Here is a 72,089-nt window from a genome sequence, read left to right as displayed (position 1 = left end):
TTTACATAAAACTGATTCAAATGTGGATGGGTCATGTCGCACATGCGCCAGGAAGGAAGGAAAATGATTACTGATAAAATGGTACTTGCTAGGGAGAGGAAGGCAGGCTCTCAAGAAGGGACATAAGTGGTTTGAAAGCTCACGGTGAAGCCAGGCCAGCAACATTAATGGAGACTGCTCGAGATTCATCGTATAGTCAGAGAGAGGGCATGAAAGGATCGGGAATGGCGAGGATATGACAGCTGCCGCAAATATCCAACGTAAAGTCCGGCTTCATTACAGCCACTCCCTGTGACCGGAAATACTGCAGGAGGGATTGGAAGGGCTGGCTAACGTCAGGATGGAAGAAGAGTCACGTGTCTGGGAAAGCTGAAGCCTACAAGGTTCTCCATGACCTTTCCCAAGGGTCGTGGAAGCAGTTAAGTAACTGCTCAAGAGAGACTCTGACCAGCAAGGCACAGAGAGGTCTCTGAGACTGTGGAACTCCTGTGCAAGAAAGCCATGCGGAGAGTTCCAGAGATGCAGCCTGGTGATAATGATGCGGCTGCTTTGAAGCCATCCTTGTTCCTGCAAATGATGCTTCACTCCTGTTAGGAATCCCAATAAAAACTCAGTGGTTCAACAAGTTAGACTCCAGTGCCGTCGTTACTTCAGTCTGCCCTGCATTCACTCTCGGAGGTGAGTAGATGCATGCTCCATGCTTCTCTAGGAAATATTTGTCAGAAATTAATAATTGCTTTTCATTGATTGTGCCAGTTTAAAACATAATGTGTGTGTTTTTTGATGGTTCTTGTTTTCTCGCTTATATTAATGCTTGATGTGTTTCTCTTTCAAGGTGTTAAATGTGCAGAGCTTGGTAGGACACTCCCATACACCTGGCACTCGGCAGGTAGAGGCAGGTAGATCTACTACAACCTGTTTAATTTCACTCTCTCGTACACTCGCCCCACCTGAACACCCTTCATCAATCTGTATTTTTCTTTCTAATTTTTTCTCATTCCTCATAATCTCCTCTTTTCCTCAGCCCATCCACAAACTCAGAGCAGCTGAAACAGGAATCCTTGTTTGAATCTTGGGACAAGCTAAACCTATAAATCTTTAGGAAGTTTGGTCTGCTTGTCCAGAAAGGAATGAGTGAAAACATGTAGCCTAAAAGCGGTGTGCAGGATCAGAAGACAGGATGTACAAACGGTTCGCTGCAGAACCTTTTCTTCATCTCTTTTCTTCCAAAACACCCACTCCCTTTCCTCTTTTGCTTCTACTCCACCATCTTTCCTCCTCAGCTTTCCTTGCCAGCTTCTTCCTTCTGTTATCCTTCTCTCTTTGGATTTTTTTCATTTCTCTCTTTCCCTTCTCCTCCCTCCCTGCTTAGTGCATAGCATAGCGCGGCTGAGTCACTGTGGAGTAGAAGAGAACATTTGTGCTCAGTCCAGCAGGTAACCGCTAGAGACAGAAGAGCCCTCCAGTCTAAACCTTCCAGAAGCAAAGATGGAACAAGCCAGCCTCGCCACAAAAACATCCGGCAATGTAAGTCAGGTTTGCTCTTGGAACATAGTCTCCTGAGTGGTCATCATTATATTTGTGTGTGTGTGTGTGTGTGTGTGTCTGTTACTATTTAAGGCTCTGTTGAGAACATGTTTTACACAAATGAAGAACTATAATTTGCAAGTCAGTTTTAGAATATTACTATCAAAATTACAATAAAATAAGAACTGTTATTAATTAAAGAAAAAATGTAGAAACTTGCCCAAAAGGGGAGATACTATGATCACCGAGGTGTTTTTCCTGGCATGAGGCTCCTCCACTACACTCCACATCTGCTGACCCTTATCGTTTTCCTAAATTCAAAAAACTACATAATTTGTAGTAGTTGGGGGCTGTGTTCCCACTTCTCCCTTATTTTTGTGTTGAAAACTAGAGAAACAAACAACTTAGTCAATCCTGAGAAGTTAAAACATGAAATATAATGCTTAAATTTGTATCTTTAAAATATCGACTATAAAGGAAGATCAATACAGCAAACTGAACTGTGTGGAGATTTACAGGCTAAACTGAATACATGCTAAAGGGTGGGGGAGGTAAGTTGTAAAGGCAAATTAAATGATCTAGGTCATATTTCACTAGGACAGACTTTGGTTAGAAAAATAAAATGGATAATGACTCTTGTTTTACTTCCAAGGTAATGCTCATGTTCTCTAACTACATTCTTTGCATGACAGATTATAATCTTCTCTAAGTAAGTAATTAATATTAGAAACTGTAATGCAGACATTTAATTCAGAGAACAGAATTGGATTTCATGAACCAACATTAATACCCTGTGACATTTTAAATACAGAGAAATCAACTAAGAATTCCAATCAGCTCTCTGGAGCTAAAAGAATGTGTAATATCCCTGTAGCCACATTTAAATATACAATACACATATGTGTATAGATGTGAACTCATCTCCCATTATAACATTTTATTTCAATTGTTATCTAAATCAGACAGACATAAAATATAGATGTGATTGTCTCCAATGAGTAAGTAGATTATTTCACCTCAAACAGACACAAGCAGGATGGTTGGTTGGACAGTGGATGCGAACTGAACACCACGTCTCACTTGTTTGTAGCTCATTAGCAGTCAACTAGCTTTTGACTTCATTTCTGTATGCATATAGGTCATCAGATGCCGGGCAGCTGTTGCCTGGACCACTAATGCCCCGCTGTCCATTGAGGAGGTTGAAGTTGATCCACCAAAGGCTGGTGAGGTTCGAGTTAAGGTAAATAAGATGGTCTGTTGAGTAGGTGTGGGTTGTGTATATGTGTATTTGCAATGATTTTATAATTTAGGAAATAAACAGTAGTCTATACTAAAGTGAAGACTTCCTATGATTCCTAACAGATTGACATTAGCATATAGTAATAGTCAAGTGGCTTGCTGCATTCTGCTAAAAAGGTCACAAACTTAAGATATATAAATACCAAGTGGTCAGTAATCTTTTAAAAAAAATACTATTGCTTTTTAGACTTAAAAGTAAAACTGGAGAGTTGGTTCTGTGGTTACAGTACTTGATATACAAGTGGGAGGCATTCGTTTGTAGTCAGAAGTTGGTGACAGGAGAATCCCCAGAACTATCTGGCCATCCAGGGGAGCGCTTCTGTTTCAGTGGGAGACCTTGTCTCATAAAAACAGAGAGAAACAAATGAGGAAATAGAATTCTGCTTCTGGCTTCTGCATATGTGCACACATACAAGCACATGCACACATTCGCTCACTATAAACACACATACACACAGGAAACGGTCTCCTCTCTCTCTCTCTCTCTCTCTCTCTCTCACACACACACACACACACACACACACACACACACACACACACACGGATAACCTCGTGTATATATACACACACAGGAAAGCTCATGCATACCTGTACACACATACACATAAATTAAGGTCTGTGCAAGTCAATACAATTATTGGTTCTGAAACCTCCTTCTCCCACAGTTACTGAGCTATGCTAATATATAGCCATTTTGGTAGCTATAGAGCTAGGCTGATATATAGCCATTTGATAGCTATAGGTGTCCTCCAAAACTTGTGCTGAAGTGTAGTTGCCAATACAATGGTCCTACAACAATTTCTCTGAAAAGTGAGGGTGTAGATCCCAGGGCCATTGCCCTCCCGAATGGATTAAAGCTGTGAGTGTAGGAAGAGATTACTTATAGGCCCCTAATAAAAGTGGGGCTGGAGAGATGGCTCAGTGGTTAAGAGCACTGACTGCTCTTCCGAAGGTCCTGAGTTCAATTCCCGGCAACCACATGGTGGCTCACAACCATCCATAACAAGATCTGACTCCCTCTTCTGGAGTGTCTGAAGACAGCTACAGTGTACTTACATATAATAAATAAATAAATCTTTAAAAAAAAAAAAAAGCATGACTCTGCACCCACCCAACTCTGTATCACACACATTCACCTGCAGTTGACCCTGTTGTCACAGCAGGAAGGCCCTTGTTGCATGAGGGACATCATGTTCTCAGATTCACCGGATCCCAGTTGTGAGCCCAAGAAGCTGATAGTGTGAGACTGACACCATCTGTGGTGCTCCAGGACATCACTAGAAAATAGCCTTCCCCAGTGTGAGTAACTAAGGAGCCTGGACTCTCTCTCCCACACTGGGACTCTCCAGGTATGACAGATAGACGATACCAGGAATGAATCAGCCACTTTCCTCTCCCATTCTCATTAGTTGGAAAACGTTTGCAGTAGTTGGTGTCAGGTGAGGACTGAGTCTGCTCCAGCAGCCATCACAGAATACTATCATCCATGTGCTTGAAACGAGCTTTGTTTTCACACGGTTCCAGAGTCTGGAAGTCTCCCAGATGAGGGTACCAGCATGACTGAGTTCTGGTGAAAGCTCTCATCTTGGCTTAGATGTTCATCTTCTTGCTGTGAGTGCGTGTGTGTGTGTGGTGTGGTGTGTTTGTGTGTGTGAGGTGTGTTTGTGTGTGTGTGGTGTGTTTGTGTGTGTGTGAGAGAGAGAGAGAGAGAGAGAGAGAGAGGGAGAGAGAGAGAGAGAGAGATCTGGGTCTCTCTCTCTTCATAAAGATAGCAACCTCACCATGAAGCTCTGAATTCGGGACTTCATCTGAGGTTGGCTACCTCCAAGGCTTCCACCTCCAAATGCTATTATATTAGGGGTTGATTGGAGTCACCATATGTAAAAGGTACACAGTCCAGTTTATAGAAAGAGCCCATGTTCGCATTCCACTGCCCATAGGATAGAGACGTCACTTTAGGGGGATATGTGCCATTACCACAACTCTACTATACTACATAGATGCTCTAGCCAGGGGAAGAGGGAAGTAGGGGGCTGAGCATTCCACAGCTCTGCTAGTGGGGCTAGCTTTATTTGGGAAAGAGTGTGGCAGAACTCATATCTTGAGAAGTAATGAAAAAAAAAGAACTACTTGGGTCTGAGTTCTGTTCCTATAATACAGCTGTGTATTTGAAGGTTGTTTAACTGACAGATTCAATCTCAAAGGTGTGTTGCTCATTTGTAACTGGCTTCCAATAAGTAACTAATTACTTAGTTAGTTACTAATTACTTAGTTAACTAATTAGTTACTACTAATTAGTTCTTGGTAACTAATCCAGTCTTGCCAGACCTAATTTTTCCCATGAGATTTGATCCAGTCTCCTTTTAAAAGATATATTTCATTTTTAAAGTGTGTGTGTGTGTGTGTGTGTGTGTGTGTGTGCACAAATGTGTATGTGTGTCTGTCTGTCCATGTCTGTGTCTGTATACACTCATGTGCCCCTAGAAGGCACAAATGATATCTGATACACTGAAGCTAGAAGTATAGACAGTTGTGAGCTCCCTAAATTGGGTGCTAAGAAGCAAATGCAGGTCCTCTGCAGGAGCAGAAAGCATTTTTGTTTGTTTGTTTGTTTGTTTGTTTGTTTGTTTGTTTAAGACAGGGTTTCTCTGTGTAGCCCTCACTGTCCTGGAACTCACTCTGTTAGACCAGGCTGGCCTCAAACTCAGAAATCTGCCTGCCTCTGCCTCCCAAGTGCTGGGATTAAAGGCGTGCACCACCACTGCCCGGCCAGAAAGCATTCTTAACTGATGAACCATCTTAACAACCCTCTCCATCTAGCTAACCTCTTGAGGAAGACATTGAGCCAATCATGAGGGTATTGCACTAGACTCCATCCATCAAAAGCATTGCCAGCTGTCAATACTCGTTACGTTGGGGACCAAGAGCCGAGAACGTGGACCTCTTGAGGGGCAAACCACAACAAATCCACATCAGAGATCTTGGTGATAAGCAATCAAGAGAGATCTGGAAACTCCATGAGCAACGCAGGAGCAAGCTCAACACAGAGAACCAAGCAGAGAAGCAATAGTCTGTGCTAAGATCTCTTGAATTCCAGGAAATCTAACTCTGTGAACCATTCGAGGCTGATTTCCCCTGAAGACCAGCCAGAGTAGACATTTGAGAGCAGCAAACAAATAAACAAAAGTATCCAGAGAGATGGGAGTGTAGGTCAGCTACTTGGACCAAAGGCCTGAATAACCAGACCAAGGAAACAGATAAATATCTCCCATCCCCCAAAGAGCCCAGAGGAAGAAAGGAAATAAACACCAATGTGAGCAATTAGACTGCCAAAAGAGAATAGTAATCTTACAAAGAATTTGGAAAGCTCCAAGGATCAATTGCTGCTAGCCAGAAAAACAAAAAACAAAAAAAACTTGGTACTGTCAACATGTTCCAAGTGAAATATACAATCTGAAACTGATGGGACTTGCCTCCAAACCATCCAGCTGTGGAATCTCTCTACCCTGGAGGGAAACTAACTGACCTTTGGAAATTGGAACAGCTAGAGAAAAGAAACAATGGCATGAAGAAAAGGCAAGAAAGTTGTTTGCTGTAGAAGGGCCTTTGAAGACTCCTTCAAAGGCCTTTCCATTTCCCTCCCACATGTTACTTTGTGTGAAACAGCAGGCAGGATGAGGCGCTTGTACGAACCCTTTGGATTGAGCCTGTTTGCTTGCTATGGGAGGCAGGGAAAGCATTGCAATTTCACCCAGGTGTCCCTCAATTATGTGAGGTCACTGTCAAAACAGACTCTAAAGTTCCCAGTTGTCTGCTTTACCACAGCCCATAGAATGTTTAACTTTGCAGCAAAGCACCAGACAGAATTCAGTGATCTTGTCATTAATATGGCAGTCTGGAAAAACCTTGAAGACAAGCGGAAGTAATCACTATATTCTTTGGGCACAATAAAATCACGAATGTGAAACTATGTAGCCCAGCATTAGAGAGTGTACTCTGCCTCTAGACTTGAAGATGTACCATATTTTTCTCTGAAAGACTCTATAATTTTATAACCAGGTATTTTTAATACATGCACACAGTATATTTTGGTCATATTCACTCCAGTCTTACCTTAACTCCTGATGGCGTCACCGCCCACCTCCCCATCCTCTCCCTGCATCATGCCCGTTTCTTTCTTAACACCCCACAGGGTCAGGTTTATGCTGCTCCAATATGCATGGTGTGGAGCCATCCCCTGGGGCACAGTTGACCTACCAAGGATCATACCCCTAAAGGAAACTGTCTCAATGGCTCCTCAACTAGGCATGAAGGCTTGTGAACCCTGCTTCCTGGGATGTTAAATGGCTTGACTTTGTGCATGCAGCCACAGCTGCTGTGAGTACAGTGGCGGTGATGTCCAGGGGACACTGTTTCTCCCTGGTCTTCCTCAGTCTCTGGGTTCTCACAATCTTTCCAACCCCCCTTCCAAAATATTGCCCAGCCCTGGGGAGCTGGGTGATATTGATGTCTCATGTATGGAAGGATGTGTGACACACACTATCTGCACCTTAACCAATTGTGGGTTTCTTCATTAACTGTCATCCACAGCAGAAAGAGGTATGAGTTGCAGTAATCTACGAGTCAATATATATGTCTTTTGAGGACAGTTTGGTATAATGTCTAGTTAGCAATAAAACAGTAGTAACAGGTTTACCTCTGGAGCCTATGCGCTCCCAGTCATGGGTTTTGGGCCAGAGTAATGGTACCAGCACATTTTCCCTCCTGTGGAGTGGGCCTTAAACGCAATCAGAAAGGGGTTGATCACCCCCATAGCACGTCACTACGACACCCATGGACACATCCCACCAGCCTGGTCATTGCTGCAGCTTGCAGAGTTCAGAGGTAAAACTGTTGGTGACTTTTTTCTCCCAGTTCCACACATAGAGCCCTCCAGTGCTACCAAAGTAAGCCAACAGGGAGAAAGCATCCCAGTCAGAACCAGCTTAATTTCCCATGTCTCTGGTGTTTTCAGGACTAGGAATCTGACCAGCAAGTTCCTGCTGAACAGCAGGAGCCATCTCAACAGCTTACAGTGCTTGAGGGGTCCCTAAGATACCCATGACCAACAAGTCAAGGGGGGCATCCCAGACCTGGCACTGGACATTTTAATTGGCAACCTATGGCTTCTGGGAGGACACACACACACTTACACTTTTAGAAAGCTTATAAAATAGTATGTTTCCATATGGCTTTTTACATGGCTTTTTTAGAATAACTTTAGAGTTAATTATCCTTGTCCCACCCACTACTCCACCCTACAATCTCTACTCCCTCTACACTTAAACACCCCTCTCATTATTCCCCTTTCACTTCTGCCTGTGATCTCCAGTTAAAGCATTTCTTCCCTCTTCCCCTAGTGGCTTCTTTTCATTTTCCTGATGTGTTAGTTAGGATTTCTATTGCTGTGATAAAACACCAGAATCAAAAGCAATTTGGGAAGGAATGGCTTTATGTCATCATCCCACTCTCAGATGACACTGCATCACTGAGTGAAGTCAGGGCAGGAATTAAAGGCAGGAGCTGAAGCAGAGGCCACAGAGGAAAGCCACTTAGTCACTTGCCCCGCCCACTAATGGCTTGCTCATCCTGCTTTCATATACAACTCAGGACCAGCCCAGGATTGCACTGCCCACAGTATACAGGACCCTCCCACCTCAGTTACCAAGACAACACACCCACAGACTTTAATACAAGCCCATCTGTTGAAAAACATCTTTTTAATTAAGATGTTCACTTCCCTGTTATATCTAGGTTACATACAGTTGATAAAAACCGACCCATACACCCGACTCTACAACTTTCCATGTTAAACATGCAAAACTAAAAATTTGATGCCAAGATCCACATATTAGTGAGAACACAATGAGTTTGTTTTTCTGACACCAGACATTTTATATCCAATTATTTTTTTTCATGTTTCAGATTATAGCCTCTGGGATCTGTGGCACTGATAATCATACCATAGAAGGGAAAATGAAAACGCCATTTCCTGTCATCCTGGGCCATGAGGGAGCTGGAGTTGTGGAGAGTATTGGACCAGGTGTAACCACTGTAAAGCCAGGTAGGTAAGGAGGCATGATACTGATGCTATCTAGGGGTGCAGGAATGGGTTCAGCTTCTCTGACAATTAAAACATTAACAGGCAGGGGAACAGTGCTCCCAGAAATCTCAGGGAGTCCCAGGAGAGCCGTCATGTGATAACTGAGAAGTCAGGGTCCCTCTGGATATGTTTACTTTTATTAACAGAAAGAATTCAAGAGCAATCACAAGCAAGCTTGGGGACAAAGATTGGACTCAAATGGAAGTGTGAAGACAGTTTATTGGAGCCTAAAAGGGAAACCGCAGGTCAGGCAAGCTGGGAGGGAGAGGAGGAGTGGAGAAGAGAAGGAACAAAAGTCAGGTTGCTTGTGCTGAGACCGTCTGGAGGTCAGCCTCCTGGTCACAAGTCAAGGAGGAACGCTTTAGGAATAAAGAGCAGGGAACCCTAACACATTAATGTATCGAGTGCAAGAGCATGTACATGCTCTAGGTGGCCAGCATCTGAGAGAAAAAGAATAAATAGTCAGGTCTTCCTAGGCTGGCCTCAGACCCCAAGTCTCAGGATGGGTTAACTGGTAGGGATAGCATTATGTTTCAGGCCTTCTGGAGAGGAAAAGCATATTACCTTTGGGTGAACCTTTGGGTGCCCTGTGTATTAGCTCTTGTAGGATCAGACAAGGGCCTATCTCTGTATAGAGGCAGATTCCATTCTTTACAGTATAGCGCCAGTTCCTTTCCTAATTCCTACTCTGATTCTTCCCCCAAGGTAAAATAAAGATCTCAGAACTCAAGCCAGGTGTGGTGCTGCACGCCTTTGATCCCAGCTCTTGGGAGGCAGAAGCAGGCAGATCTCTAAGTGTTAGAGGCTAGCCTGGTCTACAGAGTGAGTACCAGGACAGCCAGGGCTAAAATCCAAAAACAAAAACAAAAAAAAATTTATTTAAAGCTCATCACATATTGACAAAACCATCAAACTTCATCCAGACACCAGATATCGTACAAGATATAGGCAGCCTGGGATCCAGAATCCCAGACTGGAGGCGGAGTTCAATGGCGTGACACTTGCCTACCATGCACAAGACTGTGTTCCTCACACCAGCCTACTGGAAATTAAACTAAGAATTGCAATATATACATTGTATCAGAATATTGGTAAACATAGAATTTGTGTGGTTACAGAGCCCTTTTCTACACACACACACACGCACACACACACACACACACACACACAATGTATCCTAATCTTTTTAAGTGTGCAGAGTTGTATCGTGTGTAAGAGTTCCTTCTAGAACTTATATTTACCTTCCCCGTGCTACAGACCTTCAGGTTTCAAACACTTGATAATATCATTATGATTATCATTGTCATAGATATTTTTGTTTTCCTTCATGTGTACTGTGAGCATGCTATGTCAGAGAGATGGGTGAACATATTTGTTTCTTTCCACGGTGTCAGAATATACAGAATAACAATATGTTCACATGATATAGCAGTTTTCTTGGCAGCAGTTTGCTAGACATTGTTGCCTGCCTTGCTATCAAGCACTGGCTGAGGCGAACGGGAACTGTTGATCCCCGTCCTCGTTCCTAATCTGAACTCTCTGATGACATGTTACACATCACACAGTAAATGCCTTTGTTTGTGTGTTGACGAATATGGACTACAGAATGAGTAGATATGTAGGCTGCAGCGGCAAGAGATGTCTAGGGACCTAAGAGACAAAGCTGGAAAACTGAAGGAAATGCAAATAAATAGCGGCTTTGCGAAGGGTAAGGTCTACCAGATGGTGCTCTTCCTGTGTTCTCTTAGGAGCAGAGTCATTACTCCTCATTCTCAAAAAGGAGTCAAAAGCTACTTGTAAAGTCAAGTCTTTGGGGGCAATCAATCTGAAAGCCCCGTTTTATAGAGGGCCTCAAGACAGATCTCAATCATGTATAAAGAAATAGATACTCTGAAAAAGATCAATTACCTTGTCTAACTAATTTAGCTGAACAGGGTTAAAGGCACAAGCTGTCTTTTCTCAACATTACAACACCTCATAATGAGTACTGATTTTAATTTAGCTCATGTATAATTCATTCTTCCAATAAATATCAAATTCTACCAAGATCTAATTCTTCTTTTCTCCTGGAACATTGAGCCAAATAGACAAGTCTTTTACATATCATCAATATTAAGGTCACTCTTACATTTAACTATCTCTTACCTTTGAACCTCAATGTCATGAGATGTAAATACCCAAGTTCTTTTTTTAATCTTGCAGATCTATTATATTAAAATTGATTATTTTAATCTCATGGTGAAATGATAGTTAACTTCATGTAAAAGGCTACCTGCAACTCTTCTTATGACAAATTGATGACACCTGCCAAAAACAGTGCCCAGTAGTATTAACTGTACTTCAGGCCTGTCATGACTTTCCCCATAACTTTCTTTATTCTTTTTCTTCAGGAGATAAAGTCTTAATGTTCCCTCTTCCGGAATGTCGAGAATGCTTCTACTGCCTCCACCCTGAGGGCAACTTCTGTGAGAAAGAAGAGTCAGTTTCAATGTCTTTTGACTTCTCACCTCATTCCCTTTCCTCATACAGGATTTGGCACAACCCTGATAATGTCTGTTTTTTTTTTTCCTGTTGTTGTTGCTCAGTATTATCTCTCCAACTGGATTAATGTTGGATGGGACCAGCAGATTTACCTGCAGAGGGAAGAAAATCTATAATATAATGGGGACCAGCACATTCACGGAATATACTGTGGTGCATGAGATTGCAGTGGTGAAGATTGATGCTGCTGCCCCTATGGATACAGTCTGTATCATGAGCTGCGCGGTGCCGACAGGCTTTGGAGCTGTGTTTAACACAGCTCAGGTGAGTCGTTGTTCTTCCTGTGTTCTTTGCAGTGACTGCCTACATAGTCAAGGAGGAGCCACATAGCTGGAAGGCTCCTTCACCATGGACAAAACCTAAGGGCTTTCCCCCTCTCTTTATTCCCTACTAATACAAAATCACTATTGAAAGTCTAACAAAGGTTTATCCTTTAAAAATACAGGTCACCCCTGGCTCTTCCTGTGTGGTGTTTGGACTCGGAGGAATTGGCTCTGCCATTGTCATGGCCTGCAAAGCCTCTGGAGCGTGTAGAATCATTGGGGTTGACATCAATGAGGAGAAGTTTCCTCGGGCAAGAGCCTTGGGGGTCACTGACTGTCTCAACCCTAACAAGCTGAAGAAGCCTGTGCAGGAGGTGGTGAAGGAAATGACGGGGGTTGGTGTTGACTTTGCCTTTGAGGCCATCGGACTCATTGAAACCATGGTGTGTGTCTTGGGCACAATGGGGGCATAACACATTAACACATAAGCTTCAGAAAGAAGGAATTTTCCTGTAATTTGTTTTATTTGGGAGGAGTGTTGCAAATTGAGCCCAGAGCCTCTAACATACCTAACACAATTCTATACCTCTATAGTCCTAATGTAGGGCTATAAATTTTTCCCTAGCATTTTTGAACACATTGATATGCCTTGCATTGTTCTGAGCTATTAGCCTATTCTATCCTATTTTTAGATCACCTTTCTAGATAATTAATAACACTATCTTCATTTTAAAGATTAAAGATATTAATTATAGTGAATTTAAACAGATCACTCAAGGTATCATAGCAAACATACTCCATGCTATTTGATCATAAAACGTCTCCCTGATTCCCCCTGAAAGTACACATTGTCCCTGTTATCAAGTTCTAGGACACAAACTGTGTACCCTGTCACACCTGGCCACCTATTCTCAGTAAACCAATTAAAAAGGCCAAATTAAAAGTAGAAAACAGAAAAGGCAGATTTATTCAACGTGGTCACACTGGGAAGAGGGACAAAAAGACCCCAAATCCATCTTCTAGGTCCTGAAATGAGAGCAAGGTTCAAAACAGATACGCACATCTAAGCAGTCCTGGTCCCGGCGTGATCTCACCTACCCTTAGCCAATCCTTGTCTGGGCTTCAGTCTCATCCTGTAAGGAAGTCTAACAAGCTGTTAGATCTGTGTGAGATCTTTCTCCAGGAGACAAGTTTCCCCTCTGGCTGGTGCCCTTCTCTTCTCCTAGCATGAGATTCATAAGAAAACACCCATTTCCCTGAGGTTAGTTGTATCAATAGTCTGCTAGTCTGATGAAGAGGTGCACAGGCCTCTTTAGAACATCTTCACTTCTATCAGGACAGTTACAATTTACATGTATGTGTAAATGCTACTGAGATATTAACCAGTCTGTTTCTGCGTGTAGGTTGCAGCTTTGAAGTCATGCAATAGGAGCTACGGAGTGTGTGTGATTATGGGAGTAGCTCCGACCGGTTCCCAGCTCTCTTTTGACCCATTGGTACTTCTCCCTGGAAGAACCCTAAAATCTTCCGTTTTGGGAGGTAGGTCTTTCAGTTTCCTCTCTCTTTTAGAACCCTAAATCCCCCTGCATGCTCTTTGGAAGGAAACAAGGAAGGAAGACCGGAAGAAGTAGAAGGCAAGGCAGTGTATCAAAAATGATAAGGTGAGGTGGGCCTGGAGTCTCATGCGTGCAAGCCAGCACTCAGGATGTAGATGAGGAGGTCTGCCACACAGTTGAGGCCATTCCAGACTGCACAGTGAGGTCCAGGCAGTCAGGTATACACAGAAAGACCCTCTTCTAACTTCCAAAAAGGACAAGTCTATCTTCCCGAAAGCAGTGTGCCCCTGTAGAAACAAACGGAGTGCTAGTCCAACACTGATAAGATATAGAAGGTGTACTGGGTGATAAGCCATGGATGGCCTATGGAGCACCCCTCCGTAGAGAGGAATAGATCACTGATTTGGTCCCTGCGTTCCCATCTTGATACTCAGACTACTTTTCTATTTTAAGACAAAACAGATCATTACAACGTGGGCCACAATTCATCCTCTCTTCTCTAAAGACCTCCAGATTCTACTCCATCACTGGCCACACCCATATGCTTCCTCCAGGTTCTACTCCATCACTGGCCACACCCATATGCTACCTCCAGGTTCTACTCCATCACTGGCCACACCCATATGCTACCTCCAGATCCTACTCCATCACTGGCCACACCCATATGCTACCTCCAGATCCTACTCCATCACTGGCCACACCCATATGCTACCTCCAGATCCTACTCCATCACTGGCCACACCCATATGCTACCTCCAGATTCTACTCCACCACTGGCCACACCCATATGCTACCTCCAGATCCTACTCCATCACTGGCCACACCCATATGCTACCTCCAGATTCTACTCCATCACTGGTCACACCCATATGCTACCTCCAGATTCTACTCCATCACTGGCCACACCCATATGCTACCTCCAGATTCTACTCCATCACTTGTCACACCCATATGCTACCTCCAGATTCTACTCCATCACTGGTCATACCCCATATGCTTCCCAGCCTAACATGTCTCGGGGAACCTGTGCAGTGTTAAATGTTCTGAGGCCACGTTGTCTAATGCAGTGACTTCTGGTCGCATGTGGCTATTGGCTACTCAGAAGATGGCTCGTGGGACCCGGAGGATGATGAGTCAGTTGTGTTTCATTCTTCTTTATTTAAATTCGAAGAACGACAGTGGATGTCACAGCACATGCCTTACTGCACGTGCTAGGAACACAGAGGGAAGTCGATTTCTGTGAGTTCAAGGCGACCCTGATCTGCATAGTGACCAAGTTTCAGGGTAGCCAGGGTGACATACTGAGACCTTGCCTAAAAAGTAAGGAAATAAATGTAAGCAATCAAGTATGACTAGCATTGCCGTGTTATTAGATAGCATGGCTCATATTATCTTATACCCTAGCCTTAACCAGAGTGCTCAAGCAAGCCTGAAGATTGATGACTGGTCATTGGTGATTGATTAATGATGGATTGGTTGATTGATTGATTGATGATTGTTAATTTAAGGTCTGGAATCGAAAAACTTGGCTTTTGGCTGTCAGAGTTCTCGATGGGCATTACCCATAAACAAGTCGTTCAAACTCTTAATCCCAGTGCAGGGTGAGCAGTAGCTTTTCTTATAGAGTGAGAACTAAATGAAAGATATACACATTAAAGTGTTTACCAGTAAAAATAAGCCATCAGTTGAGGTATTGGTTATGGTAGCCCACAACTCAAGAAAACCTGAGGCCCAAGATTGCCAAAGATAACCAAAGTGGCTTGGCTTTGCTTTGGTGGCAGTGTATGTTTGTTTGTTGGCTCTGGGATCCTCTCCATTATTCCTTGAAGTGCTTTTGTGTAAGTGGAATATGAAGTTGGATTACTGCCCAGCTGATCACATCACAGAGAGAATGTTTCCACTGACCAATCTTCCACTATAAAAATTTCATCTTTCAGACACTCAAAACTTATCAAACTGGGTAAAATTCCCCAAACTAACCCATGTAAAGAGTAACTGAGTGCGAAGAATGGCTAGGTTTGTTTTACAGCTAACCATCTATCTTTGTCCATTTTCTGTTGAGGCTAAAAAAAACACCTGTAGGTAGTTAATGTATAAGGATAAAATGTTTGTTTTGCTTTTGTTAAGATATTTTTTATTCATTTTTCTTCTTATGTGTGGGTGTTTTGCTGCATGTCTGTATATGCATCATTTGTGTGCTTGGTGCCCTCGAAGATTAGATGGACGAGGGTCTCAGAGCCTCTAAATCTGAAGTTACAGATGGTCATGAGCAACTATGTAAGGGGTAGGGGTTGGTCCCAGGTCCTCTGGAAGAGACACTAGTGCTCTTTAGCACTGAGTCATCTCTCCAGCCAAAGTCAGGATATTTTTATCAGAGCAACAGAAAAATTAATTCTTAATTAAAAATTAATTAAGAATCTGAAATTAACATCAAATAGAAAGATAGGGGATTTGCATAGCCAAGATGACCTCAAGTGTGTGGCATAGGATTCAGACCCATGTCTGTGGCTGTTGGGTAGAGCCTCTGGTTCAGCACCAAGGTCTACTCTGTTTGCAGCAGGATCAGTACCCACTCAGCAAGAGAGAAGCTGGGAAGTAAACATCAGGGGAAGAATTGCCTGCTGGGCTCTCACTGGGCCAATGGCCTCAAGCTCTTCCTTTCCCCAGACAAGATTCTCTGCTGCCTTCCTCTCATGACACTGACACCCTCCAAGTTCTGTAGTTTCTTTTCCTGTCAGGCACTATGCTACCTTAGAGGCTTTCCCTTGCTTTTAGGCGGACCCTAGAAACCCAAGCAATGGCTGCAAAAGTGAGTGTGTTTCTCTCCAGGTGTCTGAGTTTACCAGTTTTGTGCCTGGCTGCCCTATTTCCAGACTTCAATTTTGTACCTTTATTTTCATCAGCTACTGCAACCCCAATGTCAAAATCTACAGTTTATTCCCAAACCTTCTTGCTGTGCTGTGTGTGTCTCCTGGTGCTATTGACGACACCAAGTGTGTAATGGCGTGAGAGCGTGCTGTAGAGGCACACCAGATACTCACCCTTGGTTCTCAGTTACCAATGAATAAAACTAATAAACTTAGTCCCTTTAAAAGAATTAATAAAATTCCCCAACAATAAAAATATTATGAAAAAAGGAATTTTCATTTATAATTTCATTATAGATGAAAGAAGCTATAACAGACATAGTCTTGTTTTTCCAGTTTTATGCTAACTGGTTTCTAGACTAGTGAAAAACCTGCATACCAACTGGTTGTGCACTAGCCAGTTATTGTATTGTGTCTGTGGTATGGATGTTTAATGTCCCTCAGGTATGTAAGTTAAAGGTCCCCAGGATGGTGCTACTGATAAGTTCTGTGGTCCTTTAGGAGGTGAGTCTTCTGGGAAGGCCTTAGGTCACTGGATGTACGATTTCACATGAATCTGTCCTGGTGGTTTTTTTTCCTCTGTAAAAGAAAAGAACAGAAATAATAGACTCAATGCAATCATGCTCACAGTACATCGGCCCATGGCTCTCCATTGTTTTCAGGACATTAACTACTTCCTATAATGTTCACCTCCAGCTGATTTGATCTGAGTTAATCTCAGAATCTTGAATGAAGTGAGACTGGCAACCCAGATCAATCAGCTAGCGAGGGTGCAGGAAATGGTCAGTGCCCTGAAGACAAAGAAGAGCTTTCAGTACATGGGTTATAGCCATGAGAGTGTCAGGTAGGAGGGCTCTCCTAGGGCCCTGGTAATCATAATTCTGTCCATGACTGGATTCTTCTATGCAACAAACTGCTTTGACACTTAGGTAAAGAATCAATGGGATAATGAATGACTGACTGCACCTATAAACACATTGATAATTATATAAATTATTAAATATATTATAGATTATTAATTATAATATTATCACTGGAGTCCTCAGTCAGATTTGATATGTTTCACATCCTATTAATTTTGTCCTTTCCTTCTACAGGGTATAAAACCAGAGATGACATCCCTAAACTAGTAACTGACTACGTACAAAAGAAAATCAACATAGATCCTCTTATAACCCATAGACTGCCTTTCCCAAAAATCAATGAAGGATTCAGATTGTTGCGAGAGGGAAAATGGTAAGTATTCATGTGAATGGGGTGTGTGTGTGTGTGTGTGTGTGTGTGTGTGTGTGTGTACATGAGACGTTCCTGGGTGTGGTGACATACATGTGACTTCCAGTCAAAATCTTATGAAAAGTCCCCTATGCTCCCAAATAACTTTCCATTACCCTCATGACAACTTGTGACAATAAATGGTAATTAACCTGCCTGATGAGTTTTTGAATATCACATTTAGATCTCTAACACCAGCCTCAACTGCAATATGTCAAGTGCAGGCATTGGTCAGGAATAAGCTTTGGCTTAAAAGAACAAATAAGTAGGAAGGTAAATGGATAAGCAAACTTTCCACCCATGAGTGCTTCCAAATGGTGGGTTCAGAATGCTTTATCTAGCAAGGCTCTTGCTAACAGGGAGCTCGGTGTCCAGTACTCTTCCTGATGACTATAGCTTGGCAGTGATTGAGAGTGTAGCCCCACGGGTGCTGAGAGAAAGAACAAAATGGCTGGCATTTCCATTCACACTGCAACCCAGTGATTGTCTTCCCACGGCCGTTCACTCTTAGAAAATAGATAAATGTTATGGAATTACTACTCTAGCTCCCACCAGATTAGGGAGGAGTCACCTGAGGAGTGGCAAGGGCTCATGGAGTAAACTGTGCCCATAACTGAGGGACTGATTGCTCGGGGCTGTCTGCTGCTATCCTTTATAATTCTTATTGCTCCATTCAGATCTCATAATTGACAGTCATCTGCTGGCTCTGACTACAGGTATTTTCAGTGTCCATAGAGGGGCAATGAAGGAGTGAGGAAATGGAGAAGGGCAGGCAGTCTCTCTCCTCAGCTATGTGTGCTCTAATGGCTTTGGGCTACTTCCTTTAGTCACGTCAGTGTTTACTCTTGTTTCAGCATCCGTTGTGTCCTCTCTATGAGACCCTGATGGTGACGAGCACACTGGCATCTCAGCAGTGCTCTTCTGTGCTTCTTTACCTCCTTGGAGATTAAACTGCAAACTATGGAGATCAGAACTGGAAAGACACACACACACACACACAATTTTAAGGAATTAAACTGTTAAAGATAATAAACTATCTCAAAACTCTTGTCTGTCTGTCTGTCAGGCTAACTATCGATGGGGAGGAAAGCAGGAATTGATTATCTGTAAGACACGAATCCACACTTACAGGCCCACTTTAGCTGTGTTCTGTTTTGCATGTATCTAAAAGCTATTTAGGATTATAGCCCATCCACCATTCCAGCTGTTTATGCCAGCACCGTAGACGAGCACATTTGTGTCTTTCCCCCAGTCTCAGCATTTGTTGAGTAACAGTGAGCTCACAAGGGACCGCAGTCCCAATGGCAACAATTTGTGAGATACATCAGCTTTCCTTGATGGCCCTGGCTGAGGTCAGCATAGGCAGTTTTACTGCAATTTTAGTGACTAATATTAATTCTCAGATCGCATATTACACATCACACCGCAAGTGTTTCTACATATGATATATGCAGGTTATAGAATGCCTCTCATGAGTTGAGGGGCCACAGCAGATATCAAGAGGCTTTAGAGGTCCTGAGAAGCAGGGAAACTAGTAGAACTAAATCTGTACTGGTGACAAACCAACCTGAGCTGTTGCTTCTCTAGAGCAGTAGTCCTCAGCCTTCCTAGTGCTATGAACCTTTAATACAGTTCCCCACGTCGGGGAGACTCCGAACCACAAAATTATTTTCACTGCTACTTCATAAATGTAATTCTGTTATGAATCCTAATGTAAATCCTGGTGGTCTTAGGTGACACCTGTGGAAAAGTCATTTGACACTCAAAGGTTGAAAACCACTGTGCTAGAGAGTTTGCTGAGACAATTATAGTGTCAGGCTTCGGGGTCAGAATTGAGACCAGAACAGAGACAACAAGGCAGGACCAGGGTGGATAGATGAATGGCAGATTGCCTAAGGTTTCTATCGCTGCAACAAAACACCATGACTACAAAGCAAGTTGAGAAGGAAAGTGTTCATCCAGCTTACACTTCCACATGGCTATTCATCACCAAAGAAAGTCAGTACAGGAATTCAGTCAGGTCAGGATCCTGCAGACAGGATCTGATGCTAAGGCCATGGAGGGGTGCTGCTTACTGGATTGTTTCCCATAGCTTGATCAGCCTACTTTCTTATAGAACCCAGGACCACTAGTCCAGGGATGGCTCCACCCACAGTGGACTGGGCCCTCCCCCATTGATCACTAATTGAGCTTCTTCCTCTCTAATGACTCTAGCTTGTGTCAAGTGGATATAAAACCAACTGGGACACAGGTCTAGACAGGTGAGTGGGTAGGTGAGCAGGTGACACACATGTCAACAAGAGACACTGAGCCAAAGGCCCTGAGATTGTTGTGAGTCATCTGCCTGTCAGTCTCTTGATACACATGCCGAGTGGTCAGTGAGTGCTATCTTTATCTTCGAGCTAGATGTTACCTCATTATAGGACTTGGATGAAAGTGTTTATCCTTGCCTTGGTCTGGTGTGGCTGGTAAGTTCTTAGGCCTGCTTTTCCTGGGTGATTTTAGTATTCTCCCTGTATTTCATGCATTCCATGTCTCATAACATCTTAGATCCTTTCAGTGATGTGTGTTTTAGTGTTGTAATGAGCCATAGGTCACCTGCACACACTCTGGAGTACCTTCTAGTAGCTGTGGTTAGTTGATCTCTAGGCCAGTAAGTGTGTGGGGATGCTCCAGCTTTCTTCTTTGCTGACTTCCCCCCCCCCCCATGCCATTTTTTGTAAGGGTTTGACTGAGTTCTTCTCATCTTTGACCATATTCTTCTACTTCACTGGAGTCCATAATGGAGTAAAATGTAAAACAAAGGAGAAAGCATGCCGTACATTGTGATCTCTCACTGCTTCCTGGTTATAGACCCAATGTGACCTCACATTCCCATTGGCATGACCCCCTTGAATGACTATTATACCCTCAGACCAGGAGCCACAATAAGATCTTCCTTTTAAAAAAAAATTGTCACAACAATGAAAAAAGTAATACATACCTGCATTCAATTTCATAAAAGAAACACTAATGGATGTTGCATGTAGCCTTTTGATACCCAGCCATAGCTCTGGGAGTCTACATGCCCCCACCCAGCTTCCCTTGAATCCACAAATAAAAGACATGTGAGCATGTCTGTGCACACACAGTTGTTTGTTTTTCAACTTGACTTCTTGGCATAATTTCTGGGTGCTACTATTTGCCCCCTGGAAAAGTATGCCCTTATCAATACTCTTAGTTCTGCACCTCCCACCGGTCCTAAATTTTAGTTGCTAAACTCCCACTGACCACCTGCCTATAGAAGTTGCCTGTGTGATCATTCCCTTTTGAGATCTCACATGGATGGTCAATTTATCTCCATCAGAAGCCTGCCCTGAACTCTCCTCTCCTCCCTTGCGTCTCTCTCTCTCTTGCCTCCAGGAACCTGGAAGTCCCACTTATTCCTCTGTCCAGCAATTGGCCCATTTCTTTCTTTATTGACAGATCAAGAACCAATTGGGGGACAAGACCTTAGCATCAGCACTGCCCCTACAAATAGACACAAAGGGCTGGATTCAACACAATAATAGTGGGTAATTTCAATAACCTATGCAACTAAACAAATAGATAACCCAGATCTGTCTATTGGAGGAGTTTCCTTGGCTTCACCCTGAGAATGTCTCAAGACTGTGTCTCAAGATTAGCCTGCTTTTACCAAAGACTTAAGATGCACAGTGATCATCTTTCATATGTTTCATTAGAGATGATCAGGTAAATTTCCTTTGCTCCATGAGCCTTCACACATCCTGGGGCTTCCCCCTAACAACCTCCTCAAGAAAACTGACCACTTAATTGTACCATGTTAGAGTGGGACTTTCTTAGACCCACCAGCGGTATAAATAATGAGATTGGAAGCTTCTAATTAATACAGTTTAAAACTTAGGCCTTTTGCTTGGCCAGTCTCCCCAACCAGCTCATCTAAATGTTTTAAGAAAAGCCAGCTCCCAAATATTTTAATTGTGGCAGGGAAAGTCACTAAAAAGGGATTGTAAGCAAGGGATTCCTAAAAGCAATGTTATTTTTTAGAAATAATACAAAAAGGGGTCCCCAGACTTCTGAAATATGCAGAAGGTGTGGCAAAAGCCAGCACTAGACCAACCAGAAGAATAGGACACAAGCAAGGTCACACCTTGTCAGGAATGCCACAAGAGGCCTCAATAAAATAAAACAAAACTGCTCTGGATCTAAGCATTAATAACCCAGATATCAAACCTGTGCAGTTCCAATAGATAAAACAGAAAAGCCAAGAAAGATTGAAAACAAAAAGTATTTTGGCAAACTGCTATAAATAATAAGAGACCAAAATTAAAATCATAGTTAGATGAAATTAAAATCAAAGGATTAATGGATACAGGAGCAAATCCAAGCATTCATAAGATTCCTAGAACTAACTTGGCTACTTCAAAAGGTATCAACACATCTCCTAGGAAATGGGACATTCATTGTCTCAGGTAAAACAAAGTCTAAAACAGATTAAATGCATAGGAACAAAAGGTCAAATATAAAAATTAAAGCCTGAATACAGACAGTCATACAAAGAAAAAATACGACGGGAGCCCTCTGCCTCAGGAGCCACAGAGCCACTGAGGCAGCACCCTTTTCGGGCCGCAGAAATCCGGCCACCCTCCCAGCCGGAGGAGGACAGGAGTCCGCCCGGCATGGGAGCCCTCTGCCTCAGGAGCAGGGAGCGCCATCTTGGTTCCAGGACTCCGCCGAACTGAGGAACTTAGTCTGCACAGGTGAGAGTGTGCACCAGAGAAGCTGACAGCTTCTGTGACCTGCCAAAGCAACACAGCATCTGGGAAAGGTCCTGTTTTGGGCCTTCTTCTTCGGCCAGGAGGAGGTCCAAACACCAGATATCTGTGCACCTTCCCTGTAAGAGGAGAGCTTGCCAGCAGAGAGTGCTCTAACCACTGAAACTCAGAGGACAGAGCCTGTCTCCCAGGTCTGCTGATAGACAGTAATCAGAATCACCAGAAGAACAATCCCTAAACAATAGATAACTATAACAACTAACTCCAAAGATTACCAGATGGCAAAAGGTAAACATAAGAATCTTACTAACAGAAACCAAGACCACTCACCATCATCAGAACCCAGCACTCCCACTTCGCCTAGTCCAGGGCAACTCAACACACCCGAAAAGCTAGACCTGGATTTAAAAGCATATCTCATGATGATGGTAGAGGACATCAAGAAGGACTTTAATAACTCACTTAAAGAATTACAGGAGAACATTGCTAAAGAGTTACAAGTCCTCAAAGAAAAACAGGATAACACAATCAAACAGGTAGAAGTCCTTAAAGAAAAACAGGAAAAGACAACCAAACAGGTAGAAGTCCTTAAAGAAAAACAGGAAAACACATCCAAACAGATGATGGAAATGAACAAAACCATACTAGACCTAAAAAGGGAAGTAGACACAATAAAGAAGACCCAAAATGAGGCAACACTGGAGATAGAAACCCTAGGAAAGAAATCTGGAACCATAGATGCGAGCATCAGCAACAGAATACAAGAGATGGAAGAGAGAATCTCAGGTACAGAAGATTCCATAGAGAACATTGGCACAACAATCAAGGAAAATGTAAAACGCAAAAAAATCCTAACTCAAAACAACCAGGATATCCAGGACACAATGAGAAGACCAAACCTACGGATAATAGGAGTGGATGAGAATGAAGATTTTCAACTCAAAGGACCAGCAAACATCTTCAACAAAATTATAGAAGAAAACTTCCCAAATCTAAAGAAAGAGATGCTCATGAACATACAAGAAGCCTACAGAACTCCAAATAGACTGGACCAGAAAAGAAATACCTCCCGACACATAATAATCAGAACAACAAATGCACTAAATAAAGATAGAATACTAAAAGCAGTAAGAGGAAAAGGCCAAGTGACATATAAAGGCAAGCCTATCAGAATTACACCAGATTTTTCACCAGAGACTATGAAAGCCAGAAGATCCTGGACAGATGTTATACAGACACTAAAAGAACACAAATTCCAGCCCAGGCTACTATACCCAGCCAAACTCTAAATTAACATAGATGGAGAAACCAAAGTATTCCATGACAAAACCAAATTCACACATTATCTTTCCACGAATCAAGCCCTTCAAAGGATAATAACAGAAAAAAACCAATACAAGGACTGGAACCACACCCTAGAAAAAACAAGAAGGTAATCCCTCAACAAACCTAAAAGAAGACAGCCACAAGAACAGAATGCCAACTTTAACAACAAAAATAACAGGATGGAACAATTACTTTTCCTTAATATCTCTTAATATCAATGGACTCAACTCACCAATAAAAAGACATAGACTAACAAACTGGCTACACAAAAAAAGACCCAACATTTTGCTGCTTACAGGAAACTCATCTCAGAGAAAAAGATAGACACTACCTCAGAATGAAAGGCTGGAAAACAGTTTTCCAAGCAAATGGTATGAAGAAACAAGCTGGAGTAGCCATTCTAATATCTGATAAGATTGACTTCCAATCCAAAGTCATCAAAAAAGACAGGGAGGGGCACTTCATACTCATCAAAGGTAAAATCCTCCAAGAGGAACTATCAATTCTAAATATCTATGCTCCAAATACAAAGGCAGCCACATTCATTAAAGAAACTTTAGTAAAGCTCAAAGCACACATTGCACCTCACACAATAATAGTGGGAGACTTCAACACACCACTTTCACCAATGGACAGATCATGGAAACAGAAACTAAACAGGGACACAGTGAAACTAACAGAAGTTATGAATCAAATGGATCTGGCAGATATCTACAGAACATTCTATCCTAAAACAAAAGGATATACCTTCTTCTCAGCACCTCATGGTACCTTCTCCAAAATTGACCACATAATTGGTCACAAAACAGGCCTCAACAGATACAAAAATATTGAAATTGTCCCATGCATCCTATCAGATCACCATGGACTAAGGCTGATCTTCAATAACAAAATAAATAATAGAAAGCCAACCTTCACGTGGAAACTGAACAACACTCTTCTCAATGATACCTTGGTCAAGGAAGGAATAAAGAAAGAAATTAAGGACTTTTTAGAGTTCAATGAAAATGAAGCCACAACATACCCAAAATAATGGGATGCAATGAAAGCATTTCTAAGAGGAAAACTCATAGCTCTGAGTGCCTCCAAAAAGAAACTAGAGAGAGCACACATTAGCAGCTTGACAACACACCTAAAAGCTCTAGAACAAAAGGAAGCAAATTCACCCAAGAGGAGTAGACAGCAGGAAACAATCAAACTCAGGGGTGAAATCAACCAAGAGGAAACAAGAACTATTCAAAGAATCAACCAATCAAGGAGCTGGTTCTTTGAGAAAATCAACAAGATAGATAAACCCTTAGCCAGACTCACTAGAGGGCACAGGGAAAGCATTCTAATTAACAAAATCAGAAATGAAAAAGGAGACATAACAACAGATCCTGATGAAATCCAAAACACCATCAGATCTTTCTACAAAAGGCTATACTCAACAAAACTGGAGAACCTGGATGAAATGGAGAAGTTTCTAGACAGATACCAGGTACCAAAGTTGAATCAATATCGGGTTAATGATCTAAACAGCCCTATATCCCCCAAAGAAATAGAAGCAGTCATTAATAGTTTCCCAACCAAAAAAAGCCCAGGACCAGATGGGTTTAGTGCAGAGTTCTATCAGACCTTCAAAGAAGATCTAATCCCAGTTCTTCACAAACTATTCCACAAAATAGAAACAGAAGGTACTCTACCCAACTCATTCTATGAAGCCACAATTACTCTGATACCTAAACCACAAAAAGACCCAACAAAGATAGAAAACTTCAGACCAATATCCCTTATGAATATTGATGCAAAAATCCTCAATAAAATTCTTGCTAACCGAAATCAAGAACACATCAAAACAATCATCCATCCTGACCAAGTAGGTTTCATCCCAGGGATGCAGGGATGGTTCAATATACGGAAATCCATCAACGTAATCCAGTATATAAACAAACTCAAAGACAAAAACCACATGGTCATCTCGTTAGATGCGGAAAAAGCATTTGACAAGATCCAACACCCATTCATGATAAAAGTCTTGGAACGATCAGGAATTCAAGGCCCATACCTAAACATGATAAAAGCAATCTACAGCAAACCAGTAGCCAACATCAAAGTAAATGGTGAGAAGCTTGTAGCAATCCCTCTAAAATCAGGGACTAGACAAGGCTGTCCACTCTCTCCATACCTATTCAACATTGTACTTGAAGTCCTAGCCAGAGCAATTCGACAACAAAAGGAGATCAAAGGGATACAAATTGGAAAAGATGAAGTCAAAATATCACTTTTTGCAGATGATATGATAGTATATATAAGTGACCCTAAAAATTCCACCAGAGAACTCCTAAGCCTGATAAACAGCTTCGGTGAAGTAGCTGGATATAAAATTAACTCAAACAAGTCAATGGCCTTTCTCTACCCAAAGAATAAACAGGCTGAGAAAGAAATTAGGGAAACAACACCCTTCTCAATAGTCACAAATAATATAAAATATCTTGGCGTGACTCTAACTAAGGAAGTGAAAGATCTGTATAATAAAAACTTCAAGTCTCTGAAGAAAGAAATTATAGAAGATCTCAGAAGATGGAAAGATCTCCCATGCTCATGGATTGGCAGGATCAACATTGTAAAAATGGCTATCTTGCCAAAAGCAATCTACAGATTCAATGCAATCCCCATCAAAATTCCAACTCAATTCTTCAACGAATTAGAAAGTGCAATCTGCAAATTCATCTGGAATAACAAAAAACAAAAAACTCTTCTCAAGGATAAAAGAACCTCTGATGGAATCACCATGCCTGACCTAAAGCTTTACTACAGAGCAATTGTGATAAAAACTGCATGGTACTGGTATAGTGACAGACAAGTAAACCAATGGAATAGAATTGAAGACCCAGAAATGAACCCACACACCTATGGTCACTTGATCTTTGACAAGGGAGCTAAAACCATCCAGTGGAAGAAAGACAGCATTTTCAACAATTGGTGCTGGCATAACTGGTATAGCAGCCTTATTTATAATAGCCAGAAGCTGGAAAAAACCCAGATGCCCCTCAACAGAGGAATGGATACAGAAAATATGGTACATTTACACAATGGAGTACTACTCAGCTATTAAAAAGAATGAATTTATGAAATTCCTAGCCAAATGGATGGACCTGGAGGGCATCATCGTGAGTGAGGTAACACAATCACAAAGGAACTCACACAATATGTATTCACTGATAAGTGGATATTAGCCCAAAACTTAGGATACCCAAGATATAAGATACAATTTGCTAAATGCGTGAAACTCAAGAAGAATGAAGACCAAAGTGTGGACACTGTGACCCTTCTTAGAATTGGGAACAAAACACCCATGGAAGGAGTTACAGAGACAAATTTTGGAGCTGTGATGAAAGTCTGTTTTCTGGGAATCAGATCTGGCAATGAAGAGTCAATAACTCCATTTTCAACATTCTGGGTGGCACAAGGGACAAAATCAATCAGCCTAAACAGAATGATTTTAGATTGATCAAATCTAAAAAGTCTGTTTTCTGGGAATCAGATCTGGCAATGAAGAGTCAATAACTCCATTTTCAACATTCTGGGTGGCACAAGGGACAAAATCAATCAGCCTAAACAGAATGATCTAGAGACTGCCATATCCAGGGATCCATCCCATAATCAGGTTCCAAACGCTGACACCATTGCATACACTAGGAAGATTTTGCTGAAAGAACCCAGATATAGCTGTCTCTTGTGAGACTATGCCGGGGCCTAGCAAACACAGAAGTGGATGCTCACAGTCAGCTATTGGATGTATCACAAGGCTCCCAATGGAGAAGCTAGAGAAAGTACCCAAGGAGCTAAAGTGATCTGCAACCCTATAGTTGGAACAACATGATGAACTAACCAGTACCCCGGAGCTCTTGTTTCTAGCTGCATATGTATTGAAAGATGGCCTAGTCGGCCATCACTGGAAAGAGAGGCCCATTGGACTTGCAAACTTTATATGCCCCAATACAGGGGAATGCCAGGGCCAAAAGAATGGGAATAGGTGGGTAGGGAAGTGGGGGGGGGTGGGGTATGGGGGACTTTTGGGATAGCATTGGAAATGTAATTGAGGAAAATACGTAATAAAAAAAAAAAGAAAGAAAAAATACAAGGTTAAATCAAACAGGTTAACATCCCCCAAGACCTGGGATTAAAGTTGACAGCTGTCTTAGGGTGGGACTTCCTTCCATATTCTCTACATATAAAAACTCTCGTAGCATCCCCCAAGCCCAGTCCACAGAACAGGATTGCCCTTTCTATTAAAAGATGTCCTTAGCATGGATTCTGCACTGTGTGAGGTTTGTTTGCATTTTCCTTGAGACTGAGACAACAGGAACTAAGGTCCCCAGCTAGGAACTCAACTGAGTCCCTGTCAGAATGGGGACTTCAAAGTCTGTTTTCTGGGAATCAGATTTGGCAATGAAGAGTCAATAACTCCATTTTCAACATTCTGGGTGGCACAAGGGACAAAATCAATCAGCCTAAACAGAATGATTTTAGATAGACACTTTAGATAGATTACAGATTCAGATAGACAGATGATAGATAGATAGATAGATAGATAGATAGATAGATAGATAGATAGATAGATAGATAGATAGATAATAGATAGATATATTGATAGATTGATAGATAGATAGACAGATGATAGATAGATAGATAGATAGATAGATAGATAGATGATAGATAGATAGACAGATTAGATAGACAGATAATAGATAGATAGATAGATAGATAGATAGATAGATAGATAGATAGATAGATAGACAGATGATAGAGATAGATAGATAGATAGATAGATAGATAGATAGATAGATAGATAGATAGATAGATTGATAGATAGATGATAGATAGATGATAGACAGATGATAGATAGATAGATAAATAGATAGATAGATAGATAGATAGATAGATAGATAGATAGATAGATAGATAGATAGATAGATAGATAGATACTAATAGACTTATAGAAGCTACATTACTGGTCTCTCTTTTATTCCATGTAGTTTTATATCACAAATAATCTAAGAATCAATGATTACCATTGGATTACAAGTATATATATATATACTGTATATGTATGAAAAATGACAAAATCAGTCCATGAATGGGAAAAAAAAAAGATTAGTCTTCAAACTGTCAAACTGGGATCAAAAACTCAGGTGACAGCACATACTGGCAAGGATGTGGAGCAAGGGAAACACTCCTCCATTGCTGGTGGGAGTACAAACTTGTATAACCACTCTGGAAATCAATTTGGCATTTTCTCAGAAAATTAAGAATAGTTCTACCTCAAGACCCAACTATGACACTGCTGGGCATATATCCAAAATATTCTCTACTATGCTCATAGAAGCTTTATTGGTAATAATCAGAAATCAAAAACAGCCCAGATGCACATCAACTGAAGGATAGATTAAGAAAATGTGGTTCATGTATATAATGGAAAACTACTCCGTTTAACTATTAAAAACAATGATATCATGAATTTTGCAAGCCAATGGATGAAACTAGAAAATATTATCCTGGGTGAAGTAACCCAGACCCAAAAAGACATACATGGTATGTACTCACTTGTAAGTGGACATTAGCCATAAACTACAGAACAACCATGCTATAATCCACAGACCCAAAGTAGCCAAATAACAAGAAGGGCCCAAGGGAGGATGAATCTTTCTCAGAAAGTGAAATAAAATAGATATTTAAGGTACACGGAGGGAGAGAACTGGATGGGAGAGGGGATGGGGAAAGGAATGAGGATCAGGTACAAGGAGAGCAGGAGAGAGAATGGAAATCGGTGCAGGGAAGGCATCTCTAGGATGTGCCAGAGGTCTTGGACTAGGGGAAGCCCCAGGGAGTCTATGGGGGTGACTGAGCTGAGACTCCTAGTCAATGGGGCATATGGAGCCTGAAGTGGCCACCTTGTGTAGCCAGGCAGGACTCCTAGTGGAAGGATAAGGACAGCAACCCACCCACAAAACCTTCGACCCAAAATGTATCCTACCTACAAGATGTGCAGGGACAAGGACAGAGCAGAAATGGATGTGACTGGCCCAAACTGAGACCAATCCCATGGGCAAGAATTAATCCCTGGCACTATTAATGATACTCTGCTATGATTGCAGAAAGGAACCTAGTATAACTGTCCTCTGAGAAGCTCCATCCAACAGCAGATGGAAACAGATGCAGAGACCCACTGCCAAACATTATACAGAGCTTGGGGACCCCTGTGGAAGAGTTGGGGGAAGGATTGAGGGACATGAAGAAGATACTCTATAAGAAGACAGTCAACTAACCTGAACCATTGGGGGTTCCCAGAGTCTGAACCATAAACCAAAGAGTGAGCATAGCTGGACATAGACACACACAGGCACACACATGAACACACACACACATGCATTTATGTAGATATGCAGCTTGGTCTTCATGTGGCTTCCTCAACAACTGGAGCAGGGGCTATACCTGAATCTGTTGCCTGTGTGTAGATCCCATTCCCCTAACTGTGCTGCCTGGCCTGGCCTCATTGGGAGAGGAGGCACCTAGTCCTACAGTAACTTGATGTGCCAGGGGAGGGTGATACCCAGGGGTACCTTCCCCCTTCACAGAGGAGAAGAGGAGGAGGAAATGGATGGAGGAGCTGTGGGGGAAGGACTTGGAGGAGAAGGGGAGATGATATTGGAATATTGTACTGGCTAGTTTTGTGTCAACTTGACACAGCTGGAGTTATCACAGAGAAAGGAGCTTCAGTTGAGGAAATGCCTCCATGAGATCCAACTGTAAGGCATTTTCTCAATTAGTGATCAAGGGCGAAAGGCCCCTTGTGGGTGGGACCATCTCTGGGCTGGTAGTCTTGGGTTCTATAAGAGAGCAAACTGAGCAAACCAGGGGAGGCAAGCCAGTAAGGAACATCCCTCCATGGCCTCTGCATCAGCTCCTGCTTCCTGACCTGCTTGAGTTCCAGCCCTGACTTCCTTGGTGATGGAACAGCAGTATGGAAGTGTAAGCCGAATAAACCCTTTCCTCCCCAACTTGCTTCTTGGTCATGATGTTTGTGCAGGAATAGAAACCCTGACTAAGACAAATATAAAATTAATTAATTAATTAATAAAAAAGAAATTAAAAGACATATATAAGACATGATAAATGAATTATGTACATGATTGTGGGCTGTGTCATGTATTGATGGAAGAAAATGATTCTGCAGGTTGATAAAACTAAACTATAATGCTCCAGGAGGACCAGTCTGCAAGTACAGATACTTGCCACCAAGCCCGAGGACTTGAGTCAAATTGCCATGTGATGGAAGGAGAGAACAGACTATTGCTGATTGTCCTATAACTTCCACTCATCATGGCAGATGAACATACATGCATGTGCAATACACACAATAAGCAAATTTATTTAAAAAAAAAAAAGTAAAACGTTTGCAGCTCGGGTCTGTCGATCTCTGGACCACGCCTCAGGAACACTGATTTTCCTGAAGACAGACAGGCCCATGACCAAGATACGGTGCTGTTTATGTCTCTAGACCCTTCTCTTTGGAAACAGATGAATACAGAATGTTGAAGCAAACTAGCCCACTGCTCTGAGTTCTAATTCAAAAGGTATTTCTTTTTTCTTTTTCTTATGCCACCCCAAATCCTAAGCAGTACACTTTGGGCTGTCTCACTGTTTCCCTGAAAATAAGTCTTCTCCCCCCCCCCTCACTTTTTTTTTTAATCTCTCTCACCTTGCAGGGAATACAAAATACTTTACTTCAAGTTAAATATATGTGACAGTGGCCCCAGGACACTAATTCAGGTTCCCAGAGAAACACCATCCATGTGGAAATGGGCACAGTACAAAATGAGTCCTAGATGGAGAAATTTTCAAGTAGAGCAGTGGAGACCTCAGGCACATGGGTCACAGGAAAGCAGAGCTCTGCTATAGGATCTACACCCTCTGATGCCATGCTTAGCCAAGAAATGGAGGGAACAGTGCCCTCCTGATTTAATTACACCATAGATACTAAGTGACAGTCATAAGACTACAAACATATGGGGAAAATGTCAATACCAGAACTGTGTTGGTGCTCACTGTGCCTTCAAAGAAGATCTCCTACTGGACCACCTTTTATCCAGTACTTGGTGTTTCCCAGAACTCCAAAGTACTCTAGGAAACACACTCCATGTGAAAAAAACGCATCCCATTCCTAATGACGTACTACCATAACCATGGACCAGTGTCTCAGTCACCACCCATCAGAGAAACTTCCTCTTGTAGTAGATGTGGATGTGTGTTAAATAATATATGTATATCATCTCAATAGCTAAGAAGCTGAGAGGTGGGGAGGGAGTCACCCAGACAGACAGAAACATCAGAACATGACATCAGTTGGGATCATGTGGGTGCCATGCTCCTGAGGAGCAGGGGGAGAAGGAGTAAGGAAACAGCCTGTGTGTCTGAAGGGTGTCTCAGAGTTCAGTAGGCAAGACAGCTGTGGGACAGCTCCGGTCAGGTCAGCACATAAGCAAGAGGTCAGGGGAGGGCACAGACAAAGGCGGGGCGGGTAGCAAAACACAATCCAGGAAACCTGAAGGGTAATAGTCAATATAATGGAGTGTAGGGAAACACATTCTTGAAAGCTGGGGTGAGTTTGGAGGTTGATTTTGAAGAATTTAGAGAGTTCTGTGTGCTTTTAGATCAGGAAAAGTTTCTAACTTAAAAAAAAAAAAACACTAAGGAAAAAAAGAGAAAAGTTTTTTTTTTTTTTAAAGGAACTATTAGGAGTAATGAAGGAACTCTGGCCAGCTTGAGCGTGGCAAGCATGGGTCAGGCAGGCCTTGCCCTTCTCCCCCATTTCCCTCTCCCCTGCTAAAAACCATTAGATTCCATTCCTAAAGCTAGTCACCAAGGCCTATACCCTTATTTGGCCACTTCCTCCTCCTTCTGAGCCTAACTACCAAGATCCAGCTACCAAGATCCAGCTAAAGTATTGAAGTCCAGCAATGAAAAGCCCCCTTTGAATCACGTAATTAACATGCCCAATTAAAATTAAACACCTCATTCTAACACAGGGTTTCCTCTTGTACCTTTATAAGCTGTCATTCTCCTATGTGCCACATTTGTCTTTCTATCCTTTGGATAGAAAGGTATTTCTATCTATATGTCCCCTCTGGGGACAAATACCTCTCTGCATTATTATGAAATACAATGCACTGAGGAGGTACCTGGTAGGCCCATTGCCACAGTATGTCCCTGAGATAAGGGAAGTGGTATGAGAGCTAAGGAAGGGGGAGGAGTGAGGATCTGGAGAAGGGGTTGAGTGGACCCAGAGAAGGCAGACAGATGGGGACAGAGCTACGAGGGAAGAGAAGGGGCATGCACAGAGAAGGCCAGATAGGGGAAGAGAGCGAATGCTGGGGACAGAGAGAGATGAAGTGGTGGGTAGTCCTTTTATAGGAAGCTCATGTCTGGCACACCTGGCACACCTGGCAGGGACAGGTGATGGTGGCAGATGATGACATAAGCCATTGCTAGGTCCCTGGGAGGAGCCTGTAAGTGAACACCCCTTTCCCTTGTCCCCATTTCTCTCATCCTCTATTGCCATTCTCCCTTCTTCCCAGGGGTTGCTGCCCACTGGCCAAGGACAAGGAAGCAGAGTGGACAAACAGGGTTTCGGGGATCAGCTTCAGAGAGACAGATCAAGTTTATTCCCAGTGAATAAAGGGTTATATAGTTTGGGGAAAGGGGTAGGAATATCCAGGGTGGGCAGAGGTCACTGGCTGAAGGATAAGGTAAGCCATGGGAGGCTTTCCAGCAGTGCTTGCTGAGCTGGGTTCTTATCTTGAGAAAGGAAGCTGAACCTGTAATCTCATTACGGCTACATGACATTCTACAGCTAGAGGGTATGGGGGTTTCGAGCTCCCAGACAAGGTCAGAGAAGGAGAAGCCCTGATGACAAAAGGAGTCTGCCATTTTGCATGGGGTTCAGGGCTTTCTGGTAATGTCAGATGTCAACCTTAGCAGCAAGGTTTCCTGACACTATCTCCGGTGTTGTCTCTTATTCCCTCCCTCTCTGTCCCTCAGGGGCAAACAAATCTCCTTTGTGCTGAGAACTTGGTCTTGAGGGTCCAGAACTGATACTTTTCCTTTCAAATATTAGCCTAGTGTTTTGAAACAGGGACTGCAGACAACGCTGTGCCAACAGGAGACTCAGTATCAAGATTACTACAACAGTGCAACCAAGAAATAATGAGAAGCCTATCTGCAGATTAGCAACTGTGGGAAGAAGGAAATGAAAGGGGGTGCACAGAGCGTGTCAGAGATGTAGAGAGTACGCCTAAGGGAGCTATAGAACCCTGAGGAGGGAGAAACAGCCAAGTGTAAAAGCAGAAGTAAGGGGGCCATTTTCAAGGTTGAAAAAGGGAGGCAGAGGTTATTTTGTAAACATCATCTCCTAAAATAGAGATGTCTACAAGCAATTGGCATGTCCAGTCTAAGGTAGGAAGAAAAGGACGAAGTGAATGGGGAGAGGGGAAGGGAGGAAAGAGATGAGAAATAGGAGGGAGGTAAAAGGAGAGTGAGATGGAAGCAGAGAGGGAGGGAAGGAAGGTGGGGAAAAGGGAGGGAAGGAGGGAGGGAGGGAAAGGAGAAAAGAGAAATGGAAGATTGGATAGAGAGAAAGGAAGAGTGGGAAGGAGGGAGGGAGGGAAGGAAGGAGGGAAGAAGGGAGGGAAGGGGGAGAGAAACTGAGGGAGTGAGGGAGGGAGGGAAGTAGAAAGGGAGGGAAGGAGGGAGGGAAGGGGAAGGAAGAAAGAGAAATGGAAGATTGGATAGAGAGAAAGGAAGAGTGGGAAGGAGGGAGGGAAGGAAGGAGGGGAGGAGGGAGGAATGGAAGGAGGGAGGTAAGCAGGGAGGGAGAAAGGACTGTAGTAAAATGAACATGAAAAGAGATGATAAAGGCTACAAAAGCTCACTGCTACAGAGAAACTTTGTACAAGGTTAAGTGTTTGGAGCATTTGGTTTGATTTTATACGGAGACTACTGACCATGTAGAGAGCACAGCTTACAGACAGCACTAGAGTAGAGGTCCTCAGCCTTCCTAATGCTGGGATCCTTTCATATCATTCCTCATGTTGTCCAGCCTCTCAATAAACCTGCATTTAATATAATCTAATCAGGCTTGAGTTGGCTCATTTCACTGGTGGAGACCCCCAGCCATAAAATTATTTCATTGCTACTTCATATTGTTTTGCTACTGTTGATGAATCCGTATGTGAATACCTGATATGCAGGATATCTGATCTGTGACTCCAGATGTGTGATATCTAATATATGAAAGGGTCGGTTAACCCCCAAAGCTGTCGGATCTGAGAACCACTGCCTTAGAGAAACCATAATTATTAAAACAGGCAGGTTTTTTTTCTTCTTCAAGGGAAGGAGATAATACCTGCTCATCCATAAAGCTGACGTGGATGTTGTCTGACAAGCTGGTGATCTTTTCTCCCCTAAATCCTGAGCTTTGTCACTCAGTGACTGGAACCTACCTGTAGAGAGAATATCGTGTGTCGTGTATGGGTGCATCACCTGTCAACTAAAAACCCTTTGGCCTATAGCTTAGGAGGAAATAGAAGGTGAGGCATCCAGGAGGAGAAAGAATCCTGGGATAGAGAAGGAGTGGGAAATCTGGCTGGGAAGATGTGACAGGATAGACCAATGATACCTGAGCACACGTAACCAAACACAAGGCAGAATGTTGGTTAGGATAAATGGCATATGTTAAGTTATAGCTAGTCAGAGAAGAGCCTAACTATATGACCAAGGAATTTGTAATTAGATGTTGAGTCTGAGTCTTATTTCTGGGAGCATGGGGCCAGGAGGAAGAACCAGGGCCCAATTTCTACACTCATCCTTATGAAAGAGATACCATGTAATTTGCATCCTCAGTCAATAGAACCTATCTTTACGCTTATTACAAATCCTTCCTCCCTAGACCCTTACCCTGAGTGCTGTTTATCCTTTAATAGAACTTATTCTTATAGTAACGGTCCCAGGTGCTTGGCTAAAGAGATGTACTTTGTAAGAGAGTTTTGATACAGTCAAGTCTAAAGCTTTGTGGTGATCATTGTCTTCTGGAAACTTTTTCTAAAGTTAAACTGGGTTTAAATGTGTAAGAAAAATAAACCACTTGGCTGGAGTACAGAAATTTTTGACTCTGCACTGGCTAGAGCCATGCTGACCAGACGCATTCTTAACCTCACCTGGATTAGTTCCTGGCCAGCTGACTGGACGCTATGGCACTTGCAGGGACCACAACATAACACTTTTTTTTAAACTTTAAGTAGATAAAAATGAAACCCAGTGAATTTCGAATTATAAGGTGACTAGTAAGAAAGTGGAAAAGAGAGCATGCATTATTCTTTAGAAGTTGAGTAAATAACCTAATTCAGTAATTAACTACTGAAGTCAAGACGAGCTAGTGAATAATAGCATGAGAAGGTAAGAAAGACAGACGTAGCTGAAGGGAACACACTGGAAGGGAAAGGCAGCAAAAATAGGCTAAACCTTTAAAACACAGAATACAGAACTTTCACATGATCAAAATGTAAAATATGTAAACCAGGGTCACAAGGAGGCTCAGCAGGTAAAGGCAATTTTCAACAGGCCTGACCACTTCAGCTAAAGCACACACACATTCACACACAAAATAAGTGTAATGAACAACTTTAAAGATGTAAAGCAAAAAAAAATTAAGAGTACTATGAGAGAAGAAAGTCATATAATGATGATCTTAACGATGTCTCATTAATTCATTTATAAGCTGTGTGACCTGACTCCAGACCCCAAAGTGCTTATCCTCAGTGATCATCAGAGAAACAAAGGTCATAGAGAATGACATCGCCTTACAAACCGCCACAGTATCAACTTCAAGTCTGGTGACTGTAAGCAGAAGTTTCTGTAAACATGAGTTGCTGTGACCACCACAGTTGCACATCCAGGAACTCCCATAGTAGCCACAGGAGCTGTCAACCAGGATAGAGTCATAAGAGGACAGCCAGACCACAGAGAGAAACAGCCAGCTGTGGGGCAGAACTTTAAAGCAGGATACAGCCAAGGAACTTGAGAGACAACAAACTCCTATACACACTGTCTAGGTTGATGGATACATGATATTTTTAAATGACGAATAAATTATATTTTAGAAGAATATTATAAAACATTGACTGTATATGGCTCATTTTATACAATGGTCTGGAAAGTATAGCTAGTGATTTTTTTTATTAATTTATTTATTTACTTTACATCCATCCCAAGTTGAAACTTCCCCTCTCTCCTCTCCTCCTAGGCCCTCCCTCCCACCTCCCCTACCCCCACCTCCCCTCTCTTTCTCTCCAGAAAGAAACCTCCCATGAATATCAGCCTGCTGGCTCAGGCATATCAAGCTGCAGTAAGACTAGGTGCATCTTCTCCTGTTGAGGCTAGACATACCAGCCCAGTTAAGGAAAAGGATCTAAAGGAGGTCAACAGAGTCAGGGATAGTTCCTACTCTACTTGTTAAGGTTCCCACATGAAACCCAGCTACACATCTGTTACATATATGTAGGGAGCCTATGTCTGTCCCATGCACACTCTTTGGTTGGTGGTTCAGTCTCTGTGAGAGGATACTTGATTTTTTTACATTGATCTAAGGTTGTAAACTTAAAAATAGAATATAATCCTAAAAATTTTGGGAGTTCAACCAACCATCAGACTAAGCCTGGGAACCCCAATGGAAGAGTTAGGGGAAGGACTGAAGGAGCTGAAGGGGGTTGCAACCCCATAGGAAGAACAACAATATCAACCAACCAGACCCCCCAGAGCTCCCAGGGACTAAACCACCAACCAAAGAGTACACATGGAGTGAGCCATGGCTCCAGCTGCATATGTAGCAGAGGATGGCCTTGTCTGGCATCAATGGGAGAAGAGGCCTTTGGTCATGTGGACGCTTGATGGCCCAGTGTAAGGGGATGCTAGATGGTGAGTGAGTGGGTGGATGGGGAAGCACCCTCACATTGAGGCAAAGGGGGGAGATGCGATGGGGGATTTGCGGAGGGGAAACCCTGAAAGGGGACAACATTTGAAATGGAAATAAATAAAATAACAAATAAAAAAATCTTTGTGAGTTGTTAACTATTTGTAGACATTCCTTTTCTCAAATAGCCATCATGTGTGACTCTGGAGAGTTCTGGCCCATAGCACCAGTGGTCAGAGCCCACATAGCTCAGGTAGGCACTAGGCACTGGCCCTCAAAGGCTGCAGGACTCCTGTCCTTGGAGGACACTGTGAGACCCAGAATCACTGGGACTGTTTGTCAGCCACATCCAGAGACAGTGAGAGTCGCTCCGCAGCAGTGACTAAAGGATTCCCTGAGTGCAGCATGGTGGAAAGCGACTCCGGCAGCTTCAGAGCCAGTCACTCTTTAGCATCCTGAACAAACGTGTTTCAGTGTCCCAACAGTCGGCGTTGCCTTGTTGGCATGTGTGGTCTCTGTCCGTCCTGAGTGACCCCTAAGCAAACTGGAGCTCTGTGCAGCGGGGCGAGTGAAGAGAATTTTTATGTAGTCACTGACTCGCCATTATTAGGGGAAAAAAACAGATAAGAAGGGGGATGCATGAATTATGGCGGGTTCATACAGTAGAGTGTTCAATGGTAAGAAAATAAACTACAACTAAAGGCACTGTGAACAATCAACAAACAGAACTAAGTGGAGGATACAGGGAGAGGTATACACTCTTGAGTCTATTCACACAAACTAATTAATAAACAAAATTAAACTATTCATTGGAAAAGCACAAATATGTAGCAAAACCACAAATGTGCAAGGAAATTATTATCAGGGTGTAAAACCAGAATGGGGGCAGGGGGTGTTCCAGAACAACTGAGATGACCTTTGCTTAGTAATTTGTAACTCAGCCTTACACAATTAATGCACTTTGTCCAGTTGATATATTATAATAAAAGTTTCTTTTAGAAACTATTTTTTTTAAAACCTCTTGGTGGCAGCTGGGAGTGATGGGTTTGTAGATGAATTGTGACAGTACAAATGTCACAGCACAGGACAGGCAGAGCTGTGATTGGACAAGCAGCCAGCAGCAATGCTATTTATCCAGAGTCTCTAGCACAGGACGCTGGCTAGAGGTGAGAGGCCAGAGTCAGAAAGACACTTCCAAAGCAAGCTCCCCAAGGAAAATGGGCACCCAGGGAAAAGTAAGTAAATAACCTCTATCAGCATCCGGCTGCTGCTTCTGCTGTGTCTTTGCACATTTGCTGAAGATGCTTCCTTCCGGGTTACACTAGAGGCACAGCGACTGAAGTCAACTGAAGGGGTAGGAGCGGTCCCTAAGCTAGAATCTGCTCTAAGGAAAAACAACTCTGATTTGCCAAAGTGTCCAGGGCATCCTACATGATTTAAAGTGGGTGGGGGAGAGGGAGGCTGGAGAAAGTGAGTTACCTACGCTCTAACCATCCATGCAGAGAATGAGTTTAGGGCATGTGGACGGAGGGGAAAAGGAGATTGTGAATGCTGTGTACGTTACTCCGTGTGAGGACTCACCAGGGCTTTCAGTGTGAGGAGAAAGTGAGAAACTTATTGAGGTGGATCTTCCATTTCAAAGTCTCTAGTAACGAATATACACAGCATTTGTCATATAAAAGCACCCATTTAAGCCATAATTAAAAACTGCCTAAGAACATTTGAGAAGCAAGTTCTCAAATGGTCAAAGAAACTTCCCACAGTAGTTAGGTAGAGATAAGGACAAGGGACTGTAGACGTCCTTTCAACTTTCTTTCAATTTTACTTATATTTAAAATTAAAAATGTAATTTTTGACTGAAAGCACAATGTAGGAATTAATTATAAAATCTTAGGTGTTTAGTTTCTTTGCATGCACTTTTCCTCAATTCTTTTACAAAAAGAACAATTTTATTTAATTTATATTTTACCGATTGTATAAGTCTTCCTTCCCAGATTTTTTTTTTTTTTTACCATCTGGAGACCTTCATTGAATTCAATTTAGTGGCTATAGAGTTGAACTTTCTTTTCTAAAAGTTCCAGGGTGACAGAAATATCTGTTGATCCAACAGACACACTTTAACTTCTGGTTAAACTTTACCATAACATTACAAATTGATGAAAAATAATAAATTGGTACAATTGATCTTCTAAGAGTTCAATAACCACACTTGGAAACCTACAGTGATATGGCCAGAGAAATTAAAACAGAGGATATCTTCCCTCTTGTCCTACATGATCACCTAAGTCCCAGAGAACTATGCAACATCTTCAAGACGTCCTGTAACTATGGGGATTCGTCTGTTCTCTTGTTAAGGAGGCTTTGTTTCTGCCACTGAGTGGGCTCTACCCAGCATCCAGTCTGCCAGGACATTGGTCAACACAGAGGAAAAATTGCAATGGCCAAGCAAGACCTTTGGCTTCTCCTCACGTAGATAGATTAAAGGGCAAACGAAAGACTAGATGAGCCAGGATCTTCTCCCATGTCACACCTGATAACCAGGTCTTCAACCGTCCTTGGGAGGAAACAAAAAGATTAATTTTAACCACCTACATGGTCTTAAACACCCAGCAGGAAAAAAATATAGTGAGAATTAAAATAATCAGTGTTCTTTAGCAGCTCAATGAACTATTGTCCTCAGACATTGTACATAGCCATAGGATAGATTATTTGGACAAAATTCTCACGAATGGCTCTCTTCCTGACAAACATATACAGTGCCCAGGTACAGGACGAGACCTTCACTCACTTCACTGCTGTGATGTCTCTCTCTGCAGGGGAAGTGAAAACAGTCCTATATTCTTAAATATTGAGGCCAAATCTTTAAAATTTGTGTTTACCAAGCACAGCACACTCTCTTTAGAATGTGTACTTCTGACAGCTTTTGTGTGTCTTTCTGTACCCAAACCTTTCATGTTTGCTGGTAAAAGTAGACTACCAAAGGCTATGCTGTCAAACTCAGGTTTGAAACATTAAAACATCCTATTAAAAACACACTTCTCTTTTAGATTACCAATTAGCTGGTGCTGTCTGATTGTGATGTTAACAGCTAGTATCTGGGTTTCTCTTGGGTTTGACCCATCCTGGCCACCTCTGCTGGGCATCACACCTGGTCCATGGGCTCAGGCATCTATTGCTGGAAATGCACTGACCATGGGACAGTTATCTAAACTGACTTCTCGTACATTTCCAAGCATCTACTCCCTGTGCAGGAGTCTGATGTGACAAACATGATGGCACAGTGACTTATACTTTGATCCAGCTAACGTGAGTTACATCAGTCAAGATTTAAATAAGAAAATGTATCCTTCCACCGGGCTCTAGTATGAAGGTTCTGGTACAGTATCCAGGCAGCCACACAACTAAGTTTCACAATACTAAATAGGACTTGTGTTAGCATCATGCGGAAAACTCTTCCTCCCTGACTGTCTCTTCCTCTCGAGGACACAGTAATAGAAACTCAGTGACTGGCTTCTGAACGTAAATTGGCTGGTGAAAGGCTCCTTGAACTCTTGAGCCAGACAAGTGACTTCTCCACGCTCTGCATCTTATGGTGAACAATCGGACAGCAAAGTCAGCCGTCTTGTTGAAACCCAGCAAAGCCTGCCGAGGATTCTTTAGATGGCGTTCTTACCTGCTCTCTTTCTCTACTAAGGGCAAAGCTGCCCCAACTATTTCTCTACATTCTCAGTAGAATTACAGTACTACTAACAGTCTCGCTTGTTGTAATCAGTTGCACGGCATGCTCCTAAAATACCTGCTACCACCAGAATGGCTGTTCAGTTCTGAATCTTTGCCATCGCCTAAGCATTATCTTGGCCTCTTAGATTCACCCCTCTCTGTGGCGAACTGACTGCTGCCCCTTCTGCATCAGCCCTATCTTTAGCTCAGAACAGTGGAGTGGTCTGCACCCCCAAATCCCTACGGTACTGTACACCCCAACTGCAGTTTCCCCTCCCTCCTCCCCTTCCACTCCCCCCCCCCTTTCCAGTCCTTCTTCCTTTCTCTTCAGAAAAGTGGAAGCCTCTCCTGGTTGGCAACCAGCCTTGGCATATCGAGTTGCAGTAAGACTAGGTGCATCTTCTCCTATTGAGGCTAAACTAGTCAGCCCACTAGGGGGAAGGGGTCCCAAAGGCAGGCAACAGAGTCAGAGACAGCCCAAGCTACACAACTGTTACATCTGTGCAGAGGGCATGGGTCAGTGCTCCCCCCCCCCTGAGTAAACCTACCATAGAGGTTCATAGGAACGTCCTACAAGCAACAAGAAAGTACACATTTACTGGGATTTCAAAGAAACTAGTGAATAACTGACTTGAATAATTTTAATAATTATTTGACAGAAAGCTTCAATTCCAGCCCTTTTACCCATTAATTCATTTATTTACTTTATATCCTGATTGCAGCCCCTTTCCTCCTGGCACGCCCCTCACATATGCCCCCTTCCCTTCCTTCTGAGAAGGGGGAGGTCCGCCCCGGTAACCAGCTCACCCTGACATCTCAAGCCACTGCAGGACTAGGCACATGAAGTCCCACTGAGGTCAGACAAGACGGCCCACTTAGGGGAACAGGATCCACAGGCAGGCAACAGAGTCCAGGTAAGCCCCCTACTCCATTTGTTAGGGGACCTGTATGAAGACTAAGCTGCACATCTGCTACATATGTGCATGGGGCCTAGGTCCAGCCCATGTATGCTCTTCAGTTGATGGTTCAGTCTCTGGGAGCCCACAAAGGTCCAGGCTAGTTGATTTTGTTGGTCTTCTTGTGGAGTCCCTATCCACTCCAGGTCCCTCAATCCTTCCCCCAACTCTTCCATAAGGTTCCCCAGCTCCATCTAATGTTCAGCTGTGAGTCTCTGCATCTTCTCTCATCAGCTACTGGATAGAACCTCTCAGAGGACAGTTATGTTAGGCTCCTGTCTGCAAGCATAATAGGGATTGATTCTTGCCCATGGGCTCTCAAGTTGGGCCAGCCATTGGTTGGCCTTCCCTCAGTCTCTGCTCCATCTTTGTCCCCACACTTCTTATAGGCAAGACACATTTCAGGTCAAAGGTTTTGTGGATGGGTTGGCGTCCTTATCCCTAGACTGGGAGTTCAGCCTGGCTACAGGAGGTGGCCATTTCCCACTGATAGGAGTTTCAGCTGGAGTCACCCTCATAGACTCCCTGGAGCCTCCCCAATCCCAGGTCTCTGGTGCATCTTAGAGATAACCTTGCCCTCTTCACCAATTTCCATTCACTTGTCCTGCCCTCTCTCCACAGCTCTCTCCCTACTCCTAATTCCCCCCACATACCTCATTCCCCTCCTCATCCCCTCCACCCACCTCCAATGACTCTTTTATTTCTCCTTCTGAATGAGGTTCAAGTATCCTACCTTGGGCCTTCCTACTTATTTAGCTTCTTTGAGTCCGTGGATTGTAGCATGGGTATCCTGTACTTTATGGTTAATATCTACTTACATGTGAGTACACACCATGCATGTCCTTCTGGGTCTAGGTTACCTCACTCAGGATGATATTTTTCTAGTTCGATCTATTTGCCTTGAAATTTCATGATGTCCTTGTTTTTAGCAGCTGTGTAGTTTTCTAATGTGTAAACCACGCTTTTTTAAAAATCTATTTTTTGGTTGAAGGGCATCTGGATTGTTTCCAGTTTCTAGCTACTACCAATAAAACTGCTATAAACATAGTTGAGCAAGTGTCCTTGGTATGGTGTAGCATCTCTTGGGTATATGCCCAGGAGTGGTATAGCTGGGTCTTTGAGGTAGGGCTATTCCCAATTTTCTGAGAAACTGCAAAATTGATTTCCAGAGTGGTTTTACAAGTTTGCACTCCTACCAGTAGTGGAGGAGTTTTCCCATTGCTCCATATCCTTGCCAGCATGTGGTATCCATTGAATTTAGGTTAACCATCCTGAAGGGTATAAAGTGGAATCTTAGAGTCATTTTGATTAGTCTGATGACTAAGAATATTGAACATTTCTTTAAGTGTTTTCAGTGATTAGAGATTCCTCTGTTGAGAATTCTCTGTTTAGCTCTGTATTCCATTTTTAAATGGGTTATTTGGTTTGTTGGTGTCTAATTTCTTGAGTTCTTTATATTGTTGAACTTAGTGCCTGAGCTGTTGGTGTCCTGTTCAGGAAGTTGTCTCCTGTGCTATCTCAGTGTGTTCAAGGCTATTCCCCTACTTTCTCTTCTATTTAATTTATTATAAGTGGTTTCACATTGAGGTCTTTGATCCACTTGGACTTGAGTTTTGTGTAGGTTGATGAATATAGATCTACTTGCATTCTTCTATGAAGTGGAAGTTTCTGGTTGTGTCATGTGATGCTTACTCACATGGTGTTTTGATGAGGCAAGACCCATGGGAGGACATGCGATATCTGGAGAGAGTATAAGTAGGACTCAATAGACAGTGACAGGGTGCTTACATAACTAGCTGTGCAACTCTTCATTGGCATCTTCGCTGATCTTCACTTTGTTGAGAGAGGCACAGAAGAGAATTCCTGATGTTACAACTGGTCCTGTTCACTCTGCTGAACTCATGCCTATTTGGCAGAGGCTTAGCAGTTTCTGCTGGACTGTGCCATCATTGCTGATTTGTGTTTGGTGGCACAAACGGAGATTAAAATCACCCCAAAGAACTACTAAAGCATATCCCCTGTCCTATTTACCATCTTTTCTCCCCTACCCTTGGACTGTGAGCTAGAAGGGGCAAGGTGTCAAAGTGTTTGAGAACCCTTAATAAAGTAAGTTTTGAAAAATCTAAGCCTATAGGTGGTACTTATCATGGCTTCAGCATAATAGTTAATACTGCTTTGAATGTGGTAGAGGAAAGGTCAGGTTATGAGGGGTTAGCAAATTGTGTACTGTGTTCTCTAAAAGTACAGATGAGAAAAAAAATGGTTTGTTTGTATATTAACATATTGACTTTGCAGTACATGGAAGACATTCAAACAGCATATAAATACTTGTCTAAATCTTTGGGAGAAATCTGTCCCATACATACAGTGCAAGTTTGTGCAAGTCGTCTACATAAAAGTAGTGACTAAATGCATAAAAATAGAAGGCAGTTTATAAGATGGCGATGATGGGCTGATATCAGAACCCATAAGGCATACTTTGCTATCTGTTACCTCTCCAACACCATTCTGCAATGAGGAGCATCTGTGTTCACCTCCATCTGATGCTCTTCACTCCACAGCTCACTGCTTCACTCCAAGATCCCTCATACCTCGGATCACAAATGACCCTACACTGTAATATTACCGGGTCCAGCATGGCTGCAGAAGGGACAGTGTGACATGGTTCCTGCACCTGTGGCAGAGCCAGCAGGACATGGGTCTCCTCAGTGCTGATGGTCGCTATAAGCACAAGGCTTGTTTGCATAATAATAATCATATTTTACTTCATGTTCCTCCTTTGGGGAATGTTCTCCCTACCAACAATAGCGACTCCTTGATCATCAGAGACAGCACGATTCTGGAAAGTGATTACGTGTCTCATGTTCTGCAGCAATAGTGTCTGTGACCTTCAGGACAGCCCTTAAGGCTATGGAAAAGAACTCTGAAAATATGAGTTCAAGAATATATAAATTAGCATAGGATTATACTGTTCCTCAGGATTCCTCAACTATGCAAAATATAAGGATCCAATATGAACTGTATAAGGGGCTTCACTGACCTGAGAGAACAGAGGCAGCTGCACTAATGAGTCAGCTTAGTCAGAAAGATAGTAAGGAAGGAGACAGGATTTGGTCAATAGGGGTAAAAACCTGGTATCAGGAACAAAAGATGAAGGCTTAATGATGCCCCTGCTTTCTGGGATCACTTAATACTTTCCAATAATAAGCCTTGGCGTTGCTGAGATAAAGAAGAAAAAAATGCAAAGATTAAAAGAATATGTTAAGGTAGCTAAAGATTATAAAAATAAGCTTCAATGCTGTTTGCATTAGCACAAACAAAAAAATTAGAAAAAGTATTATACTTAAAGCTAAAAATTTTAAAAAGTATTATACTTAAAGCTACTTTTCTCACATATTTTCACACATAAAAAATAGCCTCTATGTCTAACCTTGGCAACCACAAGTGCTATGTCTAGCAAACCGAATAGGACTTGCAATGTTAAAAGAAAAAAAAAATGCTGTCTGGTTCATTTGCCTCAAATGTGCTCTGTATCTTTAAGGGTCATGGGTCAAGGTCATAAAATTCTGGTTCATGGAATGATCAGAAGGGAAGCTGGGGTAAATAATTAAACTGACACATAATTTCCGAGGAAGTAGTTTATGCAAATAAAAGTCTGGGCTTTGATCTGCCTGGGAGGTCACAGTACTGTCAGCTTGCATCCATCACTGAGTTCCCAAACACCCTTCCTCAGGACCCTCTTGCCCAATGAAGCTGGCGCATGGCATGATATAACAACTGTGGAGTAACTAGTGGTCTATTTCATTCGTAAATGAATGAATACATGGCTTCCAGCCAGGACTGGCAGCATGTGCCTATAATGGCAGCCCAGGGATGTGGAGGCAGGAGGATCACAAATTCAAGGGCAAAATGACCTACACAGCAAGACTGTTTCAGAAGAGATAGAAAGCTATCCATCCTTTTATATGTGTGCTTTCCTATAAATATAAGTGACGATGTGGCTTGAATATAGAAACTGAAAGCATAACAACAACAACAAAAAAAAAAACTATAGTGGGGTGGAAACCACTACCTTCAGCATATATTGAGACTTTTTCATTTTTTTTAATACTGAGTATAGATGAATTAAGTACATTCTAGTAATGATGAATATAAGTCTTCCTCACCTTATTCAGCATCCCTCTCCCTCTTCATCTGCTATCCCAGGTGATCAGATGCAAAGCTGCTGTGCTCTGGAAGCCTGGGACCCCACTTGCCATTGAGGAGATAGAAGTGGCCCCACCAAAAGCAAAGGAAGTTCGAATAAAGGTAAAAACAAATTCAACATTTCCACATCAAAACAAAAGCCATTCGCTGTATATCCTTTCCAGAATTCCCTATTCAAAATTAAAACAGCATATTCTTTTGCCTAGAAAATGTTAGGGAGAATTAATACATTTTTATACTAAGTAGAATAAGAAAACTAGTTTGATGTTTTGTTTTGTTTTTTAAGTTTAGTTAAATGCTTGAAATTACTAGGGAGCTTGAAAAATGCTAACTGCATCTCATCTCAAATTATGAGTTGATTGGCTGGGTGTGGCATCTATCCCCAGATGATTCTAACTGGCTCCCAGCAAGCCAGAATTCAGTTCATCTGACTTGTGGCTCAAGGTCATTAGGTTATTTTCATTACCGTGGTGGGGAGTATGTATTGTTTACTGGTGGACTATAGAGAGATAGCTATTTCTAAGTCCCCTTACCTATACAATCCATACCCTCTTTTTCTGTACCTTCTGTGGTATCTGTTCTCTACTGAGTGAGGGGAATGGCATTTAGCCATCCCAAAGACTACACCCCAACAATGTCACAATTCTTACAAGCAGTTTTAGACTCAAAGACACCCAGCCATTATGTGACAAGCTACAGTCTGACTCTCTCACCTGTGCATCTGATCCAAAATACACAGCAGGGTAGATTATGATAAGCAGTGGAGAAGCTGAATGGGGGTGATGCTGGTAGCCATAATTATTCAGGTGATTATGATAGATGAAGGTAGAAAACCTGCCTTCTGTAGGTAACAGGACAAAGCCAGCTGGGGGCCACTGAATCAGCCAAGAATAAACACAGACCAGACTTCTTGGTGCATTTCTAGAACCATGAGATTTCAATGTCTGTCCAATACTGTCATGTCACAAGCACAACACAGTTAGGACTTACAATGAACTGGGACTATTAACAAAACTCTAAGTGTCTTTGATAAATAAACTAAAACTTTAGCTAAAATAGGGAGTTAAGGAAGAACACTGTGTTCCTTTACACAAATAACTATTACAGTTGCCGATGGTGAGAGCAGCAGGTCTGAAGCCTTCACAACAGACTAACCTCTGTCATCTGTGCTCTCCACACAGATTGTGGCCACAGGAATCTGTGGTACCGATATAAAAAATGTGGACAGAGAATACTTTTCTCAGTTTTGCCCCATCATTATGGGCCATGAAGGCGTTGGGATAGTTGAGAGTGTTGGGGAAGACGTAAGCACGGTAAGAACAGGTAAGAAGCAACGCCCAGCACTGAGAAACAGCAAGGCTTGGAACCCACAGTGGAAAACCGACTTAAGGCCATCCCTTAAATGTGTCATGATGAAGGAACCAAAATGAAAGATGGAACACTGCCCACTTCTGCGAGGAGTTGTAATTGTTTCTAAATTACACCACAATTGTAGTGAGGTTTATTCTTCAGATTTATATTTTGAAGTAGAATGCACTGAATCTATACCTAATAAAGGTTCATGTGAAGAGAAAAGCTACAGAAAATGGGTAAACTGGAATGCACTGCTGAACAATTGCTTAACTAAAGCAAGGCCAATGGCCTATATTGATAGATTGGGTCTCTTGGATCCCCTTGACCAACAACTTGAAGGGAGGTATCCCTTTGCTGACACTGGGAGTTCAGATAGCCTATGACTCCTGAAAGAAGTGCTGTCACCTTAGGTGTGGCAATTCAATTTAAACAGAATGTGTGCATGTGTATGTGTATATGAGTATGTGTGTTTAGATATATATGTGAAAATGTGTGTATAGTATGTATATAAGTATAAATACACACACATATATATATATGTATAGATGTGTGTAGATCTGTGTATATATGTGTGTAGCCATATATGTGTGTGTGTGTGTGTGTGTGTGTGTACATATTATATGGTTATTGTTAGGTAGGCATATTAAATAATCTTAAATATTTCTAGTCTTGTTTTATCCTTCCTCACTCTTTCTCCCTCTGTGTCCCCTGTTTGCCCCCTCACAGTTTGGTCCTTACCTCGTTTCCTCCATTCCCTCCTCCATAACATCTTTGTCCTGTGGCCTTCTCTTTGGAACAACTTCTCTCTGCCTCTCCATGGTTCCTTTTGATTTCCTGGCTCTTGGGGTTACTTCAGGTTTTAGACTCAAATTCATGGATTCAGAACTAGGGTCCACAGACAGAAGAGAACATCTGGCGTTTGTTTTTCTGGGTTCCATTCAAAGCTGAGTATATTATCCAGCTCCATCCATTTATCTGTAAGTTTCACAAATTCATGTTCTTTGCAGCTGGAAATGATACTGTTGTGTGAATGAATTGCATTTCATTATACTTTAGTCAGCTGAAGACCATCGAGGCAGCTTCTATCCTCTCTCTCTATTTTCTATAAGTCCAATGCATATGGTAGGCAAGTACATGTGGAGTCAAATATTGTCCTTTGAGCTTATGCTAAAGAACAGTTTAGCTGGATAATACAGTAGATAAACCAGGAGCTTTTTGAGAATTCCCCATGCTGATTTCCAAGGTGGCTGCGAATGCAGAGTGGATTCCAGTCTGCCTTGCCGCCAGCAGGAACTGGGGCCTCCCTTTCCCCATGTCTCACCAGCATCTGTTGGCAGTTGGTTTCTTGATCCTAAGCCATAATGACTGGGGCAAGGTGAAATCCCAAAGTTGTTTTAACTTGCATTTCCCTCATTTCTAAGGTTGATGAACAACTTTTTATGGCCTTTTTTTTTTCACTTCTTCTTTTGACTATTCAGGTCATTAGCCCATTTTTTTTAAAGTGGGTTGTTTTCTTGATTCTTTGTTCTTTGAGATCTTTGACCACTCTCGATATTAATCCTCTATCATACAGCTGCAATCTCTCTCCCACACTGGGCTTTCTCTTCACTCAATTGATTGTCCTCTTTGTGGCCTTTGGTTTTATTAGGCCCCTCTTGTCAGTTATTGATCTTAGTTGCTGAGTGAATGCAGTCCTGTTCAGAAAGCTATCCTGTTCCTACACCGCTATCTTCCACAGCTCTCCTGTTGTCTTCTAGCAGCATTAGGGCTCACACTAAAGTCTTTGACCCATTTGGAGTTTCTCTTCTTCCTCTTCTTCCTCTTCTTCCTCTTCTTCCTCTTCTTCCTCCTCCTCCTCCTCCTCTTCCTCCTCCTCCTCTTCCTCCACCTCCTCCTCCCCTTCTCCTTTTTCTTCTTTTGAGGAGGAGGAGGAGGAAGACTAATAGACATGGGTCTAATTTCATTCCTCATATATGGTCGCCCAGTTTTCCCATCACTACATTTGAAATCAATCGCCTTCCCTCCAGTATGGATTTTTGCCAACTCTCAGATGGCTATAATTATATGCACCTAAGGTTGGGTCTTCCATTCTAATCCACATGGCCAAGAACATGTCTGATTTTATGTCATCATTACAGTGCTGTCACATAAATTTAAATATGATGTGATATGCAATGCAGTGTTGTTCTTTTTGTTCAAGAGTGTGTAGGTGATCCTGGGTCTTCGATATGAATTTTAGGATTGCAAGGGGGGGTGCAGGGGTCTATTTTCGTGAAGGATGTCATGGGAAGTTTCATAGGGATTACACTGAACCTGTAAGTTTCTTTTATATGATGGTCATTTTCACAATGATCAATCTGCCAACCCAAAGCATGAGAGCCTTTTCCTTTTTCTAATGTCCTCAATTTCTTTCTTCTCAGTTTTGGAGCTTTCATTGTAGAGGTCTTTGACTTCCTAGAACTAAAACAGAAGAGCCTAAACTATAACACAGCTTTTAAATTACAATTTATAACAGATTTCGCTGCTTGGCAAAAACAAGCAACAGGCAGTCAACGAACTCACCCCAAGCAGACACTCTGATCTCCCCTCCTGATTTGGACACAGAAATACAACAAGTATAGAAGAAGAAGAAGAAGAAGAAGAAGAAGAAGAAGAAGAAGAAGAAGAAGAAGAAGAAGAAGAAGGAGAAGGAGAAGGAGAAGGAGAAGGAGAAGGAGAAGGAGAAGGAGAAGGAGAAGGAGAAGGAGAAGGAGAAGGAGAAGGAGAAGGAGAAGGAGAAGGAGAAGGAGAAGGAGAAGGAGAAGGAGAAGGAGAAGGAGAAGGAGAAGGAGAAGGAGAAGGAGAAGGAGAAGGAGAAGGAGAAGGAGAAGGAGAAGGAGAAGGAGAAGGAGAAGGAGAAGGAGAAGGAGAAGGAGAAGGAGAAGGAGAAGGAGAAGGAGAAGGAGAAGGAGAAGGAGAAGAAGAAGAATACGACGACTTGCTTTCTTTCCCTTTCTTTCCACACTGGCAGAGGGACAGCACAGAGCACACCTGTAGGCAATCAGGCCCCGATCCTGGCACTTATTCTGTGAGCAGGGCATCCATACTACTTTAACTCTGGTCCCACAATGGAAGTCAGGGCAGAGAGCAGCAGATGCAGTTTTTCAAGGCACATGACGAAACTGCTTGCCATGCTATTCCAAACATGCCTTACAAAGTGGGCAGATCTGGGGCCAGCTCACAGAGATTCAGCCACAGCCCCATGGAGACACTAAATATATCTACTTGTGATTAGGCACAGTTAAATGTGGAACTAACTCTCCATCATCACATGTTCTTGGTGCTTTGCTGTTGACATCCTAAGAGACAAGACTCTTCTGCTATTTCATCCTAATCGACTACTTTGCTTTTCTAGGTGATAAAGTTATCATATTATGTATTCCACAGTGTGGAGAATGTGATACTTGCCTGAATTCCAAGAACAACATTTGTACAGAAATTAGGTAGCTCTTTATTACTATTTTTTTAAAGTCTAATTCAGTTCCAATTGAAGAGATTTAAGTTTTTTAATAAAAAGTGCAATTTGTTTCCTTTCATCTATCGAAGACTGGCAGAAACACATCTGACATCTGAAGGCACCAGCAGAATTACCTGCAATGGGAAGTTAGTGCGGCAATATGCTACTCTGGGCACCTTGTCTGAATACACAGTCCTAAGGGAAATCTCAGTTGCCAAGGTTGACGAAGGTGCTCCCCTGGAGAAAGTGTGCATAATTGGCTGTGGGTTTGCCACTGGATATGGAGCTGCAATCAACTCTGCCAAGGTGAGGAGCATTTACATCCATTTAAAAATAGAATTCGTGTGAAAAGAAGGTGAAACACCTCTCACATCAGAGTACCGCCTGGTCATACCACCTGAAGAAACATAAACTTACCGCTAGGCACTGTTAAATTTATTGAATGATTTGATTGCCTGCACAGGCACCCCATGCCATTCAGGAGTACAGATATATAGACTTTAAATATAGCACAATTATAACACAACTGTATCTTTCCATACTCTAATTCATTTCATTCAATGAGCAATGGTGAAGCTTCTCACTGTTCATCTGAAAAAAAAAAAAAAACCCTCATCAAGCTTACATTCTAATTGAGTAGTATATTAATTAGAAGTAAAGCTGGGGGCGGGGCTGAATGTGTACATCAAGGACAGAATAAATGCCTGGTGTGCACAAGGTCCTGGATTCAATCTGTGTATAGCAATAAATACAAGAACTAGCAGAGCGGTGACTGCACAGGCCAGGGAATGGGTTACAGTTAAATTCCTCCTCCTCCTGAAATATTACTCTAACCTCCCCAGTTCAATTCTTTCGGGGCCATTGATATTTAAGCCTCTATGCTGTCCACCGTCCTATAGTCTCAATGCTACTCACAGAGATTGGGATGTGTCTTAGCTGTGTGTCGATGTGAGGAGACACCCACAACAATCCCATTTTGAGGAAGGAAGGTTTATCATATTCATAACCTCAGACATGTGGTCCACGCTGGTTTGGCGCTGAGGTGTTGGGGTGTCAGGGGGCAGTAAGTCGTGGCAGGGAATACAGAGTGGGACAAAACTGATCATCTCAGGTATCCAGGAACAGGATGAAAGACTATGCATAAGATACAAAAAGAAAGGAGAGCTGGAGCCCTAGAATCCCTGTAGGGCATGCACCCCAATGTTTTCTCACCACCGGGCTCCTTCAGGAGGTTCCGCTACTTACGACGTCACGGGCTGAGGAGCAAGCCTTTATCACATGTGTCTTTAAGGCGTGTTCAAAATGCAAACTCTAACAGGTGGGAGAGGTTCGGTTTAAACTGGTGCCAAACTGCATGCTGCTCAGTGAAAAGAAGGAAGGAAAGAAGGAAAGAAAGAGAGAAGGAAAGAAGAAGGGAATGAGGGAGGGAGGGAGGGAGGGAGGGAGGGAGGGAGGGAGGGAGGGAGGGAGGGAGGGAGGGAGGGAGGGAGGGAGGAAAGAGGGGGGAACAAAGGAATAAAGAAACAAGAATTGAGTGCATCCAGTAAGCGTTGACTCAGAAGTGATTTGGAGTTCCCAGATAACCAGAAGAAAAGAGAAAGAGTTTTCAAGAAGGTGGAGGTATGGGAAAGAACTCAAAACTCTCTACAACTAAGAAATAATCTGCCCCAGTAAAGGATCCAGGAGGATTTCACTGTGTTACTTCCACTCCTCCTAGTTCCTTCCTGGGATTTTTTTTCTGATAGTTTTTATTTTTAATGCTGTATATAAATATCTACTAAGATAAATAATTCTCTCTGTTCATCGTTCCTACCTTTTGAGTAACTTTTTTTAATTTATTTTTTTATTAGATATTTTCTTTATATATATTTCAAATGCTATCCCGAAATTTCCCTATACCCTCCCTCCGCCCTGCTCCCCTACCCACCCACTCCCACTTCTTGGCTGAGGCGTTCCCCCGTACTGAGGCATATAAAGTTTGCAATACCAAGGGTCCTCTCTTCCCAAAGATGGCCGACTACGCCATCTTCTGCTACATATGCAGCTAGAGATATGAACTCTGAGGGTACTGGTTAGTTCATATTGTTGTTCCACCTATAGGGTTGCAGACTCCTTCAGCTCCTTGGGTGCTTTCTCTAGCTTCTCCATTGGGGGCCCTGTGTTCCATCTTGTAGATGACTGTGAGCATCCATTTCTGTGTTTGCCAGGCACTGGCATAGCCTCACAAGGGACAGCTATATATCAAGGTCCCTTCAGCAAAATCTTTCTGGCATAGGCAATAGTGTCTGGGTTTGGTGACTGATTATGGGATGGATCCCCGGGTGGGGTAGTTTCTGGATAGTCCATCCTTTCATCTTAGCTCCAACGTTTGTCTCTGTAACTCCTTTCATGTGTCTTTTGTTCCATATTCTAAGGAGGGATGAAGTATCTACCCATTGGTCTTCCCTCTTCTTGATTTTCTTGTGTTTTGCAAATTGTATCTTGAGTGATCTATGTTTCTGGGCTAATATACACTTATCAGTGAGTACATATCTAATGACTTCTTTTGTGATTGGGTTACCTCACTAAGGATGATATCCTCCAGATACATCCATTTGTCCAAGAATTTCATAGATCCATTGTTTTTAATAGCTGAGTAGTACTCCCTTGTGTAAATGTACCACATTTTCTGTATCCATTCCTCTGTTGAGGGACATCTGGGTTCTTTCCAGCTTCTGGCTATTATAAATAAGGCTGCTATGAACATAGTGGACCATGTGTTCTTATTACCAGTTGGAACTTTTTCTGGGTATATGCCCAAGAGAGGTATTGCTGGATCTTCCCATAGTATTATGTCCAATTTTCTGAAGAACCTCCAAACTGACGTCCAGAGTGGTTATACAAGCTTGCAATCCCACCAGCAATGGAAGAGTGTTCCTCTTTCTCCACATCCTCGCCAGCATCTGCTGTCACCTGAATTTTTGATCTTAGCCATTCTGACTGGTGTGAGGTGAATCTCAAGGTTGTTTTGATTTGCATTTCCCTGATAATTAAGGATGTTGAACATTTTTCAGGTGCTTCTCAGCCATTCAGTATTCCTCAGGTGAGAATTCTTTGTTTAGCTCCGAACCCCATTTTTAATGGGTTTATTTGAATTTCTGGAGTCCAGCTTCTTGAGCTCTTTGTATATATTGGATATTAGGCCCCTATCAGATTTAGGATTGGTAAAAATCCTTTCCCAATCTGTTGGTGGCCTTTTTGTCTTATTGACAGTGTCTTTTGCCTTACAGAAGCTTTGCAATTTTATGAGGTCCCATTTGTCAATTCTTGATCTTACAGCACAAGCCATTGCTGTTCTGTTTAGGAATTTTTTCCACTGTGCCCATATCTGCGAGGCTTTTCCCTACTTTCTCCTCTATTAATTTCAGTGTCTCTGGTCTTATGTGGAGGTCTTTGATCCACTTAGACTTGAGTTTTGTACAGGGAGATAAGAATGGATCAATTCGCATTCTTCTACATGATAACCGCCAGTTGTGCCAGCACCATTTGTTGAAAATGCTGTCTTTTTTCCACTGGATGGTTTTAGCTCCCTTGTCAAAGATCAAGTGACCATAGGTATGTGGATTCATTTCTGGGTCTTCAATTCGATTCCATTGATCTACCTGTCTGTCATTGTACCAATACCATGCAGTTTTTATCACAATTGCTCTGTAGTACAGCTTAATGTCAGGCATGGTGATTCCACCAGAGGTTCTTTTATTTTTTTTAATTATTTTTTAATTAGGTATTTTCTTCATTTACATTTCCAATGCTACCCCAAAAGTCCCCCAAACCCTCCCCGCCTCAGAGGTTCTTTTATTGTTGAGAATAGTTTTTGCTATCCTAGGTTTTTTATTTTTCCAGATGAATTTGCAAATTGCCCTTTCTATCTCAGTGAAGAATTGAGTTGGAATTTTGATGGGAATTGCATTGAATCTACAGATTGCTTTCGGCAGGATAGCCATTTTTACTATATTAATCCTGCTAATCCATGAGCATGGGAGATCTTTCCATCTTCTGAGATCTTCTTCCATTTCTTTCTTCAGAGACTTGAAGTTCTTATCATACAGATCTTTCACTTCCTTAGAGTCACACCAAGGTATTTTATATTATTTGTGACTATTGTGAAGGGTGTTGTTTCCCTAATTTCTTTCTCAATCCATTTATCCTTTGTGTAGAGAAAGGCCATTGATTTATTTGTGTTAATTTTATATCCAGCTACTGCACTGAAGCTGTTTATCAGGTTTAGGAGTTTTCTGGTGGAATTTTGGGGGTCACTTATATATACTATCATATCATCTGCAAATAGTGATATTTTGACTTCTTCCTTTCCAATTTGTATCCCCTTGATCTCCTTTTGTTGTCGAATTGCTCTGGCTAGGACTTCAAGTACAATGTTGAATAGGTAGGGAGAAAGCGGGCAGCCTTGTCTAGTCCCTGATTTTAGTGGGATTGCTTCCAGCTTCTCACCATTTACTTTGATGTTGGCTACTGGTTTGCTGTAGATTGCTTTTATCATGTTTAGGTATGGGCCTTGAATTCCTGATCTTTCCAAAACTTTTAAGGGGTGTTGGATTTTGTCAAATGCATTCTTGGCATCTAATGAGATGATCATGTGGTTTTTGTCTTTGAGTTTGTTTATATATTGGATTACGTTGATAGATTTCTGTATATTAAACCATTCTTGCATCCCTGGTATGAAGCCTACTTGGTCATGATGGGTGATCGTTTTGATGTGTTCTTGGATTCGGTTTGCAAGGATTTTATTGAGTATTTTTGCATCAAGATTCATAAGGGAAGTTGGTCTGAAGTTCTCTTTCTTTGTTGGATCTTTGTGTGGTTTAGGTATCAGAGTAATTGTGGCTTCATAGAATGAATTGGGTAGAGTACCTTCTGTTTCTATTTTGTGGAATAGTTTGAGAAGAGTTGGAATTAGGTCTTCTTTGAAGATCCAATAGAACTCTGCACTAAACCCATCTGGTCCTGGGCTTTTTTTGGTTGGGAGACTATTGATGACTGCTTCTATTTCTTTAGGGGAAATGGGACTGTTTAGACCATTAATCTGATCCTGGTTTAACTTTGGTACCTGGTATCTGTCTAGGAAGTTGTCTATTTCCTCCAGGTTTTCTAGTTTTGTTGAGTATAGCCTTTTGTAGTAGGATCTGATGATGTTTTGGATTTCCTCAGGTTCTGTTGTTATGTCTCCTTTTTCATTCTGATTTTGTTAATTAGGATACTGTCCCTGTGCCCTCCAGTTAGTCTGGCTAAGGGTTTATCTATCTTGTTGATTTTCTCCAAGAACCAGCTCCTGGTTTGATTCTTTGAATAGTTCTTTTTGTTTCCACTTGGTTGATTTCAGCCCTAAGTTTGATTATTTCCTGCCATCTATTCCTCTTGGGTGAATTTGCTTCCTTTAGTTCTAGAGCTTTTAGGTGTGCTGTCAGGCTGCTAGTGTATGCTCTCTCTAGTTTCTTTTTGAAGGCACTCAGAGCTATGAGTTTTCCTCTTAGGGCTGCCTTCATTGTGTCCCATAAATTTGGGTATGTTGTGGTTTCATTTTCATTAAACTCTAAAAAGTCTTTAATTTCTTTCTTTATTTCATCCTTGACCAAGGAATCATTGAGTAGAGTGTTGTTCAGTTTCCACATGAATGTTGGCTTTCTATTATTTATTTTGTTATTGAAGATCAGCCTTAGTCCGTGGTGATCAGATAGGATTCATGGGATAATTTCAATATTTTTGTATCTGTTGAGGCCTGATTTGTGACCAATTATATGGTCAATTTTGGAGGAGGTACCATGTGGTGCTGAGAAGAAGGTATATCCTTTTGTTTTAGGATAAAATGTTTTGTAGATATCAAGTAAATCCATTTGTTTTATAACTTCTGTTAGTGTCCATGTGTCTCTGTTTAGTTTCTGTTTCCAGGATCTGTCCATTGGTGAGAGTGGGATGTTGAAGTTCTCCCAGTATTATTGTGTGAGGTGCAATGTGTGCTTTGAGCTTTACTAAAGTTTCTTTAATGAATGTGGCTGCCTTTGTATTTGGAGCATAGATATTCAGAATTGAGAGTTCATCTTGGTAGATTTTACCTTTGATGAGTATGAAGTGTCCCTTCTTGTCTTTTTTGATAACTTTGGGTTGGAAGTCAATTTTATTCGATATTAGAATGGCTACTCCAGCTTGTTTCTTCAGACCATTTGCTTGGAAAATTGTTTTCCAGCCTTTCACTCTGAGGTAGTGCCTGTCCTTTTCCCTGAGGTAGGTTTTCTGTAAGCAACAAAATGTTGGGTCCTGTTTGTGTAGCCAGTCTATTAGTCTATGTCTTTTTATTGGGGAATTGAGTCCATTGATGTTAAGAGAAATTAAAGAAAAGTAATTGTTGCTTCCTGTTATTTTTGTTGTTAAAATTGGGATTCTGTTCTTGCAGCTGTCTTCTTTTAGGTTTGTTAAAGGATTATTTTCTTGCTTTTTCTAGGGTGTAGTTTCTGTCCTTGTGTTGGCATTTTCCCTTTATTGTCCTTTGAAGGGTTGGATTTGTGGAAAGATATTGTGTGAATTTGGTTTCGTCATGGAATACTTTGATTTCTCCATCTATAGTAATTGAGAGTTTTGCTGGGTATAGTAGCCTGGGCTGGCATTTGTGTTCTCTTAGGGTCTGCATAACATCTGTCCAGTATCTTCTGGCTTTCATAGTCTCTGGTGAGAAGTCTGGAGTAATTCTAATAGGCCTGCCTTTATATGTTACTTGACCTTTTTCCCTTACTGCTTTTACTATTCTATCTTTATTTAGTGCCTTTGTTGTTCTGATTATTATGTGTCTGGAGGAATTTCTTTTCTGGTCCAGTCTATTTGGAATTCTGTAGGCTTCTTGTATGTTCATGCGCATCTCTTTCTTTAGGTTTGGGAAGTTTTCTTCTTTAATTTTGTTGAAGATATTTGCTGGCCCTTTAAGTTGAAAATCTTCATTGTCATCTACTCCTATTATCCGTAGGTTTGGTCTTCTCATTGTGTCCTGGATTTCTTGGATGTTTTGAGTTAGGATCTTTTTGCTTTTTGCATTTTGATTGTTGTGCCCATGTTCTCTGCACCTGAGATTCTCTCTTCCATCTCTTGTATTCTGTTGCTGATGCTCGCATCTATGATTCCAGATTTCTTTCCTAGGGTTTTTATCTCCAGCATTTGTCTCACTTTGGGTTTTCTTTATTGTTTCTACTTCCCTTTTTAGATCTTGTATGGTTTTGTTCAAATCCATCACCTGTTTGGTTGTGTTTTCCTGTATTTCTTGAAGGACTTCTACCTCTTTAGCAGTGTTCTCCTGTATTTCTTTAAGTGAGTTATTAAAGTCCTTCTTGATGTCCTCTACCAGCATTATGAGATATGATTTTAAATCTGAGTCTTGTTGGGTTCTGATGATGGTGAGTGGTCTTGGTTTCTGTTAGTAAGAGTCTTACATTTGCCTTTTGCCATCTGGTAATCTCTGGAGTTAGTTGTTATAGTTGTCTCTGGTTAGAGATTGTTCCTCCTGTGATTCTGTTAGCCTCTGTCAGCAGACCTGGGAGTCTAGCTCTCTCCTGAGTTTCAGTGGTCAGAGTACTCTCTGCAGGTAATTTCTCCTCTTGCATGAAAGGTTCACAGATATCTGGCATTCCGATCTGCCTCCTGGCTGAAGATGAAGGCCCAAAATAGGGCCTATCCCAAAAGCTGTGTCATTTCTGCCTGTCCCAGAAGCTGTGTAGCTTCTGTATTCCGCACTCTCACCTGCACAGACTAGCCTCTGAGGGATCCAGGACCCAAGATGGCTCCCCCAGGTGCTCTGGCAGAGCCCTCCCGGGCAGACACCTCTCTTCTGGTGGGGAAGGTGCCCGGATGTCTGGAGCCCAAAACGGGGTCTGTCCAGAAGCTGTGCCACTTCTGGAGTCTGCACTCTCACCTGTGCAGATTGGTCTCTGAGCCCTTCCTGAGATTTGAAACCCTCTCCTTTTGGGTAGGTTTTTGTTAATGTGCTAAAAGTATTACACACCTAGAAATAGCCTAAGAACTAAAATTCTCTTGATGCATTTTACTTGAAAATGCCCTTTCCTTCTATCTCATGAAAAGCCACTGTCTTGGCCTCCATAAGTTGGTAAGGACTCCCAGGACTGGGAACAGGGCACAGGCAGAGGCTGCCTTACTTGGCGTGAGGCTTGGCTTCACTCTCTACCACAGAGGGAAGTTTCTTTTGCTTTGAGTTTCTGCCTTTCTACCTAGGTGACCCCAGGCTCTACCTGTGCCGTGTTTGGCCTCGGAGGTGTCGGTCTGGCTGTCATCATTGGCTGTAAAGCAGCAGGAGCAGCCAGGATCATTGCTGTGGACATCAACAAGGACAAGTTTGCCAAGGCCAGGACGGTGGGTGCCACTCACTGCATAGACCCACGGGACTTGGAGAAACCCATTGAGGAATTTTTATTTGATATGCTGAATGGTGGCGCAGACTTCTGCTTTGAAGTCACTGGAAACAAAGAAACAGTGGTATGTGATCATTGGAAGTGAAAATTACTGGTATATTACACCAGTTGATGCTTAATACTTTAATGTATTGAACATCCTACATTTTGTCCCACATTTCTCTAATTTCCTTGTGGGCCACCACATGCCCATCAGGACATGGTCACCAGAGCTCTGTCAATTCGCTGTCCCACTCAAACAACAAATCTGCCCTTGAGATCATTTTTTCCTTCTCTGTTCCCGCACATGGCTCCTTCAATTAACCATAAAAAATTCCCTCTCAGAGACTGACTGCATGACAACAAGTAGCCTAAGATGACTGTCATTTTCAAGGCAGATAACTTAGATGAGATCAGGTTCCACTAAATTGTCCTAGAAAACAGTGAGCTTCTTAATTTCATTAAGATCTTTCATGTTAGATGTGAGCTTCTGACTCAAGAAAAGCATGTCCTCATCTTGATTTAATGAATCATTTTCAAAAACCTGGAGAAAACCAGTAGGGATTTTTCTACCTGAATATAGTTCATACAAGGAGATAAAAGGGAAAGGTAGTCACCTCAGACTCTGAGGAGAGCTTGCCTTTGGTCTTTGATACATTTTTGTTGCATGGAAGTTACCTGGAAAGCAAAGAGGAATCTGGAGTCCTTTCTAACCTTGGTCTTTATTCCAGCATTGAAAATTTCTTACAGTTCACTGTAGATAATCCTCTCACATGAGGAAATATACAGCAAAGCCTTTATCCCAGTCTTGTTCTGAGAAATAGCCTTGGAAATCACTAATGGGAAGATGGCGGGTGGTCATTTTGTTAGCATGTCATCTCATACAAACATCCGAATGTCCCCTTTGATATGTAGGAGAAAAACATCAACTCAAACGAACCACCCACGTAACTATCAGTCTTTATAAAAACAATCATAATTTTTATTACCACAACTATAACGGTCTTCCTCTTTATTCCATTTGTTGAATCCTACAATGCCTAGCGCTATGCTAGGCAGAAACAATGTCTTAGCTACTTTATAGAACATCTCCATAATATCGATAATGTTATCAAAAAGTGAAATAGAAAACCAGAAAGGAACTCATAGGCCGCTAAGCAGTGAGACTGGGTAAGACTCAGGTTTGACTCTGACCTACATGGTTCATCCCTTTTCTGTCTTGCGTTGCTTTACAACAGGCAACTGCCCTGGGCTCCTGCCACAAAGACCACGGGGTCTGCATAATTATTGGATTAATAGGATATTGGAGTTCAATCAACATCAGTAGCCAGTTGTTCTTCTCAGGACGTACTCTGAAAGCTTCTGTTTTGGGAGGTATGTATGGAAAAAACAGAAAATGATGGAGATGAGGAGACAGAAGGAGGAAATAGAAAAATGGGTCAGGAGAACCTAAGAAAAGACATTGATCAATTCTAGATTACAGTGCTTGTTTCAACTTTTTAAAACCCATATTTAGAGAGTGGATACTACCTATGTCCTCTGTCTGTCTCTCTACGAATATTATCTCATGCAAGGAGAGAAAAAAATATTTTAATTGACTTGCAAAACAAACAAACAACAAAATACTACTTAATTCAGTAGTCCTTAACCTTCTTAATGCCTTAATACATACAGTTCCTTATGTTGTGGTGACTCCAACCATAAAACTATTTTTGTTGCTACTTCCTAACTGTAATTTTGCTACTGTTATGAATCATATGTAAATATTTTCAGAGATGGATATTTGTCAAAAGGGTCATCATGCACAGGTTACAAACCACTGGTAGGTGCTCGGAATGTAACTTGGTGACAGAATACTAAAGCCCAAATTCAAAATGACCTAAACTTTAATAGTATCAAAATCAATAAGTATACCCCTATTTTGATCAATAGGTATACCTCAGTTCGGTTATATAAATGCCCAATGGGGTTCCTTCAGGTATATGGTCAGCTATTAATAGTTATTGTCAAGCAGTATAATCTTATCCAGACAAATGTGTTGTCATCATACCAAATCAATGTTCTTAAAAACAATAGATTCATAATTGTCAAGGAATATTACCAAAGGGAAAGATACTTTAATAACAAGCAAATGCAAATTCTCTCATCCAGAGAAATACATCTTTTCATGGAATCCTTGACTTGCCATTATTTAAAGCATAGAACTTTAGAAAAAAAATATTTATTTAATTTTTTTCTTTTGGTTTTTGAGACAAGGTTTCTCTGAGCAGCCCTAGTTGTCCTAAAACTCACTCTGTAAACCAGGCTGGCCTTGAACACAGAGATCCATCTGCCTCTGCCTCCCATATTTAAAAAGTAGAAAAGAAATGAAATTATGTACTCCTGCTTAGGCTTCTCAGCTTCTCAGCAAGCAACCTGATTTTTTTTTAACTTTTTAGGGCTCATTTATTATAATGTATGTGGATGTTTTGCCTACATGTCACCACTTGAGTGCCTAGATACACAGGACAGAAAAGGACATCCAGTCCTCTGAACTGGAGTCATAGTTATAAGCTATGTTATGAGTGCTGGAAATCTCCCTCTGGAAGAGCAGCAGTGCTCTTGACTGCTGAGCCATTGCTCCACACCACAATGTGATTTTTAAGAAGACTCTAAATAATGTGAGTTCTTTAACAAAAACATGAAATTAAGAGATTGCTGAACACTGGGAGCTGCGCTGGCCAAGCTATTGGTGGCAATGGATTGTCAGACGTTAGGAGACTCACCCACTTCATTTATACCATGAGCAAAGGCCTGTAAGGGAGGTGAGTCCTGAATCAGCTGAACATTGTAGCTCCAGTTCCTCTATGTGGACCACTGGGTACACACCACAGCTGTAGCCTTATGCTGTGCCCATATGCGAGGTGTTCCTTCAAAATGCATGTGTCTAACTTAGCTTTGTAAAAACACATCATGTTATCTTAACCCTCATAAACCAACAAATTATTCACTTAATATTCATTCAATGATCATAAATGAAGCTAATTCCTCCTACACAGAGAGAGTATAGTCCTCTGGTTTTACAGTTTCCAGTAAAGGGTATTATTTATGTTGGGCAGACGGGTCTCCTAACTTCCTACAGTGAAGAACTTCCCCTGCTTAAAATCCAATTAGTGCCCTCGCTGAGAAACAACATGGTTTTACTTTGTTTTTTGAGAAACACTGCCTAATTTTGTCTATGTGCCTGGGTCCTTCCTTCTCTATTCATTTTACATTATCTTAGTGTGAGGATGAGAGGGTGGGAAAATCCATGCCTCCATGCATACGTGGAGGTCAAAGGATAATTCTGTGGAGTGATTTCCACAAAATTCTCTTCCACTCCACTCAGACATGGAAAGCTCCACTACACCTTTAAAGGCTCCCAGGAATCCAGTCAGTTCTCCAGGCTTCTGCCCACTGAGCCATCTACCCAGCCCAGCCTTTCTTAATGTTCTTCCATTGAAATAAGACATAACAAAAAAGTATTAGCCGGGCGTGGTGGTGCACGCCTTTAATCCCAGCTCTTGGGAGGCAGAGGCAGGTGGATTTCTGAGTTCGAGGCCAGCCTGCTCTACAGAGTGAGTTCCAGGACAGCCAGGGCTATACAGAGAAACCCTGTCTCAAAAAAAAAAAAAAAAAAAAAAAAGTATTTTTTACATGCATACAAAGATGCTTCATTATATCACCAGCTAAAAAGAGAAAGGAAGAGAAAAGAAAAGAAGAGGAGGGGAAGGGAGGGGAGGGGAGGGGAGGGGAGGGGGGAGGGAGAGGGGGAAGGGGGAGGGGAGGGGAGGGGGAGGGGAGGGGGAGGGGGAGGGGAGGGGGAGGGAGGAGAGAAGAGAAGAGAAGAGAAGAGAAGAGAAGAGAAGAGAAGAGAAGAGAAGAGAAGAGAAGAGAAGAGAAGAGAGAAGAGAGAAGAGAAGAGAGAAGAGAAGAGAGAAGAGAAGAGAGAAGAGAAGAGAGAAGAGAAGAGAGAAGAGAAGAGAGAAGAGAAGAGAGAAGAGAAGAGAAGAGAGAAGAGAGGAGAGAAGAGAGGAGAGAAGAGAGAAGAGAAGAGAGAAGAGAGAAGAGAAGAGAGAAGAGAAGAGAGAAGAGAAGAGAGAAGAGAAGAGAGAAGAGAAGAGAGAAGAGAAGAGAGAAGAGAAGAGAAGAGAAGAGAAGAGAAGAGAAGAGAAGAGAAGAGAAGAGAGGAGAGGAGAGGAGAGGAGAGGAGAGAAGAGAAGAGAAGAGAAGAGAAGAGAAGAGAAGAGAAGAGAAGAGAAGAGAAGAGAAGAGAAGAGAAGAGAAGAGAAGAGAAGAGAAGAGAAGAGAAGAGAAGAGAAGAGAAGAGAAGAGAAGAGAAGAGAAAGAGCCAGTGAGGCACATAGGCTAGAACAGATACCACGAGTTAGAATTTGTACCTATATATAGAAAAGTTAACTGTTGGAAGAGTTTGGGACCGTTTTGAGAGTGGGTAGGAAGGCTAGAGAACCTGACATTAATTGGAATAGAGGAAAGTAAACACAAGGGTTGCAAAGATGGCTCAGCAGTTACAAACATGTGTGTTTTGCAAAGGACCTGAGTTCCTAAATCCCACAAGGTTCTTGGCACAGTGCAAAATATATACTCTTTTTGAAACTCAGAAGAGTAGAGAATAGACATCATGAGGCTCGTGCTGCTTTTGTGGACCACATCTTTACTCTCAGAGGACGCATTTGAATAATTTCTACTCACTCGTTTTCTGCTTCCCTGGAATTGCTGCCATCATAGTCTTCTCTTCCCCTAGATTATTTGGACCATTCATGAAGCTGCATGTCGAAACACACAGACAGAGATGTGTCTGCACACAAATACGCACACATACACACATATGCACACACACATGCATGCACATGCACAGAAAGAGAGATGCATTTCTATGCTTTTAGAGAGTGCTGTGCTGAGGATCGAACCTAGAGCCCCGTGCACATAGCCCCATGTTCTCCCAGCTGAACTACTTCCCCAGCCCCCATTTCTACCCTTTCAATTCATTCCAAGGCTGTGGCCTTCATTATACAGTTGAATTGGATGATCTGCAGAGATTAGATCCAAGGTGGGAATACCACAGATGTGACTTAGTTTCTGTTGACTTTGTATTAGTTCCTCTGTGTCAGACATCAGCGCCCCCCCACCCCACCCCAGAGGAGCACAAGCCTGTGTGTCGGCTGTGTGGTGGGAACAGTGCCTGTCCTGACTGGGGCAAGTGGACGAGGCAGAAAACATCTCTAGCACTTTAACATGGTCTTTCTTTCCTCCCATCCTCCTTCCATTTTTAAAGTCTCTTTTTTACCATTTGAGAACTTCATGCGTGCCAATATGGTATGATCAAATCCACACCCCATTCTTGACATGACCTTTCTTTTATAGTGAAACCTCATGAGTGGAATCCTTCATAAGTCTGTGTTATTTTGTGTATTTCCAGGTTGGAAAACCAAAGAGGAAATTCCTAAGCTGGTTTCTGACTATATGGCACAGAAGTTTAACCTAGATCCTCTGATCACCCACACCCTGACTCTCAGTGAGGTCAATGAGGCAATTCAGCTAATGAAAAGTGGGCAATGGTAATCACTTGTCACGTCTGTCTGTGTCTGGATGTGGTGACAGGGGGTTGTCACTGCTACAGTACTGCACAAAGATCTACCCTTGACCCCTGAATTTTGCTTTATTGCTGATTTATAAAATACGTGATCCTGGGAGTATTAAAGTAGTAGATAGCATTCACATTATTTCCTCATACAAGATGGAGCTAAAGATGCCATCCCATAAAGTTAGGATCTAAGTTTAGGAACACAAGTTACAGAGCTGGAGAAAAGATTCTGCAGGTGAAAGCACTTGCTGCACCGATGAACATCCTGGCTTTAATCCCCAGTACCCCATAGAGAGGGTAGGAGAGACCCGACTGCACAAGGCTGTCCTTCTGACTTCCTTATGCACACTTGGCACATGTCTATACTCTACTCCTCCCCACAGTAAGATAAAATATGGAAAGAAAGACTGAAGCCACTTTACAAGAGGGTGTACTTATCATGTTCATGTTTTGTTTCTGTGTGGGGATTGTCTATAGAATTCCTACTGCTAACACCTCCTCCCGGTAGAGACTGACCCGAAATGACACCAGCACTTCTCTCAGTTAAAGCTCCTTACCTACTCTATCACCGTGGAAACTACATGTTGCTTTGTTCATTTTTCTCCCTGCTTGTTAATCTGTCCCCCTGTTTTTACCCAATATCAAAGGAAGTGATACTAGTTTATAGGTCTAACACACGAGAATTTGAATCTAAAACCCATGGTTCGTCAGAAATTCCTCAATGTTTTCTCTTTCTTCTCTCTCTATCTCTCTCTCTCTCTCTCTCTCTCTCTCTCTCTCTTTAGTATCCGCTGTGTCCTGCTACCATAATTACAAGAGCTACATATTTCATCATGGATCATGATTTAAAGGAATCCGCCACACAATGCTTTTCTATTTTCTTGGCTTTCATTTACTCAGCAACAATTTCGTATCAAGCTTCTCACCTGACCACACCATCGAAATGAATCCCATGTGACCCAATGCCATGGAGATCCAGCCTCCCTTTTACAGCCACGTTCAAGTTGATGTGAATCACCCAATAGCAGATGCTGCAGATGAAGGCACACCAAGAGGCTCCATTGGACAGCTGTCTCTACCTAGGGACACACATTTCCTCACTCACTGGATCTTTCCCACGCTGTATGGATCCACACATGAAAGCTCTGGGGATGGTCCACACGGTGCAGAATTCCCACCGGAGAAATAACTGGAACTGATAAACAATTGAGCTAGTGTTTAGGTCACACCACCAACACCACAAGAACCAATAGTGTGGTTGTATGACAATAGCAAGGCATCTGATACGGAAATCAAGGAAGCAATCTCACAACTGCTATGAAATTGATCTCACAAATAAATTAACAACATAGAAACAAATTTAGTCAAAGGTGAAATATTTCTACAATAAAAAGTATAAAACATTGCAGAGTGTCATGGTATACTTCTTTAATCCAAACATCTTGATGGCCAAGGAAGGCAGACTATGTAAGTTCAGGACTAGGCTGGTCACATAGCAAATTCCTCACAGCCTGATTGTGTAGAATTGATCATGTCTCAATATAGACATATTTAAATATATACAAAAATGAAAACAGTCTTTGTTCATGATTCAAGAATTAGAAGAATCTATATAACAATAGGTCCATGCTATCCAAAGAGATCCACAGATTCAATGCAGTCTTAATAAAACACCAGTAAAATTCCTCACAGACTAAAAAATAGCCTTCAAATCTGTATGAAACCTCAAAAAATGCAAATAGACAAAGAAACCTTGTTCATAAAGTACAAAATGGGAGCCATTATACCCCAAAATACAATACTGAGTTGTAGAGACCAAAGCAACAAGGTTTGGCAGAAATCAGAATCACAGATCAATGGAACAGAACAGAGAGCCCAAGAAACCTGAGCACATGCAAAGAACAAGCTAAGAAGGTGCTAAGAAGATGCATCAGAGGAAGCAGAATATTTTCAATTATTGGCCCTGGGGAAATTAGATATGGAAAAAGTAAAGCTGGGCTTCCCTCTTTCTCTTGAGCCAAAAGTTACAAAAGTGAACTCTAAGCACACTGAAGTCTTCAATGAAGGGACCTCAACTACTATAAGAAAACAGAAGGAACAATTCTGGACCTTGAAGATGGACCAGGAACGGCCGGACAATGTCCCCTAGGCATAGGAAACAAAAGCAAAAGTAGACAAGTGATTATTGCCAACCAAAAAGCTTCTGCCCAGCAGGAGAAGCGGCCACCGAGTGAAAAGGCAGCATGCAATTGCAGTGTAGGTCTGGAGTACAGTAAGTAACAAGTGCTGGTGTGCTTAACCATTGTAAGGGGAGGACAAATAACACACTGTGTATCTCACATCCCAAAAGAAAGGATTTCCAGTCCTGTTCTCATAATGAAATTATTTTTTTCAGGAATAATATAACATCCTAAAGTACAATAACATGCTGCTCCATAATTATGTGTGACTCCATGCTTTTATACATCCCGGAAAATAAATTGAAGACAATGAAAAGATGGCTCCATGGTTAAGAGCACTGGCTGCTCCTTCTCATGGCCCAGGTTCAGTTCCAAACGCACACATGGCAGTTCACAAGCATCTGTAACTCCAGTTCCAGGAGATCTAGCACCTTCTTCTGCCCTCCACGGACATTGCTTGTACACAGCATACACACATACATGCAGGCAAAACATCCATACACATAAAACAAAAAAAATCTATTTTTAAAAAGATAGAAATAGCCGGGACTCCGCCGAGCTTAGTCTCTACAGGTCAGAGTGGGGACCACGGGGGCAGACGGCTTCTGGGACAGGCAGGAGCCACAGAGCCGCTGAGGCAGCACCCTTTTGGGGCCGCAGACTTCCGGCACCCTCCCAGCCGGAGGACAGAGACCTGCCCTGCAGAGAGTGCCATCTTGGCTCCGGGACTCCGCCGAACTTAGTCTACAGGTTAGAGTGAGGACCACAGAGGCAGACAGCTTCTGGGACAGGCGGGAGCCACAGAGCCGCTGAGGCAGCACCCTTTTGGGGCCGCAGACATCCGGCACCCTCCCAGTCGGAGGACAGTGACCTGCCCTGCAGGGAGCGCCATCTTGGCTCCGGGACTCCGCCGAGCTTAGTCTCTACAGGTCAGAGTGGGGACCACGGGGGCAGACGGCTTCTGGGACAGGCAGGAGCCACAGAGCCGCTGAGGCAGCACCCTTTTGGGGCCGTAGACTTCCGGCACCCTCCCAGCCGGAGGACAGAGACCTGCCCTGCAGAGAGTGCCATCTTGGCTCCGGGACTCCGCCGAACTTAGTCTACAGGTTAGAGTGAGGACCACAGAGGCAGACAGCTTCTGGGACAGGCGGGAGCCACAGAGCCGCTGAGGCAGCACCCTTTTGGGGCCGCAGACATCCAGCACCCTCCCAGTCGGAGGACAGTGACCTGCCCTGCAGGGAGCGCCATCTTGGCTCCGGGACTCCGCCGAACTTAGTCTGTACAGGTCTGCTGACAGAGGATACTCAGAATCCCCAGAAGAACAACCTCTGAACAGAGACAACTATAACAACTCCAGAGATTACCAGATGGCGAGAGGTAAAGGTAAGAATCTTACTAACAGAAACCAAGACCACTCACCATCATCAGGACCCAGCACTCCCACTTCGCCCAGTCCAGGGCACCCCAACACACCTGAAAAACTAGACCTGGATTTAAAAGCATATCTCATGATGATGGTAGAGGATATCAAGAAGGACTTTAAAGAACTACAGGAGAACATGGCTAAAGAGTTACAAGTCCTTAAAGAAAAACAGGAAAACACAACCAAACTGGTAGAAGTCCTTAAAGAGAAACAGGAAAACACATCCAATCAGATGATGGAAATGAACAAAACCATACTAGACCTAAAAAGGGAAGTAGACACAATAAAGAAAACCCAAAATGAGGCAACACTGGAGATAGAAACCCTAGGAAAGAAATCTGGAACCATAGATGCAAGCATCAGCAACAGAATACAAGAGATGGAAGAGAGAATCTCAGGTGCAGAAGATTCCATAGAGAACATGGGCACAACAATCAAGGAAAATGGAAAATGCAAAAAGATCCTAACTCAAAACATCCAGGAAATACAGGACACAATGAGAAGACCAAACCTACGGATAATAGGAGTGGATGAGAATGAAGATTTTCAACTCAAAGGACCAGCAAACATCTTCAACAAAATTATAGAAGAAAACTTCCCAAATCTAAAGAAAGAGATGCCCATGAACATACAAGAAGCCTACAGAACTCCAAATAGGCTGGACCAGAAAAGAAATACCTCCCGACACATAATAATCAGAACAACAAATGCACTAAATAAAGATAGAATACTAAAAGCAGTAAGAGAAAAAGGCCAAGTAACATATAAAGGCAAGCCTATCAGAATTACACCAGATTTTTCACCAGAGACTATGAAAGCTAGAAGATCCTGGACAGATGTTATACAGACACTAAAAGAACACAAATTCCAGCCCAAGCTACTATACCCAGCCAAACTCTCAATTAACATAGATGGAGAAACCAAAGTATTCCACGACAAAGCCAAATTCACACATTATCTCTCCACGAATCCAGCCCTTCAAAGGATAATAACAGAAAAAAACCAATACAAGGACAGGAACCATGCCCTAGAAACAACAAGAAGGTAATCCCTCAACAAACCTAAAAGAAGACAGCCACAAGAACAGAATGCCAACTTTAACAACAAAAATAACAGGAAACAACAATTACTTTTCCTTAATATCTCTTAATATCAATGGACTCAACTCCCCGATAAAAAGACATAGACTAACAAACTGGCTACACAAACAAGACCCAACATTTTGCTGCTTACAAGAAACTCATCTCAGAGAAAAAGATAGACACTACCTCAGAATGAAAGGCTGGAAAACAATTTTCCAAGCAAATGGTCTGAAGAAACAAGCTGGAGTAGCCATTCTAATATCAGATAAGATTGACTTCCAACCCAAAGTCATCAAAAAAGACAGGGAGGGGCACTTCATACTCATCAAAGGTAAAATCCTCCAAGAGGAACTATCAATCCTGAATATCTATGCTCCAAATACAAAGGCAGCCTCATTCATTAAAGAAACTTTAGTAAATCTCAAAGCACACATTGCACCTCATACAATAATAGTGGGAGACTTCAACACACCACTTTCACCAATGGACAGATCATGGAAACAGAAACTAAACAGGGACACAGTGAAACTAACAGAAGTTATGGATCAAATGGATCTGGCAGATATCTACAGAACATTTTACCCTAAAACAAAAGGATACACCTTCTTCTCAGCACCTCATGGTACCTTCTCCAAAATTGACCACGTAATTGGGCACAAAACAGGACTCAACAGATACAAAAATATTGAAATTGTCCCATGCATCCTATCAGATCACCATGGACTAAGGCTGATCTTCAATAACAAAATAAATAATAGAAAGCCAAACTTCACGTGGAAACTGAACAACACTCTTCTCAATGATACCTTGGTCAAGGAAGGAATAAAGAAAGAAATTAAGGACTTTTTAGAGTTCAATGAAAATGAAGCCACAACATACCCAAACTTATGGGACGCAATGAAAGCATTTCTAAGAGGAAAACTCATAGCTCTGAGTGCCTCCAAAAGGAAACTAGAAAGAGCACACATTAGCAGCTTGACAACACACCTAAAAGCACTAGAACAAAAGGAAGCAAATTCACCCAAGAGGAGTAGACGGCAGGAAATAATCAAACTCAGGGGTGAAATCAACCAAGTGGAAACAAGAAAAACTATTCAAAGAATCAACCAATCAAGGAGCTGGTTCTTTGAGAAAATCAACAAGATAGATAAACCCTTAGCCAGACTCACTAGAGGGCACAGGGAAAGCATCCTAATTAACAAAATCAGAAATGAAAAAGGAGACATAACAACAGATCCTGAAGACATCCAAAACACCATCAGATCCTTCTACCAAAGGCTATACTCAACAAAACTGGAGAACCTGGATGAAATGGACAAGTTCCTAGACAGATACCAGGTACCAAAGTTGAATCAAGATCAGGTTAATGATCTAAACAGCCCTATATCCCCCAAAGAAATAGAAGCAGTCATTAATAGTCTCCCAACCAAAAAAAGCCCAGGACCAGATGGGTTTAGTGCAGAGTTCTATCAGACCTTCAAAGAAGATCTAATCCCAGTTCTTCACAAACTATTCCACAAAATAGAAACAGAAGGTACTCTACCCAACTCATTCTATGAAGCCACAATTACTCTGATACCTAAACCACAAAAAGACCCAACAAAGATAGAAAACTTCAGACCAATATCCCTTATGAATATTGATGCAAAAATCCTCAATAAAGTTCTTGCTAACCGAATCCAAGAACACATCAAAACAATCATCCATCCTGACCAAGTAGGTTTCATCCCAGGGATGCAGGGATGGTTCAATATACGGAAATCCATCAACGTAATCCAGTATATAAACAAACTCAAAGACAAAAACCACATGGTCATCTCGTTAGATGCGGAAAAAGCATTTGACAAGATCCAACACCCATTCATGATAAAAGTCTTGGAAAGATCAGGAATTCAAGGCCCATACCTAAACATTATAAAAGCAATCTACAGCAAACCAGTAGCCAACATCAAAGTAAATGGTGAGAAGCTTGAAGCAATCCCTCTAAAATCAGGGACTAGACAAGGCTGTCCACTCTCTCCATACCTATTCAA

The 72,089-nt window shown here is 42.1% G+C and overlaps 2 protein-coding genes across 5 annotated transcripts; both read left to right on the top strand.

Annotated features, from left to right (window-relative positions):
* Window positions 1-1,329: 1,329 nt before the first annotated feature.
* LOC110291936 (alcohol dehydrogenase 1-like) lies at window positions 1,330-18,445 on the top strand. Its single transcript, XM_029475528.2, has 9 exons — window positions 1,330-1,527; window positions 2,666-2,767; window positions 8,791-8,929; window positions 11,359-11,446; window positions 11,554-11,773; window positions 11,955-12,215; window positions 13,176-13,311; window positions 17,293-17,431; window positions 18,322-18,445. Exons 1-9 carry the CDS (start codon window positions 1,489-1,491, stop codon window positions 18,350-18,352), a joined length of 1,155 nt encoding a protein of 384 aa, XP_029331388.1. The 5' UTR covers window positions 1,330-1,488; the 3' UTR covers window positions 18,353-18,445.
* A 20,159-nt stretch (window positions 18,446-38,604) lies between these two features.
* On the top strand, window positions 38,605-66,776 carry LOC110290724 (alcohol dehydrogenase 6-like). Of its 4 annotated transcripts, none has more exons than XM_085835490.1 (9): window positions 38,605-38,811; window positions 46,459-46,560; window positions 47,640-47,781; window positions 51,206-51,293; window positions 51,397-51,613; window positions 59,573-59,833; window positions 60,987-61,122; window positions 65,207-65,345; window positions 66,272-66,776. In XM_085835490.1, exons 1-9 carry the CDS (start codon window positions 38,629-38,631, stop codon window positions 66,327-66,329), a joined length of 1,326 nt encoding a protein of 441 aa, XP_085691616.1. In that variant the 5' UTR covers window positions 38,605-38,628; the 3' UTR covers window positions 66,330-66,776. The 4 variants fall into 4 exon arrangements, 2 of the variants coding, with proteins under 2 accessions (XP_085691616.1, XP_085691617.1); XM_085835491.1 differs by having other exon boundaries at window positions 66,157-66,776; XR_015046660.1 differs by lacking the exon at window positions 60,987-61,122.
* The last annotated feature ends 5,313 nt before the right edge of the window (window positions 66,777-72,089 follow it).

Source organism: Mus caroli, unplaced genomic scaffold (genome assembly GCF_978045245.1).
Source record: "Mus caroli unplaced genomic scaffold, Mus_caroli_1 scaffold_3, whole genome shotgun sequence".
Lineage (NCBI taxonomy): Eukaryota > Metazoa > Chordata > Mammalia > Rodentia > Muridae > Mus > Mus caroli.
The sequence above is the reverse complement of the archived record's forward strand: the minus strand, read 5'-3'. Positions and strand labels throughout refer to the sequence as shown.

What these genes read in the sequence shown, in the direction of transcription:
- LOC110291936 (XM_029475528.2), top strand. Translation starts at nt 1,489, where the DNA reads ATGGAACAAGCCAGCCTCGCCACAAAAACATCCGGCAAT. An exon ending in CTGTGTTTAACACAGCTCAG is followed by an intron (nt 11,774 to 11,954) that starts GTGAGTCGTTGT and finishes TTAAAAATACAG; the next exon opens with GTCACCCCTGGCTCTTCCTG. An exon ending in AAAATCTTCCGTTTTGGGAG is followed by an intron (nt 13,312 to 17,292) that starts GTAGGTCTTTCA and finishes TTCCTTCTACAG; the next exon opens with GGTATAAAACCAGAGATGAC.
- LOC110290724 (XM_085835490.1), top strand. Translation starts at nt 38,629, where the DNA reads ATGAATTGTGACAGTACAAATGTCACAGCACAGGACAGGCAGAGCTGT. An exon ending in CTGGAAACAAAGAAACAGTG is followed by an intron (nt 59,834 to 60,986) that starts GTATGTGATCAT and finishes GCTTTACAACAG; the next exon opens with GCAACTGCCCTGGGCTCCTG. An exon ending in CTAATGAAAAGTGGGCAATG is followed by an intron (nt 65,346 to 66,271) that starts GTAATCACTTGT and finishes TCATTTACTCAG; the next exon opens with CAACAATTTCGTATCAAGCT.